Source organism: Podarcis filfolensis, assembly GCF_964270895.1.
Source record: "Podarcis filfolensis genome assembly, chromosome: 1".
NCBI lineage: Eukaryota > Metazoa > Chordata > Lepidosauria > Squamata > Lacertidae > Podarcis > Podarcis filfolensis.
Window position 1 is genome coordinate 22,302,150 of NC_139604.1, and position 72,089 is coordinate 22,374,238.

General features: G+C 43.5%; 1 protein-coding gene and 1 long non-coding RNA gene across 2 annotated transcripts; both read left to right on the forward strand.

The window, feature by feature from the left end:
* Positions 1-2,298: 2,298 nt before the first annotated feature.
* MTX2 (metaxin 2) lies at positions 2,299-50,860 on the forward strand. The gene is made up of 10 exons (XM_083572405.1): positions 2,299-2,563; positions 24,492-24,539; positions 25,610-25,656; positions 36,722-36,794; positions 42,594-42,670; positions 45,875-45,967; positions 46,365-46,403; positions 46,756-46,881; positions 48,543-48,619; positions 50,341-50,860. Exons 1-10 carry the CDS (start codon positions 2,341-2,343, stop codon positions 50,549-50,551), a joined length of 1,014 nt encoding a protein of 337 aa, XP_083428531.1. The 5' UTR covers positions 2,299-2,340; the 3' UTR covers positions 50,552-50,860.
* On the forward strand, positions 25,667-29,624 carry LOC310743681. The gene is made up of 2 exons (XR_014539165.1): positions 25,667-26,373; positions 26,738-29,624. It is a non-coding gene; the product is annotated as an uncharacterized lncRNA (long non-coding RNA).
* Positions 50,861-72,089: the final 21,229 nt, after the last annotated feature.

Consider the following 72,089-nt stretch of genomic DNA (forward strand, 5'->3'; position numbering starts at 1 on the left):
ACTAAGAGGAAGGCATGTTTGGCAAATCCTCACCGTGATCAACTCCCGCCTGGAAACCTATGTGGAAGGACGTGTGGATCCAGAATTGGCCTCCACAGTGACTCACTGTTAAGACCGTATTCATGGAAGCTACGAGCGATCGCCAAAGAAGAAGAAGCCTAAAATTACTAAATTGTGTCATGATATGAATATAATTTGAGTAAAAGCCTTTCCAGATAATCACTTAACAGCACAAATTCAAGAAAGAATAGGTGTGTATGGCCTCTCACAGCTGAAGTCAATGGCTTTGGATGTCTCACAGTGCAAATGGGAACAGAAAAGTGGCTCACATTTATCTCTGGCCCTCATTGGCAGTGATCAAGTTATCAATGCAGCAATGATTCAGACATTATAAAGATACGCGGGGAAACAGAAAATGTGAGCCACTTTTCTGTTCCTGTTTGCACTGACTTCAGCCACTGACTTTAGCTGTGAGAGAGCACACAGACCTATTCTTTTTTCCTCTAAGAAAGTTTTGATCTACGTCAGTGAGTGTGTAGGGCATGAGCAGGACGGTTCTACTCAGTGGTAGCCCCATAGGGTTATTATTTTATTTATTTTACAAATTTACGAACTGTTTTACAGCCCAAGGCGACCAAGATAAAATTGAAAAAGAAACTTCAAAGAACAATTTAAATCATTTCTACAGACTCTAAAAAGAAGAAAACCATTGCTACAGAGGTACAATTGATATTTCATAAATGACATGATCACACCTCAGGAAAAGCCTTCTTAGGCAAAAGCATCTTCAGTAGGTGTCTAAACATCATGGCACTGGGTGTCTAATTTTTGTTCATTCCAGAGGGCTGGAGTGACAACACTAAAAACCCTGTTTCTACTACAAACTAAATGCACCTATGGGGCATGGGATACTCCTGGGGAGTGAAGTTGCTGAGCCTGGGATATATATTGGAACTCATTACCTAAAACAGGGGTGAGCAATTATTTTCACCCTGAGGGCTGCATTCCCTGGAGAACAGCTTTCCCAGTACAACATGTCCGTGGTGGGTGGGTCCAGACCCAAAAGCAGTGGGGCAATGTGATTCTTAACTTTGTACAGTAGGCTACATTCTAGCCACACACAAAAAAAAAAAAACCACAGAGGTTTCTAACTCCCCCCTCCCCCCCATTTCTCCATCTAGGCAAGCAAGTGGCATTATTACAATTCCAAGGACAAAATCATGCCAGGCAAAAAGCACTTGAGGAGGGGATGTAGCAGTGCCAGTGAGGACTGCAACCTGGGGAAGGTGGCATGGACTGGGAAGCTTCCTGAGAAGGTCTTGAGGTCTGCGGTTGGCCTGTGGACTGTAGGTTCCCCACTCCTGACCTTAAGCATCAGCTTTCGTATTTTTAAGAAGTAATGTAAGACGGTCAAAGTTGTGATTCAATGTGGTGTTATTTCTTCAGCACCCCCTTTATTCTTGCTTTGCTTAATGGCAGTTACATGCTTCAGATCAATGCTATTTTGTTATGAAGTTTTTATTTCTGGGTTACATTCTTATGGAGTGCTCTGCATGCTGCTTTGAGCAGCATATCCAGGACTAAAACTCAACTCCAGGCTTGCCTTTTCATGCTTAATTTCCAAAAAAGTGTGTGTGTGTGTGTGTGTGTGTGTGTGAGAGAGAGAGAGAGAGAGAGAGAGAGAGAGAGAAGAGAAACCAGGATGCAAAACTTTGCTTTTCATCCTGGAAGCTTGCTAATAATCACCGTCCTTCCCAGAGAGGTAGCTGAATTAGTCTATCACAGCAAAAACCAGCATCTCGTGGCACCATAGCAACTTAAAAAAAAAAAAAGACGTAAAATTTCATGGTCTTCATAGAATCATAAAATTGTAGAGTTGGAGCGGGCTCCAAGGGTCATCTAGTCCAACCCCCTGCAATGCAGGAATTAATTCAGATGTATGAATTGTTCTCAGCTGAGCAAATACTTGAATTCAAATTCATGAGCAAATACTTGGAACGGCTGAACAAATACTTGAGCGTACAGGGAAAACAGTGGGGATGTATTATTCTTATTCTTATTCTTATTCTTATTCTTATTCTTATTCTTATTCTTATTCTTATTCCTATTCCTAGGTTTCACTCTCAGCCTTGGGGTTCCAGAAATAATAGCTAATCATTATCATCATCATCCCGGTGTTTCAGGCAGGTTTTGCGCGGTGGCATAGAGGGAGCATTGCGCTTTACTGCTAAAGCGCCTGAAGTCCCCCCAGGCAGCCGTGCGCGCTCTTGCCTCTCTCCCTCCCTCTTTCTCCAGGGCACCGACGCCGCCAGCCGGGCGAAGGGGTGGAGCAGGCCCCGGATGCACTTCCCTCGCAGGGTTGTCGGCGCAGCCGCAGTGCTCCGGTGGGTGCCCTTAACCTTGCGCGGTTTGCGGCGCGGCCCGAGGATCCGGCGCACGGTGTGTGCGCGCGCGAGAAAGAGAGGAGAAGCAGAAGGCGACGCTCGCGGGGGAGCTGCGCCCGCCCGCCTCCCGCGTGGAAGCATGTCTCTGGTGGCGGAAGCTTTCGTTACGCAGATAGCAGGTGAGGAGGGGAAGAAACGGTCGTAGCGGGGGCCGGAGTGGAGCTGCAGGGGCCGTGGAGCAGCGCCCGGGAAAAATTGATTTTGAGCACGGATAGAGGTGCGTTGCGCGCGCCCTTCCAAAAAGGCGCTTTGACCTGGTGGAGTGGCTGGGCTGTGAAAGGCAAAGTGGACCCCCTGTTTTTCTTGGGGTCTTGGTTGCTCCCACCTGGTCGGGCTACTTTGAGGGATATTGCTTGAAAACCTGCCTGCCTCTCTAAAAAAATAAATAAAGCAACCGTAGGGACTCCATAGGAAATCTAATAGGCCTTAAGAACTGTTTTGAGTTTTCATGGTTTGGTTGCCATAGCATCAGCAGGAGCCTCTGCTTTGGCTACTTTGTGGATGTTCCCTGGAGTAAAGTCATATCCGGAGTCCCAGTTTGTGGCTAGGGTCTCCTGTGACAGTGCTGGATTTACATACAGTATAAGCTAAACAAGCTATAGCTTAGGGCCCCACTCTCTTGTGGGCCCAGAATTTTTTTAAAGGAAAAAAACAACAACTGGATGTACATTTCCAAAATATAATTAAAAACAAAATAAAACCTACGTACAGCAACAGTGTTTTGTGTTGTGTAGGCTCCTATGATGTAAGTAATGGGCCCTGCCTGCTAGCCTGCTCCCTAAAATATCACTGGTTTGCTCATTTCTATATATAGGGTGCCTACATTCTGCGTGGACTGGTTGCATTGGCAACATGTGCAAATGACTTTAGATACCTGTTAGGTCCATAAAATACCATATAGCATATGTTCAACACAAAAAAAAACAGTGACAATTTGTTGTCGACAAAGGACAGCCGGATATAGAAAGGGCCCCATTACCTTCAGTAGCTTAGGGACTCATCAAACCTAAATCCGGCCCTGCCTGTGGCTTCTGGAACTAGGAGTGCTAAGACCCAGTTTAGGCTGATTTGCCAGGTGTGGGATAGCCTGGCCACAGTGACCTCATGTCTAGACTACATAGTGTGCTGTATGTGGGACTGCCCTTGAAGACAATCTGGAGGCTGCGGCTAGTGTGGAATGTGACTGCTAGGCTGGTGAGCTCTGGCAGCCCGGTGGGGCCATCTGAAAGCCCTGCACTTTTTGCCAGTGAGCTATTGGGCCCAATTCAGTACTGGAATAAGGTAAAGGTAAAGGGACCCCTGACCATTAGGTCCAGTCATGGCCGACTCTGGGGTTGCGGCGCTCATTTCGCTTTATTGGCTGAGGGAGCTGGCGTACAGCTTCTGGGTCATGTGGCCAGCATGACTTAAGCCGCTTCTGGTGAACCAGAGCAGCGCACGGAAACGGCGTTTACCTTCCCACTGGAGCAGTACCTATTTATCTACTTGCATTTTGACGTGCTTTCGAACTGCTAGGTTGGCAGGAGCAGGGACTGAGCAATGGGACCTCACCCTGTTGCGGGGATTTGAACCGCCGACCTTCTGATCAGCAAGCCCTAGGCTCTGTGGTTTAGACCACAGCGCCACCCGCGTCCCTGGAATACAATGCCCTAAATGACTTAGGGCCCAAGTACCTAAAATAACGCCTTTCCCATCTTGAACTACGATCGGCAGGTGAGATCTTGCTAGTGCTGTTGCCACTTTTATCAGCCTGTGACAGGGCCTTTTCAGGGGTAGCTTCCTGTTTGTGAAATGCCCTCCCTGGTAAGGTACATCAGCCTCCTTCGTTTCCGGCTTTCAAGAGGAATCTAAAAAACGTTTCTTGTTTACCCACGTGTTTGATGGCTGAAAGGCACTGTTCTTGGCAACCTTGAAATCACTGGTTGATAAAGTGTTTTTAAAATGCTTTTAATAATGTTTTTGGTCTTGGTGTGTTTTCTGCCCTGGGCTTCTTTGGGAGGAAGAGTGGAATATATTGTAAGATGAATGAATGAATGAATCCAAAAAGCTGGAACAAATGGCCTGCCTAAAACTTTTTTATTGCACTAGGCCTACACAGGCAATTAAGAAAGCATATTACCACAATGGTTAACTGATGTCTGTTTTTAACTTTTTTATATGCTCTTCATTGTATGTTTTAATTATTTTTTCCTGTAAATCTAACAAAGGGAAATTTTACCAGGCCAAACCTGTCCTCCAAGCTAACTAGCAAATACTGCTCCAGCAGCTGAGGAGTTAGGGTTTATGTCCTGATCTTCTGTAAGATGTACCCAGAGCAACTATAAAAAAAGAATATTCAAGAATAAAAAATTTTATATGTGAATTTATGTACATAGCTAGATATTATTGTTTTGATAATGTTACGCTTAAATCCAGTTTCTTTATTTTTTATTTTTTTGTAAAAAAAGAACCTAGCCAGAAATTACACCAAGGATATGTTATCTAAATCTCAGTTAATCATCAAGTATGTCATGTTCTTGATTCTGGATATAATTCACCCTTTTTTTTCATTTGAACTGTCTAAATCTTTCACCAAGTGTTTGTCAGTAGAGGCATCATAGTTGACTACAGCATGTTGCTTGTTCACACTATGTGACTGCTGCATCAGCTCACAGCCACCTTTGCCATCAGAAATAATTTCTTGCGGCAGCCTATGACAGGTGTCTCTACCTCTCACCCAAAACCAGGATGTTAATCTCATTTTCTGCTTAGTTGATAAATCCTCGCAAGGCTCCGTCATTCATATTCTGCACAGTGAGGATGTGAAGAGGAGCAAGTCCCATTGAGTTCAGTGGGACTTTACTCCCAGGTGTAAGATTGCAGTTTGCTGTTTGGAAAATAAGGCTTATTTAGTCCTCTGAATTTGTGAAGAACATTATTTTGGGGTGTGTTGATATACTTCCATAGGATTACAGTTTTTAATGAGGTATCCACACATGACTAGTTCACACATAACATGTGTGCATGATTTGTTACCATGTGAATATCTGGCATAATATATGAGACATCTCCTTTGAAAAGTGCTGAAGGAGCATCTCCACCCCCATCGTTCAGCCTGGATACTGAGATCCAGCTGCAAGACATGAAGCTACAAGGAACCAGGCAGAGGGCCTTCTCGGAAGTGGCACCTGCCCTGTGGAATGCCCTCCCATCAGATGTCAAGGAAATAAACACCTGACTTTTAGAAGACATCTGAAGGCAGCCCTGTTTAGGGAAGTTTTTTATGTTTTATGTTTTATCATGTTTTTAATATTCTGTTGGGGAAACCTAGCCAAATGGGTGGGGTATAAATAATAATAATAATAATAATAATAATAATAATAATAATAATAATGGATTATCACAACTTTCTTTTTAACCTAGGATTGCTAATTCACAGTTTGTAAGTGTGAGCCAGTTTACTAGTTGTTAACAGGGCTGGCCAACTCATGAGGCAAGGTGAGGGGACTGCCTCAGGCAGCAGGAACTACAAGAGCAGCAGATCCCAATGTATACTTTTATTCTGCCCTTGTTCCTGATCTAGATTGTCACTCACCCCTTCTTTCCTGGTGGGGTTGGTTGTGCCATTTTGTGGTTTGCCTCAGGTGCAAAAATGTCTTGGGCTGGCTCTGGTTGTTAATACATTCATAATCAGCCAATAGTTCCCTGGATTAATAAGACTCATTAAATACTAGCAACCATGTACCTGGCTTTGCTCAATAATTTTAAGAATCCAAAAGTTCAGGGCAGTTTTGAAGGTTCAGTCCACCATCTTAATTCAAAATGGCATCCAACTGTATCCAAACATAGAAGTTCTCCTGTTCCTTGAGGTTGGGTCTCCAACTGCATACCATATAGCTGATTCCCTGTGAAATACGTGGATAAATAGTTTGGTTAGTTTTGTAATTTGCAATGTAGTACAGTGATGTGAAGGGAACTTAATTGGGCCACTCAGGCCTCAGAGGTTGGCCAACCTGGCTGCTTTGGGTGGTGTTAGATATGACATCAGTCCACTGGAAAACTATTGCCACAATGCTCAGGAAATTTCCTTACCTTAGAATATATGAATCTTTCTGTTGAAATGTTTGTAAATTCTTTTCTAGTAAGGTACTCAGCACAATGCAAGGAAGTTGCTTTGCTTAGAAGCTGATAAACGTTTTGGTTACTTTGGAAGTATCAGCAAAATAATAATCCTTAACTTTTTGCTGCTGATACCTACTGTTAGAAGATTAAAATGGATCCCACCAAATCTTCTGGAAGATCATCTCCTGGATTGTTACATAAATCTGCAAAATCCTGTTGAACTGCAAGGACATGTTCACCATACGGCTCGTCATAATCTAGTGTTTCAGAAGTGAGTGGAATTAAAAATATAAGAGCCAGTCTGTAATACTGGTTATAGATACACTGGTTCAAACTTTTGCTGAGCCATAAGGCTCTCTGGATGGCCTTAGATAAGTCCCTTTTTCTTTGCTTGACCTTCCTCCAAAGGTCTGTTAGGGTCATAGAATTGTACAGTTGGAAGTGACCACGAGGGTTGTTTAGTCTAGCTCCCTGCAATGCAGGAACAATTTCCCCAATGTGGGGCTCAAACCCACAACCCTTAAATTGAGAGTCTCGTGCTCTGCTGACTGAGCTATCCTGGTGTCAGGGAACTGTCATCTGAGACGAAGGAGGTGAAAGGGCTCATGGAGGGTGAGAGAGACCACTCAGCGGAGGAGGGGACCAGCAGGGGGAGAAGTGGAGTTCCAAGGGAAAGTGAGTCGGAGGGAGAGCTCAGAGATACTTCTAGCGAGAACAGTGGGGGGGTTTCAGGACCTCCCTTAGGAACACCCACTCCTCGGCGGAAACTGTCACGCCGAGAGTCCAGAAGACGTGTTTCCGTTAAGGAGCTTTTATGCTGGAAGAAGTTCCGTAAACGCCCACTGTCCGATTCAACGAGCGATTGATGGAGCCACGCTTAAGGAGCTCCATCACAGACAGAGGTTTGGGAACTTAGCCAAACTCTGAGGGATCAGGATTTTACGCACAAGCAGCTCATCATCCCATCACAGCAATCGGACAGTCCCTGAAAGCAGCTTGTGCAGAGAGGCATCATGAGTGACCCAGCCGGAGCCGGAGGAGCAGGAGGAGCTGGAGGAGGTCCAACTCTGGAAGAAAGGTACAGAATGTTGGAACTCCAGCTAGCAATGCAAACGGCGAGGCTAGAAGAAAGGAGGGCGCAGGATGCAGAAAAGGCAAAAGGCGCTACACTAGCAAGAAAGATGCCAGGAATGGTGCAGAAGTTTGGGGGGGACCCCAGGAACTACCAAGCCTTTAGGACAGAGATGCAGTATGCTCTTGAACTGCAGTTTAATGACTTTCCCGATGAGGCGTCGCGAGTGGCGTTTGTGATTGGCCATCTCGAAGGAGGGGCGAGAGACTGGGTCAGGCCCCTGATGGCAGGGAATAGTGACATGCTGAAGGACGCGAGGAAGTTTTTTCGCGCCATGGATTTGATGTTTTCCAGCGAGATTGAACAGGGACTGGTACGCAGACAATTGATGGCCTGCAAACAGGGGAGCCGATCGGTTCGTGAGTACTGGACTGAGTTTACAATGTTGATACATAGATTGGGGTGGGACCTATCGGCGGAACCCATTCAAATGCTATTTGAAGAGGGGCTTTCTTCGGCGGTGAAAGACAAACTTTCCCGGGCGCCCAGGGCGGAGTCTATGGACCAGCTGACCAAATCAGCGCTGACCATTGGAGCGCGCCAGGAGGCAAGAGCCTTGGAGAAGCGGGAGGGGAAAGGAGAGCGTTGGAGGGATTTCCGCATTCCAGAGATTCCAGAGCCAAGTTTCCCGCCCGGAGAGCCGATGGAAGTTGGAACAGCGCGCGCGCGCGCGCAGTTTCAAATCCCAGTGAAGGGAGGAAGAAGGAGGGAAAAAGCGCCAAGAAATGTTACCTCTGCCAGCAGCCAGGTCACTTTGCCAGAGTCTGCCCGCAAAGAAAGGAATGGCAAGGGATGGCGGGGGCTGTTGGGGGAAAGGAGGAGGAAGTCCAGGAGCCAGTAAAAGCCAACGCCTGTCTGCCTCTGTCAGGGCACTGCAGACAGGCCAAGGAGCAGTAAAAGTGCCCACTCCGGAACCTCCAAGACCAGCCCTAGTAATAGAGGTGTTGCTAGAGCTGGCAAACGGATACCCACTAAAGACCAAGGCGCTGTTAGACTCAGGCAGCTCCTGTAATTTTATGAGCAAGGAGTTTGCAGCGGAACACCAGATACAGACACTCCCTTTAAGCAACCCCCTGCAGGTCACCACGATCGATGGGAGGGAGCTGTTGGGGGGAGAAGTTAGCCTACAGACCGTCCCAATGGTTATGAGGGTGGCAAGGCACACCGAAAGGATAGCGTTCAATGTAGCCACCCTGGGAGGGGCGCCAGTCATTTTGGGAATGAGCTGGCTAGCGTTGCATGACCCGCTAGTGGGCTGGCATCAGAGAGTGGTGTCCTTTGGGTCAGGACATTGCCTGGAACACTGCAAAGAGGGAAAGGTGCCAGAAGGGGCAAAAGCCTCCATAGCAGGGACGGAAGTGGCGAACAAAGGGAAGGTGCCCAAACAATACGCTGACCTGAGCAAGGTCTTCAGCGAAAGGGAAGCAGATAAACTACCACCGCATAGAGACTTTGACTGCCAGATTAACCTGGTCCCTGGGGCCCAGCTACCCGTGGGCAAGCTGTACGCCATGTCAGACAGGGAAATGCAGGAGTTGAGGGAGTTTATTGACAAAAACCTGAAGAGAGGTTTCATCAGAGAGTCCAGAGCGGTGGGGGGCAGTCCAGTGTTTTTTGTGGACAAAAAAAACACGGATAAACCGAGATTGGTCGTGGACTACCGGGCCCTGAATGCCGTGTCAGAACCAGTGACTTTCCCCATGCCCAGGATTGATGACATTTTGACCAGGGTGAGGAAGGGAAAGATATTCACGAAACTGGACTTGAGAGGAGCGTACAACCTGATACGAATAAAGAAGGGGGATGAATGGAAGACAACGATGTTCACCCCCCTAGGGGCTTTCGAATATCGCGTTATGCCATTCGGATTGCAATCAGGCTCCGCCTGTTTTCAATCGCTCATGAACCATGTACTGGGACCTTTGCTCTACAAGAATTGCGTGGCATTCCTCGATGACGTGCTGATATATTCGGAGAATGAGGAGCAGCATGTGAAGGATGTCAGGGAAGTGCTGAGCCAGCTGCAAGCAAACCAGTTGTGGGTGAAATTGGAGAAGTGTCAGTTCCACACCAAGGAGGTGGAATTCCTGGGGTACCGCTTATCAGACAAGGGATTAGCCATGGATCCAGGCAAGGTCCAGGCGGTGCTGGAATGGAAGACACCGAAAACCAAAAAAGATGTGCAAAGGTTCTTAGGGTTTGGGAACTTTTACCGTAAATTCATCAAGAACTTTGCCCACTTAACGGCTCCCATCACGGACTGTCTAAGCAGCAAGAAGAAATTCGTTTGGACGGCAGAGGCGGAGCACGCTTTTGAGGAATTGAAAAGGGCATTCGCTTCGGAAGAACAGCTCCTGCATGTGGATTTACAAAAACCCATGAGAGTGGAAACTGATGCCTCAGACCGGGCGGTGGGGGCGGTGCTGCTTCAGCCAGGGAGCAATAAGTCGGAATGGAGACCGTGTGCCTTCTTTTCGCGTAAGCTGAACAAATCCGAGAGGAACTACACGGTATATGACCGAGAACTACTCGCCATTCACGAAGCGTTCCGGAGATGGAGACACTTACTAATTGGCGCACAGCATAAGGTGCAAGTGTGTACGGACCACAAGAATTTGGAGTATTGGAGAACAGCACGAGTGCTCAACCAACGACAAGTGAGATGGGCCCAGGAGTTCTCCAAATTCCATTTTGAAATCTGCTACGTGCCAGGTCCAGAAAACATCAGAGCGGACGCTCTCTCTCGCAAACCTGAATATTTGGAGGGGGAGGGAGCGCCAGAAGAGAGACATATTATCCCAGAGGACCACTGGGTGTGTGGTGCGGCCTGGGTGGGGCAAAGAGAACTGGTAGAGGGGACGGTCAATGATGAGTACGCCCAGGATAAGCTCAGAGGTTTAAGGAGAGAGGGAGAAGACCCCGGAGGTTTTGAAGAAAGAAACGGGGCATTGTATTACAAAGGGGCACTATATATACCCGAAGGGGAATTGAGGGGGAGAGTACTCAAACAGTTGCACGACAATCCCACAGCGGGGCATTTTGGGCAACACAAGACCATGTGGTTGGTGACCAGGGAGTTTTGGTGGCCCAAGGTGAGGGAGGATGTACGGGAGTATGTGAGAAGGTGTGACCAATGCCAGAGAGCCAAAGGAGAAAGGCGGGCACCAGCGGGTTTATTAGAACCGTTACCCACACCAGAACGACCGTGGGAGGCGGTGTCGATAGATTTTATGACTGATCTGCCCAAATCCCAGGGGAAAACCGCCATACTAGTCGTAGTAGACCAGTTAACTAAGATGGGTCACTTTGTAGCTTGCTCACATGCAGTCACGGCGGAAGAGACAGCGAAATTGTTTGTAGAACATATTTTTAGGCTGCATGGCGCCCCCTTGAGGCTGGTGTCCGACAGAGGGAAACAGTTCACGTCCAGATTCTGGAGGAAGCTTATGAGCTTGTTGCACGTAGAGGTCAACTTTTCGACTGCCAGGCACCCTGAGACCAATGGGCAGGCGGAGAGGGCAAACGGTATCCTTCAACAATACCTGAGGTGCTATGTCAATGACAGAGAAAACGATTGGGTCGAAAAGTTGGCACTAGCGGAATTTGCTTACAATAATGCAGAGAATGTGTCCACCGGGATGAGCCCCTTTTTGGCTAATTATGGGTGCCACCCCAGGGCGTTTCCAGGGGAAGGAGGAGAGAGATGGAGTGTTCCGGCCGCTGAACTTTTTGTAGAAGAAATGGAAGCGATCCATCGTCAACTCCAACACCACTTAGAAAGGGCCAAAGAAGAATATAAGAGGCAGGCAGACAAGAGCAGAAGGGAAGGTGAAACAATTAGGGTGGGGAGTCGGGTCTGGCTATCAACCCAAGGGTTGCCGTACAAGGGGGGTTGCAAGAAATTGAGACCCAAAAGATTGGGACCATTTGAGGTCATCCAACAGATCAACCCAGTGGCTTTCAGACTCCGGTTACCGAACCACATGAAACTGCACCCAGTATTCCACAGGTCATTACTGTCACCATACCGGGGGGAAGGTGAAGGGGTATCCACACGGGGGCCAGCCATAGAAGAAAGGGAAAGCCGCAACTATGTGGCGGAAATCATCGACTCCAGGTGGAAGGGGAATCAGGTGGAGTATTTGGTCGCGTGGGAAGGGGAACCAGAGTCAGAAAACACCTGGGTGAAGGCAGAGGAGGTCCATGACGAGGTCTTGATCGAAACGTTCCACCAAAGGTTCCCCAGGAAACCTCAGCCAGTAGCGAGGTTCCGAAGGGAGTACTTTGGCACCACCGACGATGAGGAGGAACTGGAGGGATTCAGGGAATCGGAGTTGGAAGGAGGTACCGACTCCGAGGAGGAGGAGTACTTGGAAACCGGGAACAGCAAAAGGTGGAGGGAAGTGTTCGAAACTTCGGAAGATGAGGGAGGTTCCTTCAGGGGTTTTGCTCCCTCGCCTCCCGCAGAGGAGGGGAGGGAAGGGGGTGAAGGGGGCCCTGGAGGGGAGGTGGATGTCAGGGAACTGTCATCTGAGACGAAGGAGGTGAAAGGGCTCATGGAGGGTGAGAGAGACCACTCAGCGGAGGAGGGGACCAGCAGGGGGAGAAGTGGAGTTCCAAGGGAAAGTGAGTCGGAGGGAGAGCTCAGAGATACTTCTAGCGAGAACAGTGGGGGGGTTTCAGGACCTCCCTTAGGAACACCCACTCCTCGGCGGAAACTGTCACGCCGAGAGTCCAGAAGACGTGTTTCCGTTAAGGAGCTTTTATGCTGGAAGAAGTTCCGTAAACGCCCACTGTCCGATTCAACGAGCGATTGATGGAGCCACGCTTAAGGAGCTCCATCACAGACAGAGGTTTGGGAACTTAGCCAAACTCTGAGGGATCAGGATTTTACGCACAAGCAGCTCATCATCCCATCACACCTGGCATAAGGCCTTTTGTGAGAATATAATGGGGATGGATGAGCAGAACCTTGTATACACCACGCTGTGCTCCTTTGAAGGAAAGGCAGGATACAAATGTAATAAAAGAATTGGATATCCAGTACTCCTTCATATATACTGATAGAACATCTGAAGGCAGCCTTGTTTAGGGAAGTTTTTAATATTTGATGAATTATTGTATTTTAATAATTTGTTGGAAGCCACCCAGAGTGGCTGGGGAAACCCAGCCAGATGGGTGGGGTATAAATAATAAATTATTATTATTATTATTATTATTATTATTATTTATTATTATTATTATTACAATAGTTGAAGTTCATGCATTCATCACTGTAACCCAATGGGGCTTTAGTATTCACACAGATGTCATTCAGGAATAGAAATAAATGAGAATCTGAATAAGTACCTCTTAAAAGGATAATGGATTTATTTTCTGTTTCTCTGTTTTCTGTAATACCAGGTCCCTTATTTTGTATGCATGGTGGTGCAGTCATAATTGAGAAAGTTTTTATATCGGTAATAAAAATGAAATTTGATTGGCTAGTAATAGAAGGTCCTGTTCGTGAAAACAATCACTTTGTCATGCAGTTCCAATTAACTGAAACTGCTGTGGTGATATAGCAGCTATAAAACATTGATCTTCACTGCATGTGCATTAAAACTGCTTTAGGGTGATTATATTATATTTTAATTTTTTGAAATGTATTTAGGAGATTTTTCTTGGCCCAACATTGGGTCATGACTTTTGTCTGGATGTTGACTCCCCGCCCCCCCCCTTCTTTAATGGCCTTCATCGTCTCTGGAGAAAGTGTATACAGTCTCTCCCGGTCTTAATAGCTTTGCTTTTCATGCTTGTTCATCTGGACTCCTTTAAAAGCACAGAGAATGTTAGTTTTCTAAAACATTGCCCCCTCCACTTGGGAAGTTGCGTTTGTTTGAACATGCTGAGCAGAGTCTGTTGCTCTAATGCACTAATGATTAAATATAAAATGATGACCAAATCATTTATGAAGCGATAAGAGGCTTTTCGCGATTATGTTGACTGGGTAATGAAGAAATCATTTGCTTGCGTTTCTTTCTGCAAAATCTTACGGGTTTTAGCTGCGGATCAACACAACACTGCTTTCTCACACCAGGGAAGCAACGTATTTTCCTCTGTAATGTTATAAATGGTAATCGTATGCCTTTATTTCAAACTGGTTGTCACACAAGGCAGTGTTGAGTTCTGTTTTGTAGAGATGTCTAGTGTAACCTGTTCTCCCATAGACACGTGACGATTTATAGAGATTAATCGTATATGTATCATTCTCAGGATAAGAAAATGAATTTCCCATGCCACTTGGAAAGTGAACATCTTGGTTTTCAGATGGTATCAGACCTTAATCTTTCTTAAAGCGGCAACTTTGCTGAAATATCAGCTCGATAGTGTTAGGCCAGAAACACTATTAGGTTTAGGTTGCAGATGTGATAGATTAGTGGATGCAAAGAAGAGAGAATTTTCCTAAGCTCTCATTCGCTCTTTGTAAATGAAAAAGAAAATGAGGGGATTTTCTTTTCTGTGGTTGCTGCAGTGGGTGGGGAGGAGGGGCATATTTATTTACCAAAGTTGAGAGATTTCCTTTCTAATCTTATACTGTGAGAAATGACTTAAAATGAAAACAAAAGCCAGACATTCACTGCATGCTGGCTGATCCCTTATATTTGCCAGACGTTCACCTTCCGAGCATCACAGAGTTGTTTAAAAATAAATCTCTTCCATGTAATTTTGATGTATGAGGTTGAACCCTGATTGCACTCATAATAAATATGTAGAATGCCACACAAAGTGCTTTTGTAGACAAAAAGCTACCTCTCTCCAATAAGGCTTCAAGTAACTAAGCAGACAGGATAACAAATGTGCCTACGTTAAACTAAAAAAACACAGTATTAAATTGACATGTTGTGCAATGTCTGCGACCAAAGTGTTGAGAAAATTTGGATAGAAAAGGCAATCCCTCATATACACAGATATGTTGGAAAGCTTTTCATTTAACCAGTTATGTAAGCTGCATTTCCAACGTTTCTAATTTATATAACTTCTCCAAGGCTGAAATGGGTTTTCATTGATAAACCATTTCTTCAGATTCAGTAAAGGCAGCCTACCTTGAACAAATCTTTGGCAAGCGTCTGTCACAAACCATACTCAAAATTTGAGAGTACCTCTGTGATATACGCTGCAGTACATACCCATCATTTGGTGGAGGTTTGCTATTCACTGTCTATTAACAGTCTATTAACTGTACAATCCTATACATGCCTAAAAGGTAAAGGGACCCCTGACCTTAGGTCCAGTCGTGACCGACTCTGGGGTTGCGGCGCTCATCTCGCTTTATTGGCCGAGGGAGCCAGCATACAGTGTCCGGGTCATGTGGTCAGCATGACAAAGCCGCTTCTGGCGAACCAGAGCAGCGCGCGGAAACGCCATTTACCTTTCCGCTGGAGTGGTACCTATTTATCTACTTGCACTTTGAGGTTCTTTTGAACTGCTAGGTTGGCAGGAGCAGGGACTGAGCAACGGGAGCTCACCCCGTCGCGGGGACTCGAACCGCCGACCTTCTGATCGGCAAGTCCTAGGCTCTGTGGTTTAACCCACAGCGCTACCCGCGTCCCTATACATGCCTACACAGAACTAAATCCTATGGAGTTTAGTGGGGCTTCCTCTCTTGAACTTTTGTAGGATTGTAACCCAAATAGGGCTGAATAATATCTGGTTTTCCACATCATGATATATCACCAGCTAAACATTGCGATATACCAATATATCACACTGCCTGAAATAAGTATGGAGCTATGTAGAGCTGAACAGTAGGGCTGGGCGATATATGTTTTTCAACATTGTGATATATCACCAGCTAAGCTTTGTGATATACTGATATACCATGATGTCTGAAATAAGGATGGAGCTATGTAGAGGCACTGGCTGGCTTCACAGTTTTTCCTGCATTGTGATTTTTGCATAGCACGCACACACACACAAACACATATTGCCAGGTCAAAAAATGTGAAACTGATATCACAATATCGACTTCAAACTGGTTTTGAGTGATATATAGGCCAGCCCTAGCATGCATCATGATTCATGATGTATTACCAGGTTAAAAATTATGAAAGCAATATCACAATATGGGCTTCAAACTGGTTTTGTATGGTATATCGATATATCGCCCAGCCCAAAGCCCGAGTTGCAGAATGAGCAACAGCACAGCATAGGAAGGCAAGTAGAATTGCAAGCCAGATTATTGCCTATAGAGCCAGGTATCCTCCCTATATCTGTCCAAGAGGGCAACTGGCAGTATGCAGATCACATCTTGAGCTGCATACTGGGCCATAGTATCAGATACCTGACAGCAGCATATAAGCAAATACAGTCGTAGCTTGGATCCTGAACGCCTTGGTACTTGAACATTTTGGCTCCTGAACGCTGCAAACCTGGAAGTGAGTGTTCTGGTTTGTGAACGTTCTTTGGAACTCGAACGTCCGACGGGGCTTCTGCGTCTTCCGATTGGCTGCAGGAGCTTCCTGCAGCCAATCAGAAGCTGTGCTTTGGTTTCCGACCATTTTGGAAGTGGAACGGACTTCCGAGGTACGACTGTACTCTGGTTTTGGAATTATGTTATCAGACGTATATTAACAAACTGGCACTTAGGTTTATGAGGAGAGGGAAAGAGCAGAGAAAACAAACTCATGTGAGCCAGTGGAATACGCTTAAGAATAATTGAACACTTACCTTGTCGAGTAGGCGACCAGGTTGTTACCCCTTGTTTTTTTTAAAAGGCCATGTGTTGGATCCAGAATTCACTCCTGTCAGTGAGAGCACCCCCAAGGGCAGTTGCATTCAGAGGATGCCCCTGCTAGTGGGATGGGAGGTTACTTTTTGCTAGTTTTTCCTTACCCCTGCAGCCCCCAGTGCCATAGAGGGTTGAGTGACTTTCAGGCCTTTGGTGGCCCTGGGGGTTGCAGGTGGAGGGGGAACCTGCAAAAGTCGCATTGCCTCTGTCTGCCAGTTTGACCCCTCACCTGTATCAAAAGCCTTCCCATTCTATCTGCAGAAGGTGAACTCTGGATCCTGTGCCATGTTTTTTCTTGTACAGTGGTACCTTCGGTTACAGATGCTTCAGGTTACAGACACTTCAGGTTACAGACTCCGCTAACCCAGAAATAGTACCTCGGGTTAAGAACTTTGCTTCAGGATGAGAACAGAAATCGCATGGCGGCGGCAGCAGGAGGCCCCATTACCTAAAGTGGTACCTCAGGTTAAGAACGGACCTCCAGAATGAATTAAGTTCTTAACCTGAGGTACCACTGTACCATAATCCCAGTTGAGTTTGGGGCATGGGGTTGCATCCAGAGAACTGAGCAGGAGGGAAATTTCTGCTGCATCCGTTTGCAAATTCTTGCACGAGAGGAACACTCTAATAGATAGGTTCTGTATTATGCTCTGCAAGCAGAATAGCATTTTGGGATTTTGTTGAGTGAAAAATGTAAAAAAATCGTTTGTGAAAGATATACTTCCATGAGCTTAAGTTCTCCTTTCTTATGTGGGAAGCTACCTTTGGATCCAAACTATGGATTTTAACTAGAATTTGTCATTGGGCTAGCAACTGATTTACTGTGCTATTCTCGGTAAGTACTCAGAAGTAAAGTTCAGTGGCACTTACTCTCTCTAAGTGTGTATAGGATTGCAGCCTCAGTTAGGGCGAGGAAAGATGATAGATGTGTTCACCTACTTCTGAACCCAGGAATATTTTTCATTTTCAAAATAAAGTGTGTGTGTGGGGGGAAGGGGTTTGCTACATTTTTAAGAGCCTTTGAATCTCCATCTCAATGAACTTGTTTTCTTGACCCTTTCTGGTGAAAGGTCTGAGTACATCTTGCAATTGATCGTGCCTTCATATAGGTATTTACGTTGGATGACGATGATGAGGCAGCTAATTCATAAAGGGATGTATTTGTGCATTCTTTATTGATCACTCCTAATGGATGAGAGTTCTTTTTAACTGTTGTTCCAAACTGACTGCAGGCTTATTGAAGTAATAAAGGCTAGTTTAAAATTATCAGCATTTTCATGTGCCTGTGAGGCAGTAGAAGTATGGTTTAAAATTAACTTTTCTATTTTTAAAGGATAGCAAACAGGTGGTAGATTTGCCTATACATCTTTCTAGGAAACAGGTCATTTTTTTAAAAAAATCTCCTGCGGAATCCATAGCCTTCCAGATGTTGTTGGACTCCAACCTCCAGCATTGTTTTCTTAAAATTATGATTATGATTATGATTATTATTATTACTATTATTATCATAGCGTTCCAGATGTTGTTGGACTCCAACCTCCAGCATTGTTTATCATCATCATCATCATCATCATCATCATCATCATCATTTATTTCTTTATTTAATAAAATTTACACACCGTTTGAGTGAAAAACCCTCACAGTTGTTGCAGATATGGCCATCTCTAATGGCCACAGGTGACGGCAGTTGTGGTCTAGGAACATCTGGAGATGTTCCACAGGTTCTACATCCCTGCCAGTGTAAGTCCTGCTGGCACAAGTTCCGCCTCCTGCTCCAGCATGACCCCTGCTCAGTTGGGTTGTGAATGTTATGCTGGGCGATCCCTGGCTGAGCCAGGATGAAGATGTATTGTTGGTGTGGTCCAGGCTGACTGAGAACAGCCCAATATCCGTCCATTCCAAACTTGCTCATCCTGATTGATTTTGGGTCTTCCTAGCTGATGCTGAGCTGGACAAGCGTATTGGCAAGGCAGCTACAGCAATGGCTTGCCTCGTCGAAAGGGTATGGGCAAACGTGATGCCAACGATCAATGCCAAGATGAAGGTTTACCAGGCTTGTGCGTTGAGCACGTTGCCCTAAGTGAGTTGTGGGCAACTTACAACCGCCAGGAGCGACGCCTCAATGCCTTCCACATGCACTGTGTCTGGATGATTTGGGGCATCATATGGCAGGACAAAGATGTGCTTTCCCAAGCCCACATCCCCACATGTTTGCACTCCTGTCTCAGTGATGTCCACGCTGGCTCGGTCATGTCCGCAGAATGGAAGATGGCAGGCTCCCCAAGGATGTGCTCTACGGGGAGTTGCCTTCAGGCACCATGCCTGTTGGCAGACCAGCCCTGCACTATGTCTACATAGTGACATGAAGGCTGGCAACATCAGCCCTGCCATGTGGGAATTCCGTGCAGACAACTGCAATGCCTCGAGACAGACAATCTAAGTTGCGTTCCCATAGCAGTGACCAGAGGAGGAATGACTGGTGGGAGGAGTGTGGCGTTCGTACAGTGCCCCCGGCTGTATACCACTAAACCGCTGCCACCAACCAGGTTCCCCCTGGTAAAATCACTTCAGTCTCAGTCAGCTTCTCAATTCATAAAGAAGAGTGTATTTTATTTCAGACACAAACAAAACTTTTACGGCATTGCATTCCAAACGTTGTTGCTCTTTACTTTCTTAGTCTTATTTTCCTCTCTCTATCTCTTCTACCTCCCCTCACTCAAGAAACCACTGCCCTAACTGTCTCTCTATTACCAACTGCCTTTCCCAACCAGCCAACCCACTAAATCCAACCAACTACCCACCCACAACTCCCAGCCAACTCCTCCTCAAACTCCTCCCAGAACTGGTTTTATAGTCCCACTGACTCCACCCCCCTGGGTCCTGACTGGGCAACCTGGTTAACTGTTTCCCCTCCAGCACTCTCTCATATATGTTAACGTCACAAGGAGTGCAGAGAGAAGAAACGGCATGGTGCATCTGCAGCAGCACAACCAGATGCCTTCATCTGCCCCAGCTGCAACAATACATGTCTCCCCTATATTGGTCTCTACAGCCACAGCAGGTGCTGTAACTCTCCAACGGTTTGATTTCACCCGACAAACGTGCACGCCTCCATTGTCTCCTGAGACAGATGGGTGCCAACCCAGACTTCCTAGCTGTGGAGAAAGATCACACAGATCAGTCCATAAAGTTCTCCTCTCTCCTGTGAATAAGGCATTGATATATTTTGCTAGCAAAGGACTTCTTTTCTCTCAAGTCTTAATTTCTACTAGCTAGGATGGCTGGAGGTCAAACTTTCATGTGTTGTCCGCCTTTGTGCCGCAAAGCAGGCAATCTGCACGGGCAAAATAACAAGAATATTGTACTTGCATCAGGTATGCATGTTTGGGGAAAAATAGACATGTTTTTGTGTTGGAAACAGGAAAAGAAGGACCTTGGCAAAGCTTACAGGGGTGCTGAGGTGTCTCTGTGGAGATCTACATTCAATATTTACATTTGCTAATAAAACCAAATACTACAAAACGCTCTAAGTCTCCAGTCTTCCAAAGGAGTCCATATCCAAGCCAGCACTACTCCTGAAGTTTCTCATTGCTTGGAGCAATGAGCATCATTGCAAGTCATTCTTGACGCTTCCCCCTTCAAACGAAAGGTTTCATTTCTTGAGTCATCAGCCATGTGCTTGGCTTTCACCCTTCCCCTCGCTTCCCCTGGCATTAGTGTGATTTAGGCGAGATGGGCAAATAACAGCTAAAGACAGAAAGAATCTAGTTGCTGAAGGATAAACTTGGTTTGACTTCATTATTAGACAAATGCTAAGTTTGTGTGGACTTATTATAACATTAATCAACCTGATGGATTGGAAATATGACAGAACTGAAGCAGCGTGTAATATTAGTGCCTATTATTCTACAAATTATGCCTTCACCTATTGTTCGCAAGGCAAGAGTCATGCTGTATATTAAAAAATGTTGTGTGCACATTTTCCCCTCTCTTGTTAAGATACCTCCCACCTCTTCACAGTTCTCATTGTTTTTCTTGCTCTTGCTAATTTGGAGGCTGTTGCCTTAAATCCAAAGATCAGAAAAAGCATGAGTAATACTGGTGAGCTGTCCTTCGTTTAAAATGAATTGATTGCTTTTATTTGGGCTTATAGCCAACCCCCCATTCCAGAAGCTCAGAATGGGCAACAAAAGCAACCCCCTCCCAGAAGAAAAATAATAATAGAATTCGCTGAAGTTTCTCTATGCTTCTTCTGTTTAATCCTGACCCTCAGAGGCTATTCTAAAAACCGGCCATGAAAATCTTCTGAATGCATTAATACTTCCGCCAGCTTTATGGACTGGCAACTCAGTTATGCTGTCTATTTGTATGGGTGGAATCTAGAGGGGTCCTTCAGTTCATGGTGAAAACAGGGATCCTGTAGAGGCTTCCCAAGGAAGGGGGAAGGAAAAGATTTCAGTTGATTTTCCCTTCCATGACTCCCATGCTGTTCAGAAGGATCTCCCAACCTCTCTTCTTTCAAGGGGCACAGGAATTGTTTATATTATTATTAACTGTACTTATTAAAAACAAGCTTCTAAAACTAATTTTTCCTGTTCAGTACTCCGTAGAAATCTTTATACAGTACATTTGTGTTGCCTCTCTCATCTCCAGAATTTATTTCTCCAGGGTGCAAGCTTTGGTGTTAAAGTAATAAATGTTGTAACGGAAGAAAGTTTCGCTATAACACTTGGATATGATTAGTTTTTTTCCAGGCGCATAGAGTTACAGATGTGTGTGAATGTATTTAATATTAAAGGTCAGGTTGCATTTGCGATACTAGATGCTTTACGGTCCCGTCCAACTTTTCTGAAAAGACAGGTTAGTATATTGCAAAAAGTGGAAGGGGCAAATAATTATACACTAGAGTGGTTTTGTTAGTATTCTGGTTTCTGGATCATGTAGAGAGTAATGTTTCTGACTGCAGCAAAAGCATTAGTTGTGGTAATTAAGTTGAGCCAATCATTTAAAGTTTATTTTATATATGAAAATGATTTGTATCCTGTGTATCCAGCCAAGTGGTATCTAAAGCAGCTAAATTGAACAGTATCTTAATTTTTACTCATAGACAACGCATTTGAATGCGGATTAGTTCAGTGTGCAATTCGGGCATTCAGGCCACCATGCCTTTTAACCACACACTGCAAAGTGTACGGCGGCTGGCAGTGCTAGCCTATCAGTACTGCTGATCAGTTGTTCAGTGATATACATTCGTATGGTGCATGATGAATTGGTGAGACGCAAATTCTCAAGAGTAAAGACAATTTATACTCCCTTGTTTCCCCTTTTAATATAGCATAGCGAAGAAATGTTGTACGTAACTGCTTTTCACAGTAGGTTCTAAAAAGGCACGTTTCCCCGCTCCCACAGTTTTCATTGGTTAAATCATTTCATTATAATTTTATCTTTAAGTCGCCTTTCTGCACACACACAAACAAACAATAAACAAACAAACGTGCCAAAAGTGGCTTACCTGAAAGAGAACAGCAACACATCTCAAAATCAACAATCGGAGGAGCAATTTCATCATAACAGGAATAATGAGACAGCAGCTTAATAGCAAATATATCAACAGTGTACATTACACATCCCGGCAACAGCAGAAACAACAAGGGAGCTTGAGAGTTTTAGTTTGGTCCTGTAAACGCACCTCCCGTGATGTTCCTCCCACATATATTTCATGTGAATCTTATCTTTATGAATGGCTCCATATGTGTTTAGCTTTCCGGACAACTTTTTAAAGTAAAGCTGGTTTAAAACAAAACAACAAAGCAAAGCAAAGCAAACATACTAAACTTTTCTTCCACTCCCAAATTCTCAGTTCTTCAAACATTATTCCCCTGCTGCTTCACTTGAAAGGCGAGAGAGCCTGTTAAGAATATTTTGGCACCTTCTTCAGAAGGTGTACTCCCTTGCGCATGAATGCACCCTCCTTCAGCATATTCTTCAGTTTCTTTAACACTTGATGGTGTTTCATTCAAAACTTAAGTGTGTATTTTGACGCTTCCTCCCCCTCCCTTCATCCTTTTCTCAACCATGTCAATATCAATTTGATTAACTCTTCTAAAACATGTCATCTTCGGCAGTAACCTGTTTGCCATTTTATCTAGGTTTCATCCTTATATTATCTGGGCTTTAATTTTGCAGTGCTAGTTTGCCAGGCCTTTTCCACTTCATTGAGGTGGAAACTGAATTTGGCTTAAATGCATCTAACTTTTGCAGGGTTGTTGTTGTTGTTGTTGTTGTTGTTGTTGTTGTTTTTAAATGCAAATGGCATCAGCTGGGTGGGGAGCTGGTAACTGACAGGGTCAGAGAAGGGTGGAATCTAATCCATTTTGTCCTGCTGGCATATTGGACTCAATCCCTCTTCTGAAGCTGTTTTCAGAAAGGAGAATAAAGGGGTTAGGGCAATTGGATGTAGATGGGCTTACCTCTAGTGGGAGGGTAGAGCAGCTCATGACCACATGTTGTCGTGATTGGTAGGTATTTTGTGGTCTGAGGACCCGATCCCCGCTTTGTGGAATGAAGACACACAGACACAGAGTATAAGGTTAATGGGCAAGAAAAGGCCACAACTTTATTGATTACAGCAAGTGAGAAGGTATTGGACCACGACAGATTGAGTCCACCCACTCAGAGAGGGGTGAGCCCAAAGGGGGTTTATTCACCAGAAGGTGGAGCCTGTTGATGCTAATACAACTATAAGCTCTCCCCTGATGTCACCGAGGGTCGTGCCATGGCCCCCTGCCACACAGGCATTGGACAGGATCCATGACCGCCAGATTCCTTTAACGGAATACCCAAATTTGAAAGGGTAGGCGATGGCCACACCTACCCCTTCCACACACCATCAACACATTCCAATGCCTAACCTAACCGCCAATACCAATAAAGTTGTGACGATTGCTACGAGGTAGGCGGAAAAACCAAAAGGCCTAATGCCAATTGGAAAAAATCCTACCAGGCCCCCTGGGCAACCTGGGCGACCAACCTAAGGTCCATAGCAAGGTCAAGAGAAAAACCAAGCCCTAAGCTCTAAGGGAGTGGAGGGTGGGTGACTCGCAACGAGAAGGCGGAAAATGAGGCGGAATGGCTTGCACAGCAGTAAGTTAAACTGCAAACCACGCCCCCTCCAAGTCGCCCGGGTGGGCGCTTACCTGTGGGCGTGGTGCGCCAGCCAGGTGAGTGGGGCAGGGGGCGTAACACCCCCTGCGTGATGCAAAAATCGCGTCCCGCCCACAACACCTCCCCTCTTGGGTGAGGAGAGGCTTTGTGGTTTTGCTATTTTATATTGTTTTCATTGATTTATTGTGTTTAACATACTTGTAATAGTCAGTATCTAGCTAAACAGATCCACTACTAGTGCAAGGATTTCTGCTTGTGAAATGCAACTTTCCCTCTCCTCTTCCCTGCCCCACACCTTTCCAAATCTGCTCTGGGTGATTGGGGGAATCCCCAAAAGTGATTGAGGATAGGGAGGAGAAGTTCCGTGGTGCAGATGGAAACCCTTGTACTAACAGATCTGTTTAGCTGGATACCACCCATTGTATCCTCCTTCTTTTGTTCACCGCTTTGGGGTCCTTGGGCCCCAAAGTGGTATATAAATATATTATAACAGTAACGTGCTCTAATGGTTTGGCAGATGTGCGATTTGATGTGTGTCGTATAATAGGCATGTTATGGTGGTTATACTGGAAAATGTTTGTTAAGGTGCAGATCTTGACTCCTCACCTGTCTAGGACAGGGTTTCCCAGACTTGGGTCTCCTGCTGTTTTTGGACTACAACTCCCATCATCCCTAGCTAGCAGGACCAGTGGTCAGGGATGATGGGAATTGTAGTCTCAAAACGTCTGGAGGGCCGAGGTTGAGGAAGCCTGATCTAAACAGAGAGGGTTCTGGTGTTTTTTGTTTTTGTTTTTAATAATAAAAACCCCTAATGACTAATGCTCATTTTGGCTTCTTTAAATTCTGAATGAATCAAATTGTTTTCTTTCTCCTTCTGCAGCTGCAGAACCTTGGCCTCAGAACGCAGCATTGTATCAGCCGCTGAAAGGTGAGTACTTTATTTTTTGCACTTAACGGGGGGGGGGGCTTCATTAAATATGCAGCGATGTAATTAACTGGAGTCTGGCGGGTGCGAAAGGGGGGGTGGGTAAGTGGGGAGAAAGAACCTTGTTAAAACGAGCATCCTTTGTGGTGGCCGTCCGGCCATAGGTTTTTGCTAAACTTGTACCTGCCAATATAAGCCAGCTATTCATGGCCTTATAAGGTCCTTGGTTTATTATTGACTCATTATATTGGCTGCTGTAGGCAGTGTAAAATGATGTGGTTTGCAGGCCCAGTTGGCAGATTTACTGCGCCAATAGCTGAGGCAGCAGATTTTTGAAGTCTTGTGGTAAAGTGGGCTCCCGGTAAAAAGGAACTGTTAAAATGTATAGGCTAGGATGGTTCAGGCTCCCTTTAGCAGCTCTTCATATATCATCAGATCACATTATGGCCCCCATTTGGGGCTCAGCAGCCTGCTACAGTTGTCAGAAGACTGCAAAGTAATGAAGACTAATAGGTAGCAGCCCTAGTCTTCTAAGCATGGGATTTTATTGCTGTGTACTTGTCATCTTTCTTTTGTGTGACAGACCTAGACACAGTGCGCAATATTAACTGCAAGCTGGTATATATATATATATATATATATATATATATATATATATATATTTCTGTATGCTTTTACTTTTTAGCAAGAGGAATTATGAAGTTGTTTGTTTTTATTATTTCTATTAGGAAATGAATAATTGCCCGTTTATTTTATTTTTTAAAAAGAAAAAGCCCAAGGCATGCGCACACACAGGAACTTACACACACACACACACACATATCGGTTAGGGATTTTAACTGTTGGGACCATACGATAAATTGCAGGGCAGAGCTAAAGGAAATATTTCTGAGACCACAGGCTTCCTAAAGCTACATTAATGTAATGGGGCATGTGATTCGTGTTAAATCAGTTTGTCTCCTTATGTTTGTACACCATTTGTTTTTGCATCCCCAAATGATCTGCAATTATCCATTGGGGAAGGAGTCATTATTTCCAATAATTGTCCTGCACTTTATTTATTTATCTTACAGACGAACAAGTTTTGCTTTCGGATAATGCTGCTTGTCTTGCTGTTCAGGTAAAAGCATTGTTCTACTTTCCTACTTGGCACGTGTTAATGTATCCGAGAACAACTGGCCCCATCCACTGAACATTTCATTAATGTATGCCCTTCTGAAATGAAAAGGACTTTTGCACCGTTGTGTTGTATTGTGTTCCCGCTGGATGTACACGGGCAATGCTCTTTTCTCTCTGGAGGCGTAGCGAAAATGTGAAGCGAAATATTTTATCGCACTTCAGCTGCGTCTAGACAACGTGGTAAGCCACAAACCAGGGCTTACTGTGAAAGAGTAGCATGCCAATACATGCTTCCGAATTGTTCCCACCGTGATTCTGTAGCATGAGTAGGAATAAAAAACCACGAGCCTTGGCGTTCCGTGAGGTCCGAACCAGCCCTTGTGGTTTGTTTCTCTCTAAGCGTGCTATGACCCGGAAGCCAAGAACAAACCTTGGATTCAGATTGCGGTTTCTTTGAAAAGAAATGTCACAGTTGCTGTGCATCACATTAAGTCCTGGCTCATGGTTTGCTGCTTCCTCTTGCATTAGTGGAGGACGCACTGATGGATGTTTGGGTAGCATGAACTCAGATGCCATTCTGTCATGGCAAGCCATGGTTTATGGCTCGCCACGGCATCCAAACAGGACTGCTGTCCCCACCTTAGGCGTTGTCAGTGACATTTGGGCCAATCATCCATGACAAGATGTACTTTTTGAGAGAGGAGCAACAGGACACAAGGTAGTAAAGGTAAAGGGACCCCTGACCATTAGGTCCAGTCGTGGCCGACTCGGGTTGCGGCGCTCATCTCGCTTTATTGGCTGAGGGAGCCGGCGGACAGCTTCTGGGTCATGTGGCCAGCATGACTAAGCCGCTTCTGGCGAACCAGAGCAGCGCATGGAAATGCCGTTTACCTTCCCGCCGGAGCGCTACCTATTTATCTACTTGCACTTTGACGTGCTTTCGAACTGCTAGGTTGGCAGGAGCAGGGACCGAGCAACGGGTGGTCACCCCGTCGCGGGGATTTGAACCGCCGACCTTCTGATCAGCAAGTCCTAGGCTCTGTGGTTTAACCCACAGTGCCACCCGCGTCCCAGGACACAAGGTAGCAAGTGGCAATGTTGTCCCTAACACAGCACGAGCTCATGTATTTTATCCAGAACCATACGAGTACAGCATTAGATGTCTTGCAGTCTGCACTGACTCAAAGCAGGGCCTTAAGTGTAGCTGCCCCTCATAGACTCATAGAATTGTAGAGTTGGAAGGGACCCCAAGGATCATCTGGTCCGGGGGTCAGCAATCTTTTTCAGCTGTGGGCCAGTCCACCGTCCCTCAGACCATGTGGTGGGCCGGACTATATTTTTTTTTGGGAAATGAATGAATTCCTATGCCCCACAAATAACCCAGAGATGCATTTTAAATAAAAGCACACATTCTACTCATGTAAAAACACGCTGATTCCCGGACCATCTGCGGGCCGGATTGAGAAGGCGATTGGACTGCATCCGGCCCACGGGCCTTAGGTTGCGTACCCCTGATCTAGTCCAACCATCTGCAATGCAGGAATCTTTCGCACAGCCTTGTTCTGTGGAACATTTCTGCCAAAATACAACACTAACCCCAGCCTTCCTAGCTGGATGAATAGGTCTCTGCTATGAGTGCCTGTTTACTATTGGTGTGTGTTTTTAAAAAAATCTGCTGCTATTTTGCATATAGTTTTAAACTATTTTTAGCTTTTTTATTGCCCTCTGTCCATTGCCTTGGGATGTGTGTGCAAGGAGATAAATAGACAATAATATATCCATATACAGTGGTACCTCAGGTTAAGTACTTAATTCGTTCCGGAGGTCCGTACTTAACCTGAAACTGTTCTTAACTTGAAGCACCACTTTAGCTAATGGGGCCTCCTGCTGCTGCCGGAGCACGATTTCTGTTCTCCTCCTGAAGCAAAGTTCTTAACCCGAGGTATTATTTCTGGGTTAGCGGAGTCTGTAACCTGAGGCGTATGTAACCTGAAGTGTATGTAACCCGAGGTACCACTGTACACTCCCCCTTCCATATCTGTAGGCTTCCCACTGATGTCATTTGGATATTTATCCTCTGCTGTATTTTATAGCTGACCCACCCAAGTTCATGCTTTTGCAGTCAGAGGAGTATTTGTATACAAAATTAAACCCTTATACTCTGTAAAAGTTTATATGCAAGAACTAGCAGCCTCTGGTGCCTTATTCAGAATTAAAATTGGGTAGGATGCCCAGTTTTAACATAAGCATTTGCTGAAGAAGTGGTTTGGATTAGCATTACATGCAAACTGAGCCAAAGTCGAAGTGAAAAAGGATATTTTATGTGCCATAGAGGGAAGATACAAACTTAATACTACTTGGAATTGTACTACAGTCGTACCTTGGTTGACGAATGCCTTGCGACTTGAACGTTTTGGCTCCCGAACACTGCAAACGCAGAAGTGAGTGTTCTGGTTTGCGAACGTTCTTTGGAACTCGAATGTCCAATGTGGCTTTTGCAGCTTTCACGGCTTCCGATTGGCTGCAGGAGCTTCAATCAATTGGCTGCAGCCAATCGGAAGCCTTGCCTTGGCTTCCGAACATTTTGGAAGTTGAACGGACTTCCGGAACGGATTCCATTTGACTTCCGAGGTAGCACTGTACTTGGAATTTGAAACAAACAGATGTGAACCACCCTGAAACCTCTGTGTATAGGGTGGTGTATAAATTCAATAAATAATAATAATAGTAATGTCTTCAGAGCTGAACAGCACTGTTAAAAAGGTGTGTTGTTTTCTCTTTTCTCATTTATAAATGGGGGGGGGGGAGGGAACAGTGATGTAACTGTTTGCAGTGTTGAAAAAAACAAAGTTCATAATCGTTGTGAAATGTTTCCATGCTCTGTATTAAAATGACACTCTAAAACGTAAGCAAAAAGACCTAAAACCGAGGGTGATAGCCAGTCTTAGTTATACTCAAGAGTAGACTTCATGAAGTCAATGGACTTGAAAGTCTATTGATTTTAATAGGTCCACTCACTGGACATTGATCTAGGACAAGTGAGTAAGAACTAAGTGAGATTTACAGCACAATCCTATACATGACTACTCAGAAGTAAGTCCCACAGAGGCAGGAATCCTAGGCACATGTACTTGGGAATATGACTTACTGTGTCTGAACGGGAGTTACTTCTGAGTAAACATGTACAGGATTGTGCTTATCAGAAGGCATACAAAGATGTAAAGGTTTATTAAAAGTAATACATAACAATAAAGCCCAAAATGTAAAAAGTCACATTCAGAGAAATGTTTGAAAAAAGCAAGAAATTTACATGTTAGTAAAACTATGCTGCAATCTTTTTAAAAAGTGTTTTTCAATTTTTAATTCAAAAAGGGGTGTTAGATGGGGGAAGTGAATAAAGTACATAAATAATACTAATTTTGATGGGTGACACTGATCACAAGCACCCCCAATTATGGGGCACAATTGTAGTTAATAATATTGATTTCCACTAATGTGGAAAGCGCTGTTATTTTGATAAGCAAATATTAGTGTAATATATAATCATTTTAGCTAATCCTTGGATAAAGAAGTAGATTACACCATTAAAAGTTTTAAACCCTATATTATAGTTTTTGGAATACACATGTGTATATAGAGCAAGTGTTAATAATTACCTTCATCAGCATAATAATATTTTTAAAACAAGGTCCCCCACCCCCACCCCGCCGAAGGAGTATATTGTTTGATTATTTCCATTTTGTTGTTCTACACATGTCACTTAGATGATAAATTAACCATAATATATTAAAAGAACGTCTTTATCTTCAATATTCTTTGGTCTGACAGCTGATAGTAGCCATGACTATAAATATGATTTCAACAGATATCTGATTTTAAACTTTATGGAACAATTTTCTTTGATGTAAGGGGATGGTATCTGTTTTAAGAATCTGTATTAAGAATACACTGCTGATTCCTTTTTTTTAACATACTTATTTTTTATAAATAATAATATTGCTCCAATATGTTAAGGTTAGTTTACTAGCTATTTTTAAGCAATGACTAATGAAAATATCAGTCTGGTTATCTCTTTCTGATGTTTAGACTTGCATGTTGTGGTGGAGACAATGGTAATTATTGTTTACTGAATTTATATACCACCCTATACCCAGAGGTCTCAGGGCGGTTCACAAAACAAAACAATCCATTCTTCTTACATCTTGGTTAGTTTGATGTGAAACTTAGTTGCAGTAAAAAGGTAAAGGTAAAGGTTCAGTCGTGGCCGACTCTGGGGTTGCGGCGCTCATCTCGCTTTATTGGCTGAGGGAGCCGGTGTACAGCTTCCGGGTCATGTGGCCAGCATGACTAAGCCGCTTCTGGCAAACCAGAGCAGCGCATGGAAACGCCGTTTACCTTCCCGCCGGAGCGGTACCTATTTATCTACTTGCACTTTGACGTGCTTTTGAACTGCTAGGTTGGCAGGAGCAGGGACTGAGCAACGGGAGCTCACCCCGTCATGGGGATTTGATCCGCCGACCTTCTGATCGGCAAGTCCTAGGCTCAGTGGTTTAACCCACAGCGCCACCTGCGTACCACCCATAATGTGGAATGTGTTTCTTGTGGAGCTGCTTGATATATGGCCAGGCCATACAAAAATTGCCAGGTGCCCAGGCGCATTTCGCACCTGGCTATCAGCCACTTGTGATCAAGTTAAGATGCTTGGACACTGGAATGGCTCCTGATATCTCCTGGGTATCCATGGATCCCCAGCTAGGAGGGTCAGTTGTCAGGGATTCTGGGAGTTGTGGTCCAATAACATCTGGAGGCAGCTGGTTGGGAAGGTCATCATTTACAACAAGAGCCCCTTTCAGACATTTGGAAGGAGGGAGTTTCTGAAAGTATTTAGGAAGAGAGTGGCAGGCTTTGTCTCCCCACCCCTGGACACGTTTTGTCATACATCTGCAAGGCACCTATACAGTGGTACCTCGGGTTACATACACTTCAGGTTACATACACTACAGGTTACAGACTCTACTAACCCAGAAATAGTACCTCGGGTTAATAACTTTGCTTCAGGATGAGAACAGAAATTGTGCTCTGGCGGCACAGCAGCAGCAGGAGGCCCCATTAGCTAAAGTTGTGCTTCAGGTTAAGAACAGTTTCAGGTGAAGAACGGACCTCCGGAACCAATTAAGTACTTAACCCGAGGTACCACTGTACTCCTGAGCATCTGAAAGGGTCTCAGGACGTTGATTAATCTGTGGTGTTTCAACCTTTGTCTCTTTCTCTGAGTGTGTGTATCTGTTAATTTGTGAGTTTCATTACAAAGGTAAATAAGTTCTGTTGCACTTTAGAGTGAATGGCGGCAGGGGCGGGGGCGGAAATGCTGTACGTTCAAATACTGGGACACAGGTGGCGCTGTGGTCTAAACCACTTAGCTTCTTGGGCTTGCCGATCAGAAGGTCGGTGGTTCAAATCTCCGCGACGGGGTGAGCTTCCATTGCTCTGTCCCAGCTCCTGCCAACCTAGCAGTTCGAAAGCACGCCTGTGCAATTAGATAAATAGGTACCACTGTGGCAGGAAATAAATGGCATTTCCATGCACTCTGGTTTCCGTCATGGTGTTCCGTTGTGACAGAAGCGGTTTAGTCATGCTGGTCACATGACCCAGAAAGGTGTCTGTGGACAAACGCCAGCTCCTCAGCCTGAAAGTGAGATGAGCGCCACAACACCATAGTCACTTTTGACAGGACTTAGCCGTCCCGGGGTCCTTTACCTTTTACCTTTACCTTACATTCAAATACTGGAGTTTAAATGATCCAGGATTGCAAAAGCTCATACTCTGCCTGTAACTCCATTGCAGGCATATTAGTCCTTGTGGTCCAAACTTTGAGCTAGCTCAATAGCAAAAGCCACAGCCATTTCATACTGAGTCCAAATTTACCCAAAGTTAACCATTCCGTACTGTTTTTTTTATTCCTACCCCCAGAAGATTTAAGTTGAAAGCCAGCTTCATTAGAATTCACGATAGTGGTTTGATATATGCCCCAGATACCATTCATTTACTACCAAAGTTCAGTTTTATCACTATTGAATATGAGGAATTGCAAAAGGGGGGGGGAGACACCAATTAAAAGGGTTGAATTTTGAATAGCTTCCATTTAGAAGCTATTTCTTTGTATGTGAGGGCGAATATATTTAGTACCAATTCAGTATGATCCACTTCTACCTTACTGTGCGAATAGCTAACAGTTAAGGAAGGCTGCATGAGTCTAGGTGGTTTTTTCCTCATTCTGATTTCTTGCTGTTTAAAAAATGGGATATGCTTGATAGTGTGAAAGTTTTAGGCTGCACTCCTAATCAGCTGGGCTGGCTTCTGAGTAGACATTGCCCTATTAGTATTGTTTCAGCTGTTCTTTTTCCATATGTTCTTCCTGCTTGAAATCAAGGGCAGAAGAGCATCTTGAAAAATAATTCCCAGCCTCTCTTTTTCTTGCCAAAGTGCAGGGGTTTTTAAACACTGGAGAAGTCAGGCTCTTGTCACTTAGCTTTCTGTGGGTTGTATCCAATGTTAGTCAGAGTAGAAGCACTGAAATTAATGGACGTGGCTAACTTACATGATTAAAATTATTGGCCCTGTTTCTGAGTAGAATTTAATTGGATACAACCTTTTGTCTTTTTTTGCACCATGAACTAGGAACACTCTGTAATAACATTGTTGGCATCTACAGTGGTACCTCGCGTTACATACGATTCAGGTTACAGACGCTTCAGGTTACAGACTCCGCTAACCCAGAAATATTACCTCGGGTTAAGAACTTTGCTTCAGGATGAGAACAGAAATCATGCAGCGGCAGCGTAGCGGCAGCAGGAGGCCCCATTAGCTAAAGTTGTGATTCCAGAACGAATTAAGTTCTTAACCTGAGGTACCACTGTATCTGCCAAACCTCCATTGAGGGACATGGAGTGCTGTCCCGGGGGTGAAGTCAAACTGCTGTGTTAGCAGCACCGAAGTGACTTCCCTGGGGTGCAAGCCTGGGCAGTGTGTATGGATTTGAAGGGAACAATCTCTTGCCAGGGGCTTCCTTATAGTGAGTCTCACCTAGCACAGGCAGTCACATCCCACAGGCCTGGACAGAAGTCCCTTGTAGCTCCTTCTACCTGAGATAATTTGCAACTGGCAGTGCAGCAAGTAGAGATGTTTCTGAGTACAGTTGTACCTCCGGTTACGAACTTAATTCGTTCCGGAGGTCCGTTCTTAAGCAAAAACCGGTTGTAACATGAGGCACGCTTTTGCTAATGGCGCCTCCTGCTTCTGTGCTGCCGGTGCGCGACTTCTCCTCGCATCCCGGGGCAAAGTTCGCAACAAGGGGCATCTACTTCCGGGTCAGCGGAGCTCGCAACCCGCAGTGTTCGCAAGGAGGACAGTACGTAACACGAGGTTCCACTGTCTGTCACCCTGCCACTAGCCAGCTGAGAGGCCCTTCTAACCAGCTGTGTATGTCACCTGCCATCCCAGTCCTCTCAAATGTGGGCCATAACATTACTAAGTCATTGCAACAGGATGGCATGGGCACTAGCCAATAGGAGACCATGATATTAGCACAACCGTATTCTATGCAGTGTTCCAAACTGCATTGTTTCCCAGAGTTGAGGGATTAGGAATGGATCCCTCTGTTCCCCTGAAACAGAAACATGATTGAGGAAAATGCTGCTGTGTAAGAGGGAGTCTCAGGACGCATTTGAAGGTCAGCAGCTTGCTTTTTGTTAACAATGAAAAAGAAGACTGTTTTATATATTACTATGTAGAAAAAAGAAAGACAACTCTGCAGGCAACCTGGTCTTGATTTTACTGATTTGTGACGTGAATTTATAATTTCAACTTTGTGACCTGAAACTGTGCTTGTTGCTCTTCACTAGGGAGAGAGAGAGAGAAGGAGAGATGGTCTGAACAGTATAATGAAAGCCTGACAATCTATTCTTTAACCAGAATAATAGCTGGAATTCTTCATGATTAGAAATACAGTATCAACATAATCGATTTAACAACATTACATTGTAGCTGAAAATAGACTGAAATCCCTAGCCAGGCATCCACTGTGTCTGAGCGAAACATCTTTCATATGGTTCTAAGATGAAATTACCCCTGAATGAATAGCATCTTCATTTATCTTCAAAACCTCCTCTGTGTTACCAGTGAGTCTACCCTTCTCACATTCTGCAGCAGGAATTACATTATACCATTATAGCAGCATTCCAGTGCAGTGTAAAATAGATTGTTTTGGAAAATGAACCTGGCTTTGCAATAAATTACATTTACAGGTACAAAGGAATTTGTTACTTTGTTTAAAGTAGTCACAAATACAATTAAACTCTTAATTTATGTTAAACTACAAATGTGGCTATTACCATAACTGGATTAGGAATATAATCTGTCACTCCAAGTACGATACTGAACAGTTTTCATTTATAATTGCAGACAGACTTTTCACTTTACAGGGTCTGCTACTGCTTGATAGGAAAGCTGGAATATTTCGTACATTTGTCCTGGGTTTTTAAAAAAAAAAATTCAGACACGCTTTTCCACCCTAGATAAATTGGAGAATAATCCCTCAATTGTCATTACCCAGCTTCCCCTTTGTTGTGCTTTTCATGGAGGAGAACAAGAGGGAAAAGCAAATCCCCTTTTTTCTCCCCTGTCATGCTGGCATTTTCTGGAGCCGCGTTTAAAATATTACTCATTGTGATTTAACTTGAATCTGTTTCAATATATTTGTAAGATCAATAGTGTGCAGCTTAAAAAAACAAAAAAACAGCTTGGTACATGGGCGTCCCATGTACCCTTGTTCCTTTAGGGTAAAGGTAAAGGGACCCCTGACCATTAGATCCAGTCATGAACGACTCTGGGGTTGCGGCACTCATCTCGCTTTATTGGCCGAGGGAGCCGGCGTACAGCTTCTGGGTCATGGGGCCAGCATGACTAAGTCGCTTCTGGCGAACCATAGCAGCACACGGAAATACTGTTTGCCTTCCTGCCGGAGCGGTACCTATTACTCTACTTGCACTTTGACGTGCTTTCGAACTGCTAGGTTGGCAGGAGCAGGGACCGAGCAACGGGATCTCACCCCGTCGCGGGGATTCGAACTGCCGACCTTCTGATCTGCAAGTCCTAGGCTCTGTGGTTTAACCCACAGCGCCACCCGTGTTCCTCCTATAGGGTAGTGATGGCCAAACTCGGCCCTCCCTCCAGCAGTTTTGGGACTACAATTCCCATCATCACTGACCACTGGTCCTGTTAGCTAGGGATGATGGGAGTTGTAGTCCAAAAAGAGCTGGAGGGCCGAGTTTGACCATCACTGCTTTAGGGACACATTCTCTCCTATCATTGCCCAACCCATGTCTGAATGTTTGTGGAGATCCTTATGCTTTGCTACTGTGCATGAATCTGTGGACCAGGGCACAAAAGGTATGCTAGCCAAAGTGCTTCACTGCCACCTTTCTCTTCATTTGTGTCTCCCTAACGCAGGTGGCTTTGTGGGTTAAACCACAGAGCCTAGGACTTGCCGATCAGAAGGTCGGTGGTTCGAATCCCCGTGATGGGGTGAGCTCCCATTGCTCAGTCCCTGCTCCTGCCAACCTAGCAGTTCAAAAGCACGTCAAAGTGCAAGTAGATAAATAGGTACCGCTCCAGCGGGAAAGTAAACGGTGTTTCTGTGCGCTGCTCTGGTTGGCCAGAAGCGGCTTAGTCATGCTGGCCACATGACATGGAAGCTGTACGCTGGCTCCCTCGGCCAATAAAGTGAGATGAGCGCCGCAACCCCAGAGTCGGCCACGACTGGACCTTTACCTTTACCTTTAATTTTCTATTGTGGCAAAAGAGCCCTCTCTGGGATTTGATCCACACGGCACAACCTAGACAGGACTTTGCTTCAGATGTGGCTAGAAGAGGCCAAACAGATGTCTCACAGTCTAGGGTTCCCCAATCCACAGTTTCAGATCTTAATGATTCTAATCCATTTGTAGAGCCAGGATTTAGCCTTTAGGCAGCTCAGCCGACTAATGTTAGGGGACACAGGTGCATGTCACCTTCCTATTCTATAGGCTGAGCATTCTTCATGCTTGACCACTGGTGTTGGTGGTAGGGAAAGAGCACATTGCTCTGTGCTTCATAAGTTTAAATGCAAAGTGGGCTGCCATTTACTTTGTGGGTAGAGTTGGATGAAAAAAAATCACAATTGTTTGCAAATAGATTTAAACCTGGAAGGATAGCTAAAAGCAGCAGTGTTTGCACTGGTTGTGTTCTCATTCATTCATTTTAAAGCTGCAGGAATCATTACTTTCAAACCAGGAAATATAACAAAGTAAGTATGAAACAATAAGTGAAAGACAGTAAGCAAAAACACACTTCATGTAAAATTTTTCTCATTTTCAGTATGGTACAGAGAAAGGGAATATAATAGTTGCCAACAATTTATTTGCATGCTGCTCCTGCGGATTATCTTCAAAGCAGATGACCAAAACAGTATATACAAATGTTAAAAATGATCTTAAGTATGTAAAATATATTTCATTATATCGAAATCCCTACTTTCAAGCTAGCAGAAGCGTAATAATTACAAAATTTCCTAAACATATGAAAAGTACTCCTGTTGAAAATGAGAACAGTCGCCGATATCTGCATTTAGCTAACAAATTTATTCACAAATTCATCCAAATCACTAAGGTATCAGCAATAAAAAAATGCATTAATTTTGAAGCGTTACAATTTAAACCAGTTAAACTTACTCAAAGGCCATTAAAACAGCAGGCTGTCTTGGTTATGCAAAAGTAATTGAATAAAGAATACAGACCATCTTCGATACTAACGTATTCGCTGTAACAGCAACTAGAGTAGTAAAAATGGGGATTTTGATGTGCAAAATGTTGGAACCTTATACTGACAAGTCCCATATTTACCTGCTTTGGCAACCAGCTTTTAGAAAAACCTATATTGTAGGTTAAAACTCCTGACAATTTTAATTTTTTAAAAATATTGCCTTCAGATAACCAGTGCAATCTTTTCATTTGCTCTGCTTTTATTCCCAGGCCTTTTTGCAAATGTGCAACCTGCCAGTCCAGGTGGTTTGTAGGGCAAATGCTGAATATATGTCCCCATCTGGTAAGTGCAACACTCATTTACATTACACCTGTGGTTGGAAACTATGGCAACAGTATCTCATCACGCAGACCATAAATGCATGTGAGCTTGCATCTTGTTCTGCTGGAAAGGAATGAAAATAATGTGTTTCTACCTTTTTATTTGCTTGCATTATAACAGTAGGCATAGGGCCAAGGCAGACAGTTCCATGTGTTTAAGTACTGAATGATTCAAATCATAGTGAATTTGGTTGCGAGAGTCTGATTTTTAACTTCAAAAGGACCCCATGGAGAGCTAGATATTAGAAGGGGCCTCTCTGACAAACCAGTACAAGAAGTTATGGCAGCTAGAATTTGATGAAAAACAGGCCAGCCTCTGAGGCTGGCTTGAGAATTGACATGCATAGACCCTTTTGTGGTGGTTTGGTGCAGTTTTATTACATTCACGGCTCCAAATTACTGCAAAGGACTTCACTCTTCCTACCAGCTTTTCTGACTTGTCTGAATATCATTTGCTTCATCCTTCATAGACAACCAGAGCTTTGACAACTGATTGGAAATTGACCCTGTTTCCGGACGCAGACTTCATCTCTTGTAGAGGGCGAGATAATGATAAAAATTAATTTATAGAGGGAGGACCCATGCGTGATATTGTTTATTATCAGAGAGGAGTTTCCCATATTGCTGGAGTTTTATTACAGAGCTAGCAGCCTGGAAGTGCCCAGCCCGAGGCAAACATAGTTGCACACTTGTGTGCATCGATTGTAGTAAACCAGCTATGCCAACTGCAACGTCTGAGTTGGGTCTTTATCAGTTGAGTTGATTAGAAGTATTGTAAGAGTGGACTCGATGAAACAGTGTGCCCAACCCCCTAAATTTATCACCAGGGGGTTTTCTTTCCTTAGGACCTGAATTCAAGAGGGGAGTCTCTGTTGCTTTCAGTGGGTCTACTCTGAGTAAAAATTACTTGAATTATCACCTTTTGGCTGTGAAAGCCTCTTCCCTTTTATGGGATTCTGTTCCTGAGGGTTTCATGGTTGGCTCTTCTTTCGTTCTGTCCATCTGTTAAGAGCCTTCTGAGAGCACTGAAACGCTGACTCCTGCCGCAGAAACACCAAAAGACCATTCTTTATATAGTAGCTTTGTGGAAGTAAAGTCTGGATCGATAAAACCATTGAGAGGTCTGTAAGCTCAAAAAGACCCAGCATTCTTTTTGCAATGCATGCCATAGTGCAGATGCATCGATTCTTGTGACTGCTACTTTGAACCTGAGTAAAGCTCTATAGACAGCTAGACAGTATTAACTATTCAGGGGCTGTGTTTGCATGTCATGCAAAACCATATTTTCAAGTTGGTTTGTTTCAAACAAACCATAGTTTAATGTTAGCTACAGTGTTTCTCCTGGGACTGAAAGACAAACTGTGGCTAAGCAAAACCAGAAACCAAAAGCTTACTAACTCCTCTGCCTGGGAGGAGCAGGGGGGAGCAGACAAGTCCAAGAGTTGCCTAGGTTCATGTTGCACCAAACAAGAAGTGGGGAACATGAATAGCACTGGACTCCAATTCCCATGAGCCCCAGCCAGCAAGGCCAGTGGTTAGGGATGATGGGAGTTGTGGTCTAGCATTGTTTGGAGGGCACGACTACCCTTGGTTTAGTATGATGTGCAAGTGTGTCAATTATGCCTTTAAAACATTAAATCTTCTTTCTCAGAAGCAATACAAAAATAGAACAAGGAACGAAGTCCTTCACCAAATAGACTGATTACTCAAGGAGTGTCAGGATTACATACTATCTCAACCTCAGATATCTATGAAATTCCTTTCTGTGCTCAGTTTTCTCCAGCTGAGCAGCACCAAAGGTTGTACATGAAACTAAAGCCAAGCCCTTGTTGGTACAGGAGGGCCATTTCTGTTTTACAGCTCTCACAGTCAGACCAGGGTTTGAATCCTCCCTCAGCCATGAAGCTCAGCCCTTGGGCCCTCAGCTCCCTCAGGCATGAAGCTCAGCCCTTGGGCCAGTCACCATCTCTTCACCAGCCTACCTCACAGGGCTGTTGTGAGGCTGAAATGTGGAGGAAGAGAAGCATGCACACCACCTTGAGATCCTTGGAAGATAAAGGTGGCCTATAAATGCAGTAAACAAAATTAAAAAGTATATAATACACACACCTAATGGGTGTAGTTCACCTGATTAAGTGGTGATACCTCGACAAAACTGACACACAACAATATTCAAGGCTAGAATATTCAATTTAACCTGAGTTAACATATGAGCAGCAGATAATATTATAAATAAAGGAAGATTAGAGACAAAAATGGGTGGAATATCAGGAGACGTAGAAGATCAAGGTTGGCATTGAATGCCATGGAGAGATGGATTTAGAAGTCTTAAGGAAAGAGATAAGTGATGGACAATGTTTGAAGTATATATAAAAGTTGTAAAAAATGCATAAATAATAATAATAATAATAATAATAATAATAATAATAATAATAATAATAAAAAAAAAAAAACTGACCCACATTGTGAAAGCTGACCAAGTGTAGAATCTACTTCAGTGGACGTTTCACTTCCACGCTTGCAGCAGATATGACATAGGTGTCCTAGCAGTCTTTGATCAATTGTTACTTTACTGAGTCTAATCAGTTTTGAAATGCCTTGAAGAATACACTGACAACTAGTTGATGGAGTCAAAGGGTGGCAGTCAGTTGTCACTGCAGGCTTACAGCACAAAAATGAGGCAGATATATTGGAAGATGGGCAGCTCTCAGGTTCAGTTGTGTGCTATATCTGAAGACTCTTTTAAAGTGCGCTGTAGCAAACACCCCCCACATTTCTCTGCTGTGATTTTGGCACTTAACCAGAAGTAAGCATGGGAAGCTTTTCCAGGGAGATGCCCATCTACTTCTTGGGTATGTGGCTGAGGGTGTTCAGTCCAGAGTTCCCTGATTCTGCTAATCAGGTATGCAGAGGGTCAGGGTGGGCTGTGCAGATCAAAGAATGATTGCGATGGAGAACATCTCGTTGCAAAAGGACACAAAGGGATTCAGATAGCCAACACTGATCCACATGTCCAAACGGAGGACATAGATGATGCCTTCCTGGAACAGATGGCCAAGCATGCAAAAGGAAGGGAGATAGTAGTAATGGGGGACTTCAATTACCCGGATATTTGTTGGATGTCAAACTCAGCCAAGAGCATAAGGTCAAACAGATTCCTCACTGGCCTTGCAGACAACTTCATTGTCCAGAAAGTGGGAGAAGCAACAAGAGGAACAGCCATTTTAGATCTGGTCCTAACCAATGTTGATGACCTGGTTAGTGGGGTAGAAGTGGAAGGATCATTAGGCACAAGTGATCATGCTCTTCTGAAGTTTACTATACAGCGGAAAGGAGCAGCCAAGCATACTAGGACTCAATTTCTTGACTTTAAGAAAGCCGACTTCATAAAACTTAGGGAAGTGCTGGGTGAGTTCCCATGGACAGTAATACTAAAAGGAAAGGGAGTTCATGATGGCTGGGAGTTTGTTAAGAGGAAGATAGTAAAAGCACAACTTCAGGCAATACCAATGAGACGGAAACATGGAAGGTGCCTAAAGAAGCCAGGGTGGCTATCTAAAGAACTTTTAACTGAGTTAAGATTAAAAAAGGATGTGTACAAAAAATGGAAAAGGGGGGAAACCACCAAAGAAGAATTCAAACAAATAGCCAGCACGTGTAGACACAAAGTCAGAAAAGCTAAAGCACAGAATGAACTCAGGCTTGCTAGAGAGGTTAAAAGCAACAAAAAAGGCTTTTATGGGTATGTTCGTAGCAAAAGGAAGAACAAAGAAACAGTGGGGTCACTCAGAGGAGAAGATGGTGAAATGCAAACAGGGGACACAGAAAGGGCTGAACTCCTCAATGCCTTTTTTGCCTCAGTCTTCTCCGATAAAGAAAACAATGCCCGACCTGAAGAATTTGGAGCAAATGATTCAGCAGAGGAAACACAGCCCAGAATAACTAAGGAGATAGTACAAGAATACTTGGCTAGTTTAGATGTATTCAAGTCTCCAGGGCCAGATGAACTGCATCCAAGAGTATTAAAAGAACTGGCAGATGTGATCTCAGAACCACTGGCAGTCATCTTTGAGAATTCCTGGAGAACAGGCGAAGTCCCGGCAGACTGGAGGAGGGCAAATGTTGTCCCTATTTTCAAAAAGGGGAAAAGAGAGGACCCAAATAATTACCGCCCAGTCAGTCTGACATCAATACCAGGGAAGATTCTGGAGCAGATCATTAAGCAAACAGTCTGTGAGCACCTAGAAAGGAATGCTGTGATCACCAATAGTCAGCATGGATTTCTGAAAAATAAGTCATGTCAGACGAACCTGATCTTGTTTTTTGACAGAATTACAACCCTGGTAGATGAAGGGAACACAGTGGATGTAGCCTACCTTGATTTCAGCAAGGCATTTGACAAGGTGCCCCATGATATTCTTGTAAAGAAGCTGGTAAAATGTTGTCTTGACTATGCTACCACTCAGTGGATTTGTAACTGGCTGACTGACCGAACCCAAAGGGTGCTCATCAATGGTTCCTCTTCATCCTGGAGAAGAGTGACTAGTGGGGTGCCACAGGGTTCTGTCTTGGGCCCGGTCTTATTCAACATCTTTATCAACGACTTGGATGATGGACTCAAGGGCATCCTGATCAAATTTGCAGATGACACCAAACTGGGAGGGGTGGCTAACACCCCAGAGGACAGGATTACACTTCAAAACGACCTTGACAGATTAGAGAACTGGGCCAAAACAAACAAGATGAATTTTAACAGGGAGAAATGTAAAGTATTGCACTTGGGCAAAAAAAATGAGAGGCACAAATACAAGATGGGTGACACCTGGCTTGAGAGCAGTACATGTGAAAAGGATCTAGGAGTCTTGGTTGACCACAAACTTGACATGAGCCAACAGTGTGACGCGGCAGCTAAAAAAGCCAATGCAATTCTGGGCTGCATCAATAGGAGTATAGCATCTAGATCAAGGGAAGTAATAGTGCCACTGTATTCTGCTCTGGTCAGACCTCACCTGCAGTACTGTGTCCAGTTCTGGGCACCACAGTTCAAGAAGGACACTGACAAACTGGAATGTGTCCAGAGGAGGGCAACCAAAATGGTCAAAGGCCTGGAAACGATGCCTTATGAGGAACGGCTAAGGGAGCTGGGCATGTTTAGCCTGGAGAAGAGGAGGTTAAGAGGTGATATGATAGCCATGTTCAAATATATAAAAGGATGTCACATAGAGGAGGGAGAAAGGTTGTTTTCTGCTGCTCCAGAGAAGCGGACACGGAGCAATGGATCCAAACTACAAGAAAGAAGATTCCACCTAAACATTAGGAAGAACTTCCTGACAGTAAGAGCTGTTTGACAGTGGAATTTGCTGCCAAGGAGCGTGGTGGAGTCTCCTTCTTTGGAGGTCTTTAAGCAGAGGCTTGACAACCATATGTCAGGAGTGCTCTGATGGTGTTTCCTGCTTGGCAGGGGGTTGGACTCGATGGCCCTTGTGGTCTCTTCCAACTCTATGATTCTATGATTCTATGTTTTAATTGCTTCCAAGCGTTTGCATTTCAGGGGGCTTTGTATTTAGGATGGGATCAACAATCACTGCCTGGAACAAATGCCAGAAGTATAATTTCCATACTAGCTATAAAGGTGCAGAAGCTTTGGCACATCCCCCCCCCCCTTAACATGGCATTTGTTGAACTCTTGCTGATTTCACCTCTCAGTTTTAATTAGATCAATGAGTTAAAAGTGTGCTGTTTTTTCTTCTTTCCTTCGCAGGGAAAGTGCCCTTTATTCACGTAGGAAATCAAGTTGTTTCTGAACTTGGCCCCATTGTCCAGTTTGTAAAAGCCAAGGTAAGGTGCATATACGAAACCTATTTTTCCTCAGCAAATTCTTGTTTTAGCAGTTGGGCTAATTAAGTTTGTGTTGATAAAATTATCCTGAGAACCAGAGCTCTAGAAGACAGGATAGCATCATTTATTTTGCATAGTAAGGCTTCTTCTAATGGCTCATAACAAAAATAATTTATTAACAAGCTTTAGGAAAGGTTCCAGTTTAGCAGAGAGAGGAGGGGAAAGGAGGGAGAGCTTTCCAGGCTCACATCTGCAGAAGGATATTTTTGTAGCTGTTCATTTAAACTTTTTAACTCTTGAGGGCAAGATTTGACTCCTCTGTCATGTCCCTTATTCTTTTCTCGTCAGCTGAGTAAAACTGGTGCCCTTAAAATCCAGGACAGAATCTTTTCTTGGTGTGAAATATTGCCTGTGCGAGAGAGACATTGACAGGGAGAGATTGTATGTGCGTGTGTGTGAATGAATACAAAACAGGTAACATTGTTTTTGTCCTTTCTGTGGACCAGAAAGGCATGGATATATCATTTACGTGTGCACCTGTATTTTTCTGAGCGCTTCTTTCTCAGAAAGAGGTGCCTACAGGTGGTACAGCTTCAGGCATGCTTTGTGGTTGTTTAGTCGTTTAGTCGTGTCCGACTCTTCGTGACCCCGTGGACCAGAGCACGCCAGGCACTCCTGTCTTCCACTGCCTCCCGCAGTTTGGTCAGACTCATGTTTGTAGCTTCGAGAACACTGTGCTTTATTCTGTCCTCTGTCGTCCCCTTCTCCTTGTGCCCTCCATCTTTCCCAACATCAGGGTATTTTCCAGAGAGTCTTCTCTTCTCATGATGTGGCCAAAGTATTGGAGCCTCAGCTCCAGGATCTGTCCTTCCAGTGAGCACTCAGGGCTGATTTCCTTAAGAATGGATAGGTTTGATCTTCTTGCACTCCATGGGACTCTCAAGAGTCTCCTCAGGCATGCTTAGAGGAAGCTGATCACTTGGACTCATCCCAGTCTTTCTCCAGACCTGGTCACGGCACTGAAACCATCTTGGTTAACCCTGGTTAATAACATTAGTTAGGGCAGGTATGCGGGGAGTGTCACCCTGTTCGCTCTCCTTGAGCTCTTGGAGCCTGTTGATACTGTAGAGAGAGAGAGAGAAGGGGTTGGGGGTACCATGTTTCAGTGACTCTTCTTCTACTTCCATTTCCAGAAAGTCATTATGGGGGATTGCTGTTTGGCACCATGGGAGTTGTCCTGGGGTGTCCTACAGAGTTCCACCTTGTCCCGAATGCTATTTAACATCTGTATCCTGGTTTCTTACCTATGGTCCATTGATCCCTAGAGGGTCCATGGATGGGCATCAGGGGTCTGTGAGCCAGATACAAGAAACAATAAAATAAAATGTTTGATTTCCTTCCTGTTACTTTGAAGTGCTTTTATTTCAACTAATCACAGAGTCATTTAAGCGTCTAGTAGACGAGCATATGTCTTTGATGTCTCCTGTCCTTTTTCTGGAGCCTTTTGGCTAATTCTGTCCCTGTAGCAAAATTTTATCATGGTTTATTCCAGTAGTTACTTGTCTGTCTTTTTAGTTGAGATACTATAGGTTGACAATTCTATATATAAAAAAACTTGAACGCTGCTGCTTTTATCAAAGGAATGTGTTGGAATGTTGTCTGAATGGGAAAATTCCTTGAACAATGCCTGTCTTCCTGTATGTGTCCGCACATATACCAGGCCTTCCACAGTCTCCACCTAAAAATATTAATTGGTTTAGGTGGGGTTTTAGCTCTTCCACATATTTATGAATTATTCTTCCAACTATAGCTGCATTCTGAAGCCCCCCCACCAAAATAATAATAATAAGGTAATTATAATAATTTAGTCTCCACCTAAAAATATCAATTGGTTTAGGTGGGGTTTTAGCTCTTCCACATATTTATTAATTATTCTTCCAACTATAGCTGCATTCTGAAGCCCCCCACCCCCCAAAAATAATAATAAGTTAATAATAATAATAATTTATTATTTATACCCCGCCCATTTGGCTGGGCTTCCCAATTCATCAGACAGCCTGGTTCCCTTCCAGTGCTGCAGTTATTTGAAGATGGGGGCCTTTGAAATTCCAGTAGCCCTTCTGATCCTGCGCTCTTGTTTAGAAGATAGCTGCATGTGGGTTCCTGCCATTTTGGCAGGCCTGGAACTTGCACTTACGCCTTGGCTTCCACACACTAGTTCTTACGGAACAGAGATCCACTTTGTTTAAATCTTAAAATTCCACGTAATCAATGTTCACGTTGATTCCTGCTTTCTTTCTTTAGCCCTGTGGATCAATGCCGGTGCGTTTTAATAAGGCATCTGCATCATCATAATTTACTTAGGTTTATTTACAAGGAGGCTGTGGTATTTAGAAAGGCTACTTGGCTTGAAAGCAGAAGCAAAACAGGCGGATAGTTGGAAATCCTGCATACTGGTGTACCTTGTGCTTTTCAGCTTTAAAATATTGCATTTCAAACTATAGGATCCAACATTGCACTAGCAGATGTGACAGGATTTCATTTTGCTTCCCTCTTGTCTTCAACCTCAACTCCCCAACTCCCTGGATCAGATTTTTGGGGTGCATGGGGTTTTCAAGGTGGGTGGAAAGAGGTGGAAAGACCCCTTTGAGCAAGCAGAAGTCCATTACACAAGCAGGACACAATAATTGGGTATTGCCCAGTACTTTTTGTAAATATATAAGATTTATTATAGAGCTGTATATATACAGTCGTACCTTGGATCCCGAACGCCTTGCAAGTCAAACGTTTTGGCTCCTGAACGCTGCAAACCCGGAAGTGAGTGTTCCGGTTTGCAAATGTTCTTTGGAACCCGAATGTCCGACGTGGCTTCTGATTGGCTGCAGGAGCTTCCTGCAGCCAATTGGAAGCCGCGCCTTGGTTTCCAAATGTTTAAGTCGAACGAACTTCCGGAACAGATTCTGTTCGACTTCCAAGGTACCACTGTATTAGGAACATTGCAGTATTCATTTCATTTTTCTCTGTGAAACTTCAATTGCCTTTATGATCTACAAAGCAGCATTCTAATGTGTAATGTTGCAATGCAGGGAGCTTTTGGAGTGAGCCAGAGCCCTCGACTTGAGTGGGCTTTGGAAAGGACCCAAACGGATCGTTTTCCCTGCCCTTCCTTTTCTCACCCCCCTCTTTTCTCTCTCCTTGCCTAAGGGCCATTCACTTAGTGATGGGTTGGATGAAGTCCAAAAAGCTGAGATGAAAGCCTACATGGAATTAGTCAATAATATGCTTTTGACAGCAGAGGTATGGCAAAACACTAGTAATTTGTCAGTCTTGTGAAATGAATGATATTGGGGATTGGAGGGTGGGGTGGGGGGAAATAGAATGCTGTTTGCTTTGTGATGCTGCAAGCGAGTTCCTACCTACTTTATTTTTTAATAAAACACAAGGGTGGGCTTACGGTTCCAGCTAGGTTCAAAAAGCAGCACGCCGCTAATTTACATATTGCAATCTCAATTCCATTTTCTCTGTCAAATGGGATTTTGTGCCTGCTCCATGACAGAACTGGCAACCACCTTTCTGTGTTCTAAATATGATTATTAATGGCTTGCTTGGTAGGGAGGGAAGACAAAGCTGCAAGGAATAAGCTGTCTGTGTAACCTTACATGTTATGAAATTTTAGTATTCCTTGGTTTCCTAGCTGTATCTTCAGTGGTGTGATGATGCTACAGTCCAGGAGGTGAGTGATTCTGCAACATTTATCTTAATTAAATTTTAATGAGAAAACACTTTTGCTCACAATTGCAAGTCCCTACTCATAAATGAAACATAGAGGTTTATACCACTAATGATACCATATTTTTTTCACTTTAATTTTGCTTGCATACACATTTTGGGGGGAGCTCTATGTCATTACTGGATACACTGGTTTCAAAGTGAAAATGTTTTTAATATAATTTTAAAAGCTTTTTTTTTTTAGCTGCAAGTTATAAATAATTGCATAAAATGGTGTATGAAAGCAGTGCCGTGGCAATAAAAGCCACAGCATCTTTTTTTCTTTGTAAAAGTGACATTTCTTTTCCACTTTAAAGATTACCCATCCAAGATATGGATCTCCTTATCCTTGGCCCTTGAATCGTATTCTGGCCTATCAGAAACAATGGGAGGTCCGACGTAAAATGAAAGCTATTGGCTGGGGCAGCAAGTCGCTTGATCAGGTCAGTCGGTCCTGCGCCAAACCTGAATGGGTCATATAGTAATGAAATATTTAAAAACAAGGCTTCAAGGACGTGTTGGTTTCTTAGTACATGTGCACACATGTGCACACACATACACATATGTAATCCATAATCTTACAGCAGTTGCCACATGATTAAATAAATTTTGTCAATACATCGTATGAGTTTCAGGCTGCAACCCTAAACAGAAATCTTGCGAAATAAGCCGGATTTGAGCACAGTGGGTCTTAACCTCTGAGAGACCTGCATTAGCTCCCAGTACATTTCCTAGCACAATTCAAAGTGTTGGTGCTGACCTTTAAAGCCCTAAACTGCCTCGGTCCAGTATACCTGAAGGAGCGTCTCCACCCCCATCATTCAGCCCAGACACTGAGGTCCAGCTCCGAGGGCCTTCTGGCGGTTCCCTCGCTGCGAGGTTACAGGGAACCAGGCAGAGGGCCTTCTCGGTAGTAGCGCCTGCCCTGTGGAATGCCTTCCCACCAGATGTGAAGGAAATAAACAACTATCTGACTTTTAGAAGGCATCTGAAGCCAGCCCTGTTTAGGGAAGTTTTTACTGTTTGATATTTTATTGTGGTTTTTTTTTTCTGTTGGGAGTTGCCCAGAGTGGCTGGGGAAACCCAGCCAGATGGATGGGGTATAAATAAATTATTATTATTATTATTAATTATAATAATTTATTAAGCATGCGTAGGATTGTGCTGCTTGGTCAGCTGATTTACATCTGCATGTATATGAAATGGTTGGGTTGAATCCAGAGGAGCTTCCTCTTCCAGATCCGTCCTAATTATTCTTAAGAAGTAAGCTTCTTCTGTGCTAGCAAAAAGAAAAAAGAACAGAAAGGCCACTCATTGGAAATAGAGGTCCCATCCGCACCATATGTTGAAAGCACATTTGAAGCACATGGCTTCTCCCAAAGAATCCTGCAAAGGAAATGGCATTGTCCATGGGGATTCCCATGGTGATGTCCCCAGTATCCTCCCCATGGCGTGTTTCAGCTGAATTAGGAATTTTGCCTGCTTCCCCTATTTTAATAATTAAAAGCCGTCTAAAGAGCTAGCATAAAAATGTGGTTGGAGACAGATCTCCTCATGAAGTTCTTTAGTGTGTGCAACCGGGATCTTTTCTTTCTGGTGGCAGAAGTTGATCAACTGCTACTCCCTTCCAGACTGGAGAGGGTAGGGCATCAAAAGTAGAACTGGAAAGTCCCAATGTGCAGAGATGTGACCCTGTGCATCTTGGTTAAAGACTAGCTACAGCTATAGAAACGTGCCAATTGTATTAGTCGTTCCTGTTCGTTCTATTGTTTCTTTGGTTTGGGTTTTTTTTTATTTTACAAAAGCAGTGTATGCTGAGAAATCCCCAAGAGCTGCTTCATGTTGCACATGCAGTGTTTGTACCTGAATAAAAAGCGATTCCCTTCCCCGAACCACGTTGGGCACAAAAACAAATCTCTGCATACCTGAAGCTGTTTTGCATTTCACTTCAGCTTCCACCTGCAACGCTCTTCTATTTGAAGTCCAAATTACTCCGGTATCTACAATCTGTTCTAAACACGCAGCTAGTTTTGTATGGTCCTGTAGCCACCTGGGAAAAAAATAAAAATTGCATTCTGCTTTCTGTTTATGTTTCCCATTTTAGGTGCTAGAAGACGTAGATCAGTGTTGCCAAGCCCTTTCTCAAAGGCTTGGAACGCAGCAGTATTTCTTCAATAAGAAGTAAGTTGCTTTCATATTTATATTAAGGAGTTTTTAGTCGTTGACGGTTGTGGAGTGCTTATTGAGCCTCGGAAGGCAATCCCTCTCCCCTCCAAAAAAACCTGCACCTCCTTTCCCAAATGAATGGATGTGTGGAGTCTGTTCTGCCACGTCTTTCCCATCTTTCCCCCCACCCCACCCTCTCTTATCTGAGCCACATCCAAGGGCAAGCCAGGCGTTGTTTGCACTGCTGGAACTAGGACTGTGCCTAGGCTGGGGAAAAGACTTTCTTACCCTATAGCTCTGTGGCAGCCAATATGGCGACCCTTCAGATGTACAGCTCTCATCATCTCTGTTTGCTCTTCTGACTGGGGCTGAGGGGAGCTGGTAGTCCAACAACATCTAAAGCAGGCTTCCTCAACCTCGGCCCTCCAGATGTTTTGAGACTACAATTGCCATCATCCCTGACCACTGGTCCTGCTAGCTAGGGATCATGGGAGTTGTAGGCCAAAAACATCTGGAGGGCTGAGGTTGAGGAAGACTGATCTAAAGGGTGCCATAGTTTATCAGCCAAACACTGGCAGTGTTTACTGCGGATAACCCCTGCGAGCCACAAAAGGAAGCTCTGCTGTATAGCTCTGCGGTATGTACGGATAGTTTAATTTGAGCCCTGCTACTCCCTGGCTTTAGGGACGCGGGTGGCGCTGTGGGTTAAACCACAGAACCTAGGACTTGCCGATCAGAGGGTCGGCGGTTCAAATCCCTGCGACGGGGTGAGATCCCGTTGCTCAGTCCCTGCTCCTGCCAACCTAGCAGTTCGAAAGCACGTCAAAGTGCAAGTGGATAAATAGGTACTGCTCCGGCGGGAAGGTAAACGGTGTTTCCGTGCGCTGCTCTGGTTCGCCAGAAGCGGCTTAGTCATGCTGGCCACATGACCCGGAAGCTGTACGCTGGCTTCCTCAGCCAATAAAGCGAGATGAGTGCCGCAACCCCAGAGTCAGCCATGACTGGACCTAATTGTCAGGGGTCCCTTTACCTTTACCTTTACTCCCTGGCTGGGCTTAGGATTGCTCTGCCCATACATTGGTAGGTTTGAAGTTCAAATATTGCTTTCGAGAATGGTACAGCCGCCTTTTAAAATGCAAAAATGATTCCAGTACTAGGAAGCCCAAGTTACATCGATGATAAAATGTGACGTGTGTGGAGTAATCCCGGAGTGGATGTGCTGTTGCCACTGCTTCCGTTATTTCCTACGCTGTGGAATTGCTTTGACAACCAAATTTGAAGCAAAGAGTAGAAATGGGTTCATGTTTTTATTTTGTGGATGCCAGAGGAACCAGAAGAGGTAGTAGACAACATAGGAAGATGTCTTCTACCAAGTCAGATCACTGGTCCATAGAGCTCAGGACTGATGGCACTGATTGCTAGTGGTTCTCCATGGTTTGGGGCAGGAGAAATTTCCACCCCTACCTTGAAACACCAAGCGCTGGACGTGGGGATCTTTGAATGCAAAGTATATACACTACTACTGAGCAATCACCCTTCCCTGAGGGGGGTGGTTGTTGTTGTTTTTGTTGTTGTTATGAATCCTCTCCCTGATGGTGTCTGGTAGAATTTTGTCCTTTAAAATGACAGTTCAGCACACTCTGTGGTCTATATGTGGAGCTTCTACTGATGCTTAGTATGAAATGCAAAGGTTTATTTGTCTCTTTTCAGAATATTGTTTTCCCCTTTACTCCTAGGCCAACTGAATTAGATGCTTTGGTGTTTGGGCACCTGTTTACAATCCTTACTACCCAGCTGATCAGTGACGAACTATCGGAGAAAGTGAAAGGCTATAGCAACCTCATTGCATTTTGCAGAAGAATAGAGCAGCACTACTTTGAGGGCCGTGACAAAGACAGCTTGGCAACTGTTCCATCTCCGACGTTGAGGCAGTCATTGATGACCTGAATGTTCTTTGGTGGCAGAAATTTGGCAAACGGATCTTTGATTTGTGCATTGTTTAAAAGAGACTAGTAGCGACTTTGGAAAATTGGATGCACTGCACACTTTCTGTTTGAAAACTGCCAAAACTGTTGTAGCCCAAGAGTATGTCCTTGTGACTAATTCTACAAACACACATTACGATGAAATAATTAAGAGTGGGCTTTGTTGTAATATTAGCCTGCATGCTGTTTTAACATAACTCTAAAGTGTCCTTGAAAAACAACGTTGTATCAGAATTCAACAACAATAAAATTTATGACAACTCTGCAAAAACCTTTCTGTAATCTTTCTTTTTGCATTCTCTTGGGGTCTTCAGATTCTTACTGCAATTTTCATTTTATTCTGTAGAGTTAAAAGTTGAATACATGATTCAGATTCGCCCAGAATAAAATATTTGGGCTTCTATATCTAACCAGTCATCATTAAGAAGGATTAAGAAGAAATTTCTTACAGGCCAGATTTAATAAACACCCTAGCCTCATCTCCTCTCCTCCATGGCTTGAAGTACCATGAAAGTTTCTGCTCTGCCTTATTTTTTGTATATTTCTGTAAATAAGCACAGTATGCAAATAAGAGTTTGCTAACCTTTCCTCTAAATCTTGTTTATTACATGCTGGGTTTAGCTGATCATTTAGGCTTTGCCCTGCTTCAGGATTATTAGATTAAAAACAAACAAACTCTCAAAAACTTAATCAAAATAGAACCATCAAATCCCATTCAGAGCACTGTCTTCCTTGCCTCATTTTTGCCCTTCTCAGATTGATAAACCCAGCTAGCTCAGCTTTGTCACTCAAAATCAAAGGTGTTTTCCATGGGTTTTTTAAAAAAGTGCTCAGATTTGAGTTCTTCATAGAAAAATAGTTATTCAAATATGGAACAACCACCATAGGTTCTTGCCTATGCTTCCCGTGTCCAGTTGATTTTATTCTTTATGTAACGTGGTGGCTCTCTTTGTTGTTATTTTTCTTGTGTTGGTGTTGTTCAGATATGTTTCTTGTTTGAATCACCAGTAATCTCTTGGATGCCAATTTGCAGCAGAAAATGACTGGATGTCTTGTTCAGCAGCACCCCATCAACCTTTTAACTTCTTCTTAAAGTCTGACACTATGCATTAACTCAGTTTGGAAGTGTCTTTCAGATTAGAAATCCCAGCTATCTAGAAACGATTTAGCAAGAGAATACGGATCTATTATAAGCAAATAAAGCATGCACAAATCTATTTGAGCCACTCAGACTGCACTTAAGGATATGGAGATGAGTGAATTATGTTGCAAACTCAATAACTAAAGGAAGATGAGCTGCAAGGCTGTAAGACAATTGCAGATAAATATTTTTTTGTAAACTAAGCTGTCTTCTTCTCGGTCCCCCGTATCACCCCATTTTCCGTTGCTCTAATTGAGTTATCAGAACACTCCATTTGTATTAGGTTAAGAATCAGGAACGCTTGTTCAAAGGATGTAGGACTAAGTACTTCCTACGCTCTTTTAATTCGGAGGAAGTGGCGTTCCAATAACTAATGCAATCATGTTGCCTTGAGTGTATGCCTTGTTTAAAAAGCTTAGCGTTTCAAAGTTTGGAAAATTAATTTTGAAAGCTAATCAAACTGCCGTATAACGAAGTTCGGAAGCGCCATTGAACTGCAATGTATTCTTACAGCAGCAAGGAATGGAAGCTGTGCACACTTCATACCACTGATAGTTAGAATTGTAATCTTTAATCAGTGTAATTAATCCATTAAAGGTTTAGGCTGCAGTTTAGACCGACAATTGATTAATCAGGTTGTTACTTGCACTGCAGGAAAGGCTTCCCGTACTCTGCTGCCCAACACCCCCCCCCCGGCACTTGCTAATACCCCTTCCCCATCCCCAGCTTGTCCATGTTCCTGTGAACATTGGGGAAGAGGCCTGCATGGACGTCGTTCCTTTCCTTGAAAACTTGCCTGATTCCTAAAGCAGTGTGCCCATGTAGGAGACTGCTCCTCTCACTTGAGGACAATACTTGTGCTCCTTCCTGGTTCCTTTGGCAGCTTAAATTGTCCTGAGGAAGGGGTGGAAGTAGGCTACCGGACGGTGTCATGGGCTGGTTGGATCTACAGTGGTATGTCAGGTTAAGTACTTAATTCGTTCCGGAGGTCCGTTCTTAACCTGAAGCACCACTTTAGCTAATGGGGCCTCCTGCTGCTGCCGCGCCGCCGGAGCCTGATTTCTGTTCTCATCCTGAAGCAAAGTTCTTAACCTGAAGCACTATTTCTGGGTTAGCAGAGTGTGTAACCTGAAGCGTATGTAACCTGAAGCGTATGTAACCCGAGTTACCACTGTAGATGAATGATGAGAGGAACTAGCTGGGGAGCCAGTAAGGGAAGAAGGATCAGGGAGCCCAGGGAGCAGTGGTGGGGTGACAAGTGGTCAGAGGGAGAAGATGGGGAAGAGGTGCTGTTGGAAGCTGAAGTTGGGAGAGTCTGTGGCAGAGAGATGTCCAGAATCAAAGGCAGAAGCCGAAGCAGGTGAGTGGGAGGAAGGAGGCCAGTAGGCAGAGATGAGTTAGGCTGGTGAAGAGTCACAGGCGTCTCCCCCTCCTGTTGCGACCAGCTTCCCTCCCCACATCTCCCAGAACCAGAAGAGGGCTGAATAGGGTGGAGCAGTGGCAGGCTACACACAGGTACAGTCTCCGATTGCTTGGAAAAAAGCCCTTAGAGGAAGAGGCGGGGCAATTGCAAACCAGTGCGATGGTCAGTGATCTACCCTGCTGAAATTGTTCTGCACCAGTTGCATACTTCTTGAAAATACCTCCAGAAGTAACCCTATACAGAACCAATTCACTTATCTGGTGTGAGCATATACAATGTCCATGAGTGATATTCAACTAAGATTTACTTGGAGTAAAATTGAAGAAGTTAGTGTGCATGAGTAAGTTAGGTCCATTAATTTCATCAATATTATCTATTTATTATCTCATTGCATAAAATTTCTACAACACTTGATGGTTTGTTTTTTTTTTAAGAAAAAACACAGTTTACAGAAAGAATAAAACAATAAAATTATTGGTAAAAATAGTTACAAACAACAGTTTTAAACACCCAAAAAATTAAAATCAGCAATAAACTAAAAATAGATTGAAAGATACACCAACATTCTAGAAATCTGGATAGACCTGTCTAAACAAAAATATTTTTAGCAGGCACCGAATATAATAATAATAATAATAATAATAATAATAATAATAATAATAATAATAATAATAATTTATACCCCACCCATCTGGCTGGGTTTCCCCAGCCACTCTGGGCAGCTTCCAACAAGATATTAAAATACAGTGTACAGAGTACAGTGAAGGAGGCCGTCTGATGTCAACAGGCAGGGAGTTCCAAGAGGTAATGTCTACATTACAATATATGTATTGAATTTATGTTTTGTGGTACAGCGGAACAGCTTAATTTAAAGGCTTTCTTAGGCTCCCTTTGGGTCTATTCCTCTGATTTAGCTGAAACATTCTTCTTTGAACTAGCATTTGGCAACCAGCCTGGAGATAATGGGGATCTCATTTCAGATACTCTGAAAAGGTTTCTGTACTGGTACAAGGTGCTGGAGTCATTCTTGCCTCTTGCCTCCTTCAATTTGACCCTTTTGTGTCCTTCTGCATGGACACTGCTGGAGCATGTCAAGTGGAACTCTTTGATCCATGCTGACTTCGTAGTTTGTAAACTGCTTAGAGGTTCATTTACAATCAAGCGGTGTGTGCGTTTGATTTTGATAAGTTTTTAGCATTTTAATTTTTATATGTTTTAAAGCAGGCATAGGCAAACTCGGCCCTCCAGAAGTTTTGGGACCACAACTCCCATCATCCCTAGCTAACAGGACCAGTGGTCAGGGGTGATGGGAATTGTAGTCTCAAAACATCTGGAGGGCCGAGTTTGCCTATGCCTGTTTTAAAGTATGGTTGCGAATTTTTCTTACTGAAAAATTCAATAAGAAAGCTTTGAGGTTTTCTACAGCCCAACAACATGTAGATTTTTTGAAAAAATAAACATGCATAGATAGAGTAAAATAAATGTTACAGTCATCACATGGAGAAAAAATCCTGTTGTTTAGAGGTTGTTCTGAAGCAGGTTTCCTCAACCTCAGTCCTCCAGATGTTTTTGGCCTACAATTCCCATGATCCCTAGCTAGCAGGACCAGTGGTCAAGGATGATGGGAATTGTAGTCTCAAAACATCTGGAGGGCCAAGGTTGAGGAAGCCTGTTCTGAAGTTTGCATGAATAAGCCAGAGTGGCAAACTCAGCAGGGCAGGGACAAGGAATGCTGGTGGGCAGAATGCAGGTGGTCTCAACTTCTGATAAAGAAGGAGGGATGGTGGTGCGAGAGAGTAAAGTTTAGCATGGGAAGATGGAATGGCAATCCTGAACTCTTCCCTTGCTTAAACTACATCTACCTAGATCAGGCATAGGCAGACTTGGCCCTACAGATGTTTTGGGACCACAACTCCCATCATCCCTAGCTAACAGGACCAGTGGTCAGGGATGATGGGAATTGTAGTCTCAAAACATCTGGAGGGCCAAGTTTGCCTATGCCTGACCTAGATCCTTTTTCTCCTAATGCAGCTTTGAGTTCTTAGGTAAAACCTTTAAGCTGGAAAGAAGCATTTTTGGCTGGGGGGTGGGGTGGGGGGAGGAAGAGAGAACAGGCATTGTTTTCCCCCTTTCTGTCCATCCTCTGCTTTATAGGAATTGGGCATGGTCCTCATTCTAGCCCATGGGATGTGTCTCCATCATGGCTACTTTGCTGCATAGACATCACCTAAAGGAACCACTTGCATGGGTACCAGTTCCCTTGGTAGCAAATTGCATCATGATTAATAGTTAATTAGGGGGCATCTGAGCAACTTGCCTTGAATAGATGGATGTTGTCTTGAAAGCAATGAATGGGCCTCTAAGCATGTTAATGATAATTAAGTATTTCCATATTATTCCAAAGGGCTTCATAACCATTCTGCGGTTGTCAATAAAGCAACTATGCTTAGGGCCCAAGCCGTAACCTATGTCAGCATCAGAGTCAACTTCTGCTGCAGTTTGGGCTTTATTCACCTTTATTGCTCTGGTGCTTTTCTATTTACATATGTATCTATCCATCTTTACAGGATGCATGCGCAAAGAAAAATCCTGATAGATGTGTGCCAGTATTCCTGTTCACAGGCAAATATACTTGGGAGTAGTGAACTGCTAAAGCAACACTCTTGCACCTTCCTGAATGTTAGGTATTTCGTGGTCTGTGTTTGCTTGAGTCTGGACTAAGGATTCTGAGCCCCTGTGCTCTGATTTGATACATGATATCCAATCACAGAACATTTCAGGATTTGGGCCTCTGCCATTGGCCCTTAAACTTGTGAGTTATGATTTGCAGCTTGGAAGTTTAGACAGCCAATCACGTTGGGAGTGGGAGTGGCCCAGGCCTTCAGAAATGTATATAAGCAGTTGCTTTGTCCCTGTTGTCCGGTTCTGTTAGTTCAATAAAGGTTCTTGTTGTTATCACTGTGTCTTGCCTCATGGGAACCCACCTACACTTTACTGAGTACATCTCCGCTGCCACTATGGCTTAAATGGCAGACCCACCTACTTACGAGAGGAAGGGGAGAAACATGTCACTTGCATTCCAGAGGCAAGTTTGGGTGGGAAATTCTCCGGTAAAGAATGGGATTTTGTTTTTTTGAACAGATGCCTTGAGACACATGGCCTCTGTATATGTGTGGAGAAACAAAATGTCCTTACAGGTTTTAGGCTACTTAAGCTAAATAAAAGGTTGTGGGCCTGTGATAGAACAGATCATCTTATTCTGACACACAAAAGAGCAGTTTTGCTAAGAGCCAAAATATTTTAGAATTTCTAGGTGGTTATCAAAAATACCCTGCCTGTCTGTCCCAACAATGTGACCCCTCAAGTGGATGGTGCAAAACTTAAGATAAAATGCTATAAAATCAAAATACATAATATTAAAAGGAGTTTAGTAGAAGCTGCTACAAGTGGCAAGAGCGCATCCAAACTCAGGTTTCGAAGCCCAAATTCATGATGCAACTCTACTGCTTGTGGGCATCCGGGGTTAACCACTGTTAGAACAGAATGGTGGACAAGATGGGCTTTTGGCCTGATGGGAATTGGAGTTCAACAATATCTGAAGGGCCATAGGTTTTCCATCAGTAGGGAAACTACTGCAGCACTACAGCTGGATTTGCTTGGTGGGTTACATCTGTGCAATTCAGCTGGGTTTTTGAACCTGATTCCAAAGATTCAAAGAACATTATTTTATTCATTCCTCCTTACATCCCAATGTGACTTGCTTCAAATTTCAATGTCCCAGTTCCTGAAATCAATTACCAATGGAAAATTCTCAGATTCTTAAATTTAATATTTGGAAACTTAACGCAAAATTTTCATTTCACTATCACTGAAGAGTTGCTAAAAAAGTTGACCTGCCAACCCACACCAACACGCTACTGGAATGTCTTAAGTTGGCAATACAAAAAAAAAAAAATTCCTTCCAGTAGCACCTTAAAGACCAACTAAGTTAGTTCTTGGTATGAGCTTTCGTGTGCATGCACACTTCTTCAGATACCTGAAGTATATCTGAAGGTATCTGAAGAAGTGTGCATGCACACGAAAGCTCATACCAAGAACTAACTTAGTTGGTCTTTAAGGTGCTACTGGAAGGAAAAAAATTTTTTTTTGTTTTGACTATGGCAGACCAACACGGCTACCTATCTGTAACTTAAGTTGGCAATGAATAGCGTTTATTAAACTAACCCACAGTTGCCAGACAGTCTTCACTTAGTGTTGAGTTTTGGCCAATGTTCAAGCTACAGTAAGGAAGCCTACGAAAAGGAAGTTTATGCAGGTTTGTGTCAGAACACAACATCTAATAAGACATTTAAAAAAACGTTTTTGTGTTTGGAAAGCCAGTAGGTAAATCACTTGATCGGAAGCAGATTGATTCCCCCCCATCTCCCCTTGGTTGTCCTTCCACTTTAAAAAGTTGTGCATCACACTGGATTAATCTTCCTTTTCTCCTTATAGCGTTAAGGGTGTTTTAAGAGGCGCCAGACAACCCCTGGTGCCCTTTGCTACCCTTCCCTTCAAATTCATTCATCCTGGGTTTCAAATTGCTGTTTTGCTGCACTAAATCTCATCTCGCTGCCAATCCACCCACATACACACGCGGGCCGCATGCACACACATGCGCAGCCGCACACTAATTCCAGCGGGTCAAAATCTGACCTTGATTGGAAGAAAATCTATCGAGTCAAATATTCACAGCAGAACGCTTCTGCCTGGCTACATGTCAGAAGCCATCTTGCTACAAATGCTTCACACACCTTGGAGTGCAGCTTGTGGAACTGATGAGGTGAAGAGTACTGCACAGCATTCCTGCGCTGGTAATCACAGGCCTGAAGAAACACATACATCATCTGCCACATGGGCTGGCGTTTCAAGTTGGGGGGGGGAATTGTAAAAAAAACCTTCACATTGTGTAAAGCGTTGGACAAATGATGGCCATATGCATGTTTGTCTCTACACAGATGGCTCTGCAGCCTTGGCCTGGTGGGAGGGGAAGGAAGGAAGGCAAAAAAAAGGCTGAGCTAGGCTTTCAAGGGAGAGGCAGCTTCGTAGTGGTGACACAGTGTATGTCCTTTGCAAAATAATAATAATAATAATGGAGGAGAAGGTGACATAAATTATTTTGCAAATCGGTTGACGTACGCAGGCCATTGTCCTTGCAATAATCCGCACCGCTCTGTCAACTTAAGGTATGAACTTTGCCATGACCATTTTGTATCAAGCTTTCACCTGGGCTGGTTTTAAGTATTTGTTCTTCTGAGAACCAGGGAAACACCTATCCGAGTGTATTATGTTTAGTCAAAATACCACTTGCTGTGCATTGCTGAAACTTGGAGGTGATTCATGTGTGTGTGTGTGTGCGCGCGCACACACACACACACACACACACACACACACAACTACACCTTAAGCACACACTACCTCAGAGGAATCTGCTGCATTTAAAGGCGTGTCTCTACAGCCAATCTCAAGCTGGTTTGAAAACTGCTTAATTGTCATGGCTTACAACAATGGGAAATTAGCTCTGCCCAAGGCATGATGGAGAACAGCAACAACCAGGAAAAGATAGACGTAGCATTTTACAAGGACAGGAAGAAACATCACAGACAGAATAATTGCCACACACAGGAAGAATAAGAATATGTGCCCCATCTGTGGTTTTATAAATAATTTAATGTGTCAATACGAATGGAAGTTACTAATATTGCAGTTGTTGCATAAGGGATTGTAATCTTGACCGGAGTGTAACTGAAATTAATAAGATTTTGGAATGCAGAAATAAAGAAAATAATCAAACCATCGATTCTAGCATGCAGGGGGCCACCTAAATTATATAATTTGGTATCTGAATGGTATCTAATTGTATTAGAATTTGCCATTGTTATAATGAGGCTATTATTGGACTGTAATTGAAAAGTAATAAAATTATTAATTGTCACGGCTCTCTTTCAGAAAGGATTTTGGAGGTTGTAATTGCATGAAAGCACCAGGGCTTCCGTCTAAAGTAAGAGACTGGCTACATTACCACCAGATAAATGAAGTTTTCAAACAGGACAGGAAAATTGGCTTCCAGGTGGAGAGGTCAAAATTAGAAACAGAGCTTTTGGAACCCAATACTAAGAATTTGTCAAGAATGTATAACTTGCTGTTGAAATGGAATACACAGGATGAGATGGTTAAATCAGCTATGATTAAATGGGCACAAGACATTGGCCATGACATTATGCTTGCTGACTGGGAACAGTTATGGACTACCGGTATAAAGTTTACGGCATGTAATGCCTTAAGAGAGAACATCATGAAAATGATCTATAGGTGGTACATGACCCCAGTCAAGCTTGCAAAAATTTATCACATGCCCGATAATAAATGTTGGAAATGTAAGGAAACTGAAGGTACTTTCTACCACCTTTGGTGGACGTGCCCAAGGATCAAGGTTTTCTGGGAAATGATTTATAATGAAATGAAAAAGGTGCTTAAATGCACGTTCGTGAAGAAACCAGAAGCCTTCCTCCTGGGTATGGTAGGCCAATTGGTGTCAAGGAAAGACAGGACGTTTTTTATGTACGCTACAACAGCAGCAAGAGTATTATTAGCAAAGTATTGGAAGACACAAGAACTACCCACACTGGAAGAATGGCAGACTAAGGTAATAGACTATATGGGACTGGCTGAGATGACCGGCAGAATCCGTGACCAAGGGAAAGAGACGGTGGAAGAAGATTGGAAGAAGTTTAAAATCTATCTTAAGAACTGTTGTAAAATTAATGAATGCTAAAATGTTTTGGGTAATGCAAAACAGAATTGCAGCGACTAGCAATTGGATATGAGAAACAAGATCTAAAGAAAGTCTTATATGGAAATTAGGGGATGCTGAAAAGATTGATAACAGGGATGCAGAAAGGGGAGGTATGGGGAAGTCGCCGAAAGAAGGTCAAGGAAAAAATGTTAAGAAAGTATACGTGTTTATATGTTTGTTTGTTTATGTATTGTCTTGTATTGTCTTTTATTATGTGTTTAAAATCTAATAAAAATTTTATATAAAAAAAAAGAAAGCACCAGGGCTTCCTAACCAGGCTCCCAACCACCTTCACATAGCCTTCTGAAAAGAAACCAGTTTCAATGTGTTTTTATAGCATAGGTGCTAGCAGAGGAACAGAATTCAATTGTTCTGGATCAGACTAATGTTTCATCTAGTTCAGCATCCTGTTCTCACAGTGACTGACCAGAGATGCGTGGGAGAAGCCTGCAAGCTGGACAGGAGTGCAACACCACTCTGCCCACCTATTATTCCCAGTAACAGTTATTTAGAGGCATAATGTGTTATGTATAGTTGTTTAATTGCACACTGAAATGGAAAATGGCTCTGTGTGTGTATTGCTAAAGGGAACATGGAGAATTCAATTGAAGCTAAGTAAGAGCTCTCTGAGTACCTAATGGGTTGATAATTAACTGTTGATATATCTCTGCTGCTCTCTCATATGGTGTTTAACTTTAGATCACATGAGAGGGGTATTCAGTTGCAAATCTCCATTTTGAGAGAGTAGTCTTTGTTCTCAAGCAGCTGGAGATCTGCTAATGAGTCTCTTCAGGAGAAAGCAGCCTTAGGCTAATGGAGGCTGGAATGGGGGAGAGACCGAGTTTTGATTTTAGTTCTGGATGTTATTTTATATTTTTAAGATGCTGAGCATGTGCTTGGACATGACATTATGCAACTATTTGGATGTAACATTATTTGTTTTTGTGACTGAATAAAGTTCTGTTAGTAAAGTGTTAGAACCATATTTATGGACTGGACAATTTTTATTCCAAGAGGAGCCAGTTTTTATTCATCCTATTCCTTCAAGCTGCACAGTATTAATATCTGCAATCCAATGCCTCTGACAGTGAAGGTAAAACATGTGCCCACAGCATGCTTTCTTTTTTTGAGACTGATGCATATTATTCAATATGCCTACATATTTCTCAAGGCCAGAGAAAAGTGAAGATGTTTTTAGTGTTCTTTAGCTATCCTCAATGATGATGTTTAAGCATTAGAAGGTGCTGTGTTGTGGTACGGTGTCTGGAGGCAGTTTTGGGATGGATGAGGGTAAACATCCCAAGTTAGACCCCAAGTCATATGGAAAACCACAAGGGTTGGGAAAGCTGGATGAAGGTGGACAATTTGTTCTGGATGTGGCTGCACTCTCTCAGAAGAATCAGGTACACAGCCTTTGGGTTCCCCTGAACACAGCAGTGTTAATGGAGGCTCACGCGTTGTTGGTGGCAGTGAAGTGATGCAGAACTTTTTCCACAGTGAAAAATTGTCTGTTTCATAAGTTCATAAATAATGATAACTCCAAATACAATATTAGGGAAGCCTGACAGTTTGAAAGTTGTAATTATCCCCCCCACCCCCAGGTGATTATGGCTAGCAAGTAAAAGAGAAAATGCATTTATGTAATGGAGTTGGATTTGTAAGTTGGGGATCTAGAGGAATAAAAAAAATGACATCTCAGCAATTTTTGGTACGTTTAAACAAATTTAAACACTAGTAGGAGAAGTACAGATATTGCCTTGAAAGGCTTCCAATAAAAAATTCTGCATAATGTCACACGACATTAAGGGCACGTTAATCCCTGCCCCCAAAATATTTCTGGTCACATAATTTCTGGCGTACTAGGACAGAATGCTAACATTGCATACTTTTTTTTTAAGCTTTCAAAATACAAGTAAAATAAACATTCTACGTTTGTCACACTCTAGGGGGCATCAGAAAAATTCTGATGCAAGATGAACATTTACTGATGCAAATCAGCACATGCAGATTAACCTAATTTGCATAAAATACTCTACCGCACTGTTCCCGGTGCCCATCAATTGGATCTTTGCTGACGAGGGTCTCTGATGCAGATCTTAAACTAATATGAATGGTACAATCCCCTACATGTCTGTAATGGCTTTAGGGGTTGCTTGTGCGTAAGTTGCCGCTGCTCTGGGCTAGGTTGGCTGGTTAAACCATTTCTCGCTGGACAGCCATCCACTCCGTGGCTGTTCAGTCGCTGGCAGAATCCGTCAGTGGGCGTTTCTTAAACCTTTTCCAACATAAAAGTTGTTTGACGCCCAGTCTCCTCCTACTCTCCCTGCGCGAAAGTCTTCTGCGCAGGGAGGGCGTGGCTAGCGGAGGACCTGTGCTCTCCCCGCTGGTGTCCAGTGAAGAGTCCCGGAGCCTGCTCTCTGCTTCCCCCATTGGCCCCCCTCTATCCCTGGTGTAGCGCTGATTTTCTTCCCCAACAGGAGACTTGCCTCTCTCCCTGCTTGGCCCCTCTCCAGCATCGCTGTGGGGCCTCGCCTCCTCCTCTAGTTCCGATGGCAGTTCCCTGACAATGTCTAAGTTGGAAGAAAGTTCCTTGAGTTCAGCGAGAATTACTCCCATGTAATGAAGCCCCAACCAATGTCATTAGGTCAGACAGCTGCTTTTTACTTTCCTAAAAATAACCCTCCTTATTTTTTGTCATGTCATTCAACAGAAGCGAGGTGGTTTTTATTCATTTTTACCGCTTGTTTCTCATGCAATGATGGTGCTCCCGATTTCTGGCACAAAACCCTCATTTGTATACAAAATACCAGTGTAAATTTTTATATATATATATATATATATATATATATATATATATATATATAACCTTGCCCCCCATCTCACCCTACCCCAGTAAATGGCAGAGGCTATTGTCATTACTCCACCCCTCTGGTCAGGCCACACCTGGGTTTAAAGAGGCTGTAGTCTTCATTTTTAATCTTCTGGCTGGTTGTGACACAGTAATATGGAAAGTTCTTACTGCTATCCTTATGCCTGTGATTATGCAGTTTATATTTTATATTTTAGATGTTGTAAGCTGCTGTGGCAAAATGCACACACACACACACACACACACACACACACACACACACACACAGGAAGAGGCACCTTCAAGAGAGTAGCTATCATGAAATGATGATCTAGGAAAGAACAGTCCTTACACTGTAGTCAAGGAACAGGCAAACACGCATTCCATTTTGTTTGTGTGGAAATTACCTGCAGTTTCTGGTCAGCAGAGAAGAATCTCATCTTTTCTGGCAGACCTTAAACTGGAAGGGTTTTTATAGTGTTTGTTTCTTTGAAAGAACATCGTCTTTTGTTTCGGGCAGTCATTATTACCATTGCCACTTTATACCCTCCTGATAAGTGCAGGCACTAAACCAGATAAATGCCTTGCATGCAAATTAAGTGCGCAAGCCACTGAACCTTGCACACGACCAGAAATGCTTCAATAATATTCGTACTAATAATGAAGCTCTGTCCAGGGGAAGGGAGACTTTAGTAGTAATAGCTATTTTAAACCTCAGAGATTTCTAAAAATGCAAAGGGGGGGGGGAATTAATGAGTACTAAGCGAAGAACCAGCTGCTTAGCTTTGTCCCTGCAGATCATGAATTACTAGAAAATTACATGGTGTAGAACACAGTTTATAGACAAAAGATACCTCTTTTTGTTCAAATGGTAAACCTAACCAAAGAAGGGAAATTAAAAATGCAATCATTGTAGAGCTGGAGTGAGGAAAGTCCAGCACACAGGCCTGGCATGAGTTCCAGTTTGGCCCTCAAAGTTATTCCCCACAAACCATGCCCACCTGCCCCACATTTGACATCATATGTGAAATCAGGTGTGGGGCACGTAATGTCATAGAATCACAGGATTGTTGAGTTGGAAGGGATTCCAAGAGTTTGGGTTCCAAGAGTCCATCCATATGAAGAAACGATCAGGAGCTTAAAGAGGGTTCCTAATTGTATTTTGTCAAATCATTATCCAAGATGTCCTGTATTGAAAATATTTCCCCAATATTCCTTCAGCATTTTATACCTGCCTATGGCATACAGAAAAGCCAATGGAGTTATGGCTAGTTCTTTTGAAGCAAGCAGTACCAGAACTTGACAATACTGTCAAATGCACTGGTTGTGTCGATGGTTGTTTTCACATTTTGTCACCTAGAAGGAAAACTGGGCACATATGCAGGGCCAGATTTAGGTTTGATGAGGCCCTAAGCTATTGAATGTAATGGGACCCTTTATATGTCCAGCTGTCCTTTGTCAACAACAAATTGTCGCTGTTTTTTGTATTAAAAATATGCTATATCAGGCATCCCCAAACTCGGCCCTCCAGATGTTTTGGGACTACAATTCCCATCATCCCTGACCCCTGGTCCTGTTAGCTAGGGATGATGGGAGTTGTAGTCCCAAAACATCTGGAGGGCCGAGTTTGGGGATGCCTGTGCTATATGGTAATTTATGAACCTAATAGGTATCTAAAGTCATTTGCACATAACAAAATATGTATTTTATCAAAGTAATTGTTGAACTGAAATAGAATTAAGAAGAAGTATATTAATAGTGATTTTTTTTGGAGGGGGGGCCAAGAGAGTGGGGCTATAGCTTGTTTAGCTTATACGTAAATCCAGCACAGCACATATGCCAGAGAGCTCTAAATCGCAACCGCTGAATCCCATTCAAGTTGCAGTGGATTCTGGGGCTTGTTCTACACTTAGGCCTCATGGGGCAGTGCCATTTCACACCAGCACTCCTTGTGTGAAATGAAAGTGTGGAACACACCCAAAATTCCTGTTATACATTGCAGAGGAACAATGGGACTGGTAGCAAGCTGTCTCATTGAGGAATCCTGATACTTCCACATATGTGGTTCACAAGAAGATAGTCTTTAATGTGTGGCAATTTTTAATAGGGCTAGTTAATATTTGATATTTCTCATGAAATGCGGTTTCATTTCCTGGTGAATTTGAATGAAAGAACACGTTAGGTGTATGTAACGGGCTCCAACCTGTATCTATATTCTGCTTTCTTTGTGAGTTGTTCCGTGCTCTCTCAACTTTGATCTGCAATTTGGATTCTGAGTTGCTCCATAGGAAACAAAGCTCTGCATCCTCCTTACATTATAATGGGCAATCTAAAAATGGCTAGAACATTTCCCTTTTGGCAAAAGTGAATGAAATTTACAGGCATAGGAATCCCTCCAGTGAGAATTATGCCTGCCAAATTGCAGACAAACAGGTCCAGGAGATTTTTGTGGGGAAAGTTAAAAGGGATTAACTATTTTTCATAGAACTTTATGATGGCGTGGGTGGTCTCATGCTCTTTCTTGCCTTAATATAATTAGAGGTGGCCAAGTGGAGCATCATACTGCTTCTACATCTTTTTAAACTTTGCAGCTTCACAGCACCCTTCCCTTTCTAGTGCTTCCTTGTGTCCTCTGCTGGGCCCTCCAGGTCTCCAATAGGTCTTACAATGCGAGGCTCTCTAGAATGCTGCCTGCAGAATTCTGAAGAGCTTTGGGCTTTTATTTTGTTTAAAGGAAAGCAACATATAATTCAGAAGCTTAAATAAAGCTTTGAACTTTTTAAAAGTAACTTTGACTCAGCAAGGGTGGGGGGTGATGATACTACTTTGCCTCATTATTTCATTCTCACACAGACCCCGGACACACCTCTAGAACATCTACAATTTCAATTCAGTGGTAGACTTTAGTATTTCAAATTTCTGTGGCTTCCTGTGAGACACCAAAATCCTGTGCCCCCCCCAGCCTCTTCCACTGGATGTCAAAGTTGCTGTGCCAGTTCTGCGTCTGGTGTGACTGCATCAGTCGGGCTCCCCGAGACACCCCCCCCATTGACGGGTGACACATTTGCCAAAATCAAAGCAGTCTGTCAAAATCAGACCAATCACAAGACACTAAGAAGTGTCAAGAATATGGAACTTTGCATCTAGAAATTCCTTAATTCAAAAAGTAAATATGAAAGAAAGCTGGCAAATTGATCTAATCTGAAATATTTGTGAAAATGCCCAAGGTTTTATCAAGTTGTGCTTGTGGCAGTGGCGTAGCGTGGGGGGTGCAGGGGGGGCGGGCCGCACCGGGCGCAACATCTGGGGTTAGGGCAAATCCATGGGTTAGGGGGCGCAAATCCACGGGTTAGGGGCGCAATTCCACGGGTTAGGGGGCGCAAATTACTTGCCTTGCCCCGGGTGCTGACAACCGACGCTACGCCACTGGCTTGTGGGATTCTTACTCGCCAAGTTATTCTTCTATAACGTCAGTTTCATCTCCAGTTAAGATTCCTGCCATGAGTGTTACTATAACTTTTGGGCTAAATGCTTCAGTAAAGATCCTGTATATAGCCCCGTTTTCTTTTCTCCACAAGGATATATATCCTTATATGAAATGTTCGGCAACCTGGCTGGAAGAATTTCTCCCTGGACTGGGTGATTTATAAAGAATACGCACTGATCTGACAACGCTGGATGGATTATTAAATGTAATTCACTGTAGCTTTAGTGTCCTTTTTGCAGTGCTTCATCCCTAGATGCTGAAAAATACCTTCGCTCGCGTTGGATGGCCTCTTCTTTTTAATATCCTTGAGCAGATGGGACATAGACCAAAGTCCCCTCCTTGAATAAGAATGCACACGCCAGTTTCAGCAGCCAGGATTCTTATTAATAGCTTTGAATTCAAGGGCTGTCGCCTGGAACAATGGTAGGATTGCAAGGGACTTCTCTCTGGTCATCAAACCCAAACCTTGGCACTGCGGTGGGACTTGGTAGACTTACACAGCTTTTGACAAATGCTTACCCAAGTTCTGCCTAAGAACACCCTTGGAGTAGTTCTCACAAGCGTTCTAGGCAATTTATCCAAATGCAGGCAAGAAGGTTTCCTTACAGGTTAACTGACAGTCTTTCTCTTTCAGATCATCACTCCCTCTAATTATTGGTTTACAGTGCAGTTTTACACCTCTGCTAAGAAGTAAGCCCCACCAGGTTTATTGGGGCTCACACCATGGTAAATAGGTATAGTTTAATTCCTCAGTTAATTTATATTCTGCCCTTCCTCACAAAGGGCAACAAACAACAAAAAAGAAGGAGGCCCATATTATTTGCCATATGATGTCTGATTTTAAATGTTTACACACACACACACAACCACACTTGCTATTATTTTTTCGCAACATATTTTTTCGCAAGTATATAAATATTTGAACAAATAAATAACTGAATAATGTTATTTGCCATCAAAGACTGTGAAGTACAGGGCAGTTTTAGTCTGGCATGTAAATGGCAACAGCGTTGGTGCCAAGCAAATGTATCTTGGGCATGGGTTCTGCAGTGTCGCCATTGCAGGATTCTTGAAACTACCAGTGATGTTTCCTTGAACTCACCTTTCCCACCCCAAAAGCTCATTTGACCTGTGAGAGGGGACATTGCTGTTGGTGAGAAGCTCCCAAAGAGGAAGGGAACCCATTACAAGAGCTTTCTCTTCTTTGGATTTCATCGGATGTCTATAGAAGAGTTGCACTGGCTGGCTAGAGCAGCCCCAGGGCATCGAGACCTGGAGACCATGCTGTCAATATCATTCTGAATGCATTGGCAGGCCCTGGATGACTTTCAGTTTGCAGAGTTTGCTCAAGGCATAGTGGAAACAGTCCAAAATGGCAACTGACAGCATGGTTTTAATGCTACTTTATACCCCAAAGCTGCCTGCGTTGTTGTTGTTTTTAAAACTGGCGACTTCTGTTAGGTGTTTCATCCCCCCGCCAAATGCATTTCTCATTCATCTTCAGCCTATTTGTTCTTTTCTGACTGTGCCACTGTGTCAAATAACAGCATTCATTTCTTTACACTTTTAAATGTCCTGGTTTGGTGTCAAAACCACAAGAACGTAAAGAACTATCACAGTTGCTAGACGTCTCTAGCTACGCTGGCGTCAATTGCGTGAAACCGGATCGCATATTCTGTGGATTGATGTTCAGTGATGGGCCTGTTTAATGACAGCACAATCTCATGCACATCTACTTGTAGGTAAGACCTATTGAGTTCAATGGGACATAGTCATAGATCAGCATGTATAGAATTACAGCCTTAGTTAAATTCCTACTATGGTTTCTACCTACTAACGTTAGTTTGTATTTATATTTAAATATGTGTGTGTGTGTGTGTCATTGCCAACATTTCTTGACTTTAGTAGAATTGGTAGAATCCGTTCACTGTCTGAAGAAGACACTTTATGATTCACTTTTGCCCTTTGCCTTTGCAAGGTTCACAACTTAAATTCATCAGTCTGTCATAAAATCCCTTCATAAAAGGCCAGAGTTACACAAAGAGACCAGAGGCCATCACAACTGGAGCTGAAATGAATTCATAGCTGAAAAACATGGCTCTGTTTTGTCTGAACACAGAATCCATTCCAATATTGACATTTGGATTTCAGTTATATTTGGATTGCATTGGAAACATTTCAAATTCTGTAATGTCAGAAAATATGAATCAACCAGACAAAACGTCACAAAGCAACAAGCAAGTTTCTGAGTTCTGCGGAACTCTTCATTGGGTTTCAAATGGAGCAAAATGGGAGAGAAAACTGGTTTGATGTTGGCGCCACAAACACTGACAGTTGTTTCTTCCCTGTCCTCATTTTTGAAAAGATCCAGCCTCATTAAAGAGTTGTGAAGGGCCCCAACGTTTACAAAATGTGACGTTTTGTTTGGAATCAGTAAAGATATTGGCCAATTTGTGGAGTTTGATTCCCCCTCTTTGTCTTTCTATTTTATTGCAAATAGGGGGCTCTAAAGTTATAAAATCTGATGGCTGAGCCTTAACAATCAAGCCACCCCCTTGGTTTTTGACACAGGGTCAGAACTAAATTAGGAAGCAGGAATAGCACGGGCGTTTGGCTCGGCTGCAGTGGGCAGCGGCCACTGCACAGCAATTTCCATTTATGCACAATATGCCCTCCTGTGTCCCCACTGGTGCTCCCATTCCAGCTGTCTCTGGATCAAAGATTAATGCCAGGGAGTTTAGGCAATATGATAGATGGCCATTGGCAAGCCGAGCTTGACCACAGGTTATCACAGGCTCTAATTAAAGAAAGACATGGGCTGCTGAGTCAAGGGTCCCTTGCACTGGTGACAATAGGGCAGCAGTCTCCAAAATAGCTGCAAAGGAAAATGGATTCCTTTGACTGATTGTGTGATGTCTGGATTAATGATCAGGAAATGAGCTATTATTGTATCCTGACTAGTAGGCAGCTTCATAATGCTTCCACTGTGCTGTACGTTTTCTTACTTTGCCATGGGTGGGGTGTTTTTCTTAAAGGCTATGTGGTGTTCAGATTAATGCAATGCACAAGAAACAGGTTTCCCTGTCAGGGGCAATGTCGTCTCTTCATTGTGCCCTCCCCTCCACTCTCATTGATCCAGTTAACAAGATTCACATACATAAGCAAGCTTCCCCATTCATTCCGTACTGGGAAGTGTGAGCACCAATCGGACGCACCTTTAGATGCACATCCAAATTGCACCCACGGCTGTATCTATGCAACATTTTATTCTAGAGTCAATGGAGACCGAGTCCTTGTCTCTTCTACCGAGTCCACACACAATCCAGATCTATTGTATCTTTTTGCCCCTGAAAAGCACTTCTTGAAAAAACACACGTTTCTTTCCGAAAATAAAATCCCATTGCAGATTGATCCTGCGCTTCAGTGTGTTCATTTGAAGACGGAGGACAAGAGGTGTAGGTGGTCTTGGCAAAGGTGGGTGTTGTGTATCCACACCTGCCCAATGATGTTGTGGATGGGCCTGTACTAAGATTACAACCACCACTTCCTTCTTCGTTCACCTGGGGCATGTGCAGGGAAGAAAAGATGTAGACGACCTGATCATGGGGAGGGTTTTCGTAAATGCATGTCAAATAACCATGCCCACCTCTATGGATGGCAGGATCTAGAATTAATCTAGATTGAAAGCATCATGCTGAGGACAAGCAAGAATTATTCCAGATTGAGGGATATTGCGTTTTGTGTGTACTCAGCCCAAGTGAGAATGTAATACATCGCAACAAAAGAAGAGTGGCAGATGAAGTTAATGGACTATGCCGAGTTGGCGAAACTAACTGGGAAAATTTGGAACCAGCAGGACCAGACCTTTTTGAAAGACTGGAATAAATTTACATTGTATTTGAGAGACAATTGTAAACAATTGACACTGTTAGTAGGGCTACAAGAAATTTTGTAAGGTTAGAGATATCAATTATTATCAATATGATGTTTAAATGGTGTATTTAAGACTTGGATTTAAGGGTAATAATAATAACAACAAAATGCAATATCAGAGTACAATTAGGAAAACCATTAGTTGAGAAGGAGGGTAGTCTCAGGCCAAGTTGGCCAAGTGGTTTTTATATATTATATGTAAGATGGATGTTTTGTCAAAAAATATTTATAAAATTTAATTAAAAATTATAAAGAAAAAGAGAATGTAATACATTGACTCTTCGTGTCTCTGAATGTGTGTGTTCCAACATGCATCTTCATCTCAGTTCTTGCTCAACTAGTCAGACATCAACAGCATGTTTTTATGTATGTTGGTGTGCATGTGTGTGTCATTTAATATGATTTTATATCATCCTTAGAGAAAAGTGTGACCATGCTGATTTCATTGTAGGTCAGGCTTCCTCAACCTCAGCCCTCCAGATGTTTTTGGCCTACAACTGCCATCATCCCTAGCTAGCAAGACCAGTGGTCAGGGATGATGGGAATTGTAGTCTCAAAACATCTGGAGGGCCGAGGTCGAGGGAGCCTGTTGTAGGTCAAGCTGTTTTTAAAGGGATGAGAGCAGGATGGGCCATCTCCTCTCTGTTTAGCTGGCAAATCTTTGAAGAGTCCTCCATACTCTTCCCTTCCCTGAGGTGAAGCACTCCAGGGACTTTTCATCATCTCTCTCATCAGCTGATGGGCACTATTGTCCAAGCACCTGGAGGGCACCAGCTTGGGGAAAGCTGCCTCACACAAAATTAGCATGCATATTTAATTACCGTTGGCCATTTTTAATTGCTTTGAGTCTCTCTGGTACCCTGGAAAAAAAGGAAATTTCTCATTAGCCGTTTCCTTGTCATCTGACACACATCACCCCCCTCACCACCATTGATGACAGAAAGTTTACCAGACAGGAAACACAAAGAATGAGATGCAGGAATTAACTAATCAGACAAAACTGTGCCCCCGTTCTCATCCTGTTATGTAGGATCCCATTATAACTTGTTTCTGTGAGGCAAATATTCTTGAAACGATCTGAAAAGGTTTACAGCTGAAATGCATGTGTTTCCCCAAAAATCCTTGTTTGCTAATTGATGGACTGATTAAAATATGAACATACCACCAAGAGGCTATTTTCCTGGTTACAGTTTTCCAGTTCCTATAGCAGCAGGCACTCCATTTAATTTTGTTTTATTAAAAATGCGAAGCAGTATGGCAGTCTCAACGTACGGTTTCAATGTGGGAGTTGCCCATACCGCACCCACTCTGCCAAATTCACAGTGGATAGCAATTATGCAATCGCTGTTCGTTTGTTGTTCTATCTGTGAGAGAAGACCTGAAAGCAGCACAGATGCACCTTGAGAGTTCAGGTGATGAATGTGCACACATGGTTTGCTATCTTGAAGTTTGAGTGTGACTCGCAAGATAGCTAGGTCAACTTCTCTATCTGGGAACATAACCAGAGGAGCAGTCCTGGGAATGCCACAGATATGGGAGATCAGTGGATCATGCATTTAAATAATTGGCATTTGCTATCACAAAAACACCAAGTCAGATGGCTGGGGGTGAGAATGGAGTGTTTTAGGAGCCGGCACCTCATTTTTAGGCATGACCAGCCCTGTACAGGTTCTGCAGGGACACAGGAACCTGTCTTTTACCATGTCAGACCATTTGTCCATCCAGCCCAGAGGTGTGGGGAACCCTTGGGCTCCAGATGTTACTCCTATAATCCTTGGCCACTGGCAATGCTTCCAAGGGCTGATAGGAGTTGTAGTTCAGTAACATCTGGAG

Excerpts from the sequence above, each read along its gene's own strand:
- MTX2 (XM_083572405.1), top strand. The coding sequence starts at position 2,341 with ATGCACTTCCCTCGCAGGGTTGTCGGCGCAGCCGCAGTGCTCCGGTGG. Across the intron at positions 24,540-25,609 it reads ATTGTATCAGCCGCTGAAAG|ACGAACAAGTTTTGCTTTCG; the intron begins GTGAGTACTTTA and ends TTTATCTTACAG. Across the intron at positions 36,795-42,593 it reads TGAATATATGTCCCCATCTG|GGAAAGTGCCCTTTATTCAC; the intron begins GTAAGTGCAACA and ends TTTCCTTCGCAG.